The sequence below is a fragment of the Silene latifolia genome, unplaced genomic scaffold, assembly GCF_048544455.1.
Source record: "Silene latifolia isolate original U9 population unplaced genomic scaffold, ASM4854445v1 scaffold_416, whole genome shotgun sequence".
Taxonomy (NCBI): Eukaryota; Viridiplantae; Streptophyta; class Magnoliopsida; order Caryophyllales; family Caryophyllaceae; genus Silene; species Silene latifolia.
The window spans coordinates 25,574-87,640 of NW_027413339.1; the positions used below are offsets into that span (position 1 = coordinate 25,574).

Sequence of the window (62,067 nt, forward strand, 5' to 3'; positions counted from 1 at the left end):
CAAGATAAAATTGTGTACTTGTGTAAATGTAGATCTACGCAAAAGAAAATGATTTGAACAAAGGTATATCTATTTACATAGTATCTTAGAATAGATGAGATCTGTGGTCTCAAGTTAGTTCTATATGACTAAAGAGACCAAGTGTAGTAATCATAAGAGTATTTTCTCAAGATAACTACACGAGGAGACCAAAAGAAAGTTTTGGAAGAAAAATGACTAATGTATAGTCTTAACAAGTTTTTGACTAAGTTTATGAAACAATTGACCATTAGTTTCAACCATGAGTTTTACTTAAGAGCCTAAAATGAATCAAAGTAACATACTAGTTATGATCAAAATCAAGTTGCAAAAAATTGATATTCCGATATCTTCTATTGCCAACGTTTTAACCATACAAATGTCATTGCTTAACCTCCCTATGAAATGGTTAAATCTCCTTCCAAAAGGGTATTTGCAAGGGACGTATTCTAAATATTATTTGTATTTGAATAATGACATTGTTACACTTCATTATGACATAAGTGTGTTAGAAATTTAAAATCTCTTTCCGTAAGGTTGAGATGAGACCACTTCAAAATTGGCATTTTGAAAGGATATGATGGGAACATATATGGTTTTATCCTAGAAACTTGGCAAAGCAATTTATATTTATATTCTTGACAAATTTCGATTGAGAAGTCAATTTCGAAATATGTGGAATTGAGTGGGAGTTAGGAAATTCTCATGTGAAGACATGGAATTTAGTGGGAGCTATCATCCTTGAATGTATAAAACTCATTACTCATTAAAGAATGACGAGCTAATACCTTCTTTCATAAAGAAGCTTTTGAGTTTTCAATTCTGGATGAAAATGGACAATGATGAATCCAATTACATCATGGGATGTTGGATTAGTATTAAAGAGATACACATCGTATCAACATATACATAGGTTATTCATATGAATGAAAATGGAATTACCATTAGCAGTCATGGTAGTTCATTGAACACGAAAACGGTTGATCTCATGATTATTAGTAACTAATGTTTCCGCCATTAGAATAATCACATACATGTCCAATTATGAATCATATGCATAAGAGCATGATGATTGATTTGTGAGCCATAATAGAAACGTCATGAATTCTCGAGTAGAATCCGATGAGCGATTTCGGTGTTTGACGGAATACTCGATTATGTGACAATAGGTTGCACATATATAAGAAATCCGAACACATGTAAGGATTTATGAGAATCCCAAATCTTTCATATTTGAAAGGAGAAATGAGAAGTTTTGGAAAGATGGTTGGTTGAATAAGAAGTTATTCAAAGATAATGTTTCCTAGTTAAGCTAGGACTTGTCAGAAGTACTAAGCTAATATCCTTGTCAACTATTACAAGATTCTACAAAACATATACCTAGTGCATTGTGTGTGGATGGAATACTTGATCGGTACAAGTTGTATTATTCATCGCAAATTCGTTCGTTATGAGATGATCGATAAGAAAGTTCTTTCAAGTTAAAGAACCAAAACCAAGGTCGAGAACCTTGATGTGCACTTAGTAAAATTCATGGTATGAGAACATGAATGTGAAGGAAAATGCAAGTGTAAGAAGTTTGAACACATGGACACATGGGATGTTAAACTTCCATTGCAATCAATAAGTGTTTACACTTACGATAAACATCACAAGGTTGTAATATGATATTGACTACCCAAGTGTGATGTCGACATTTGTCGTTTGAGTTATTATTAACTCACTTTGAACATTGTTATATCCAAATGGGTTGTAGAGACAATTGAACCCCATTAAAGTGAACATGGATTAACATTGTTATTGCCCATAGTTACTTATATGAGGTGACGTCTCGAAGTGACTAGAGTGTGAGGCGATTGATGGCAAGTTCAAGTGCCATAGAGTCATGTGAGATGACTAGTCGATCACATAGGCAGATTGTTAGGAACATTTTGTCGGGCCTAATGACCGCTTATAGAGTTCTGGCAAATTTATATAGCCTGGTCGTGGCGAGAGCTACTATAGTATTCAAATGAGTCGATTCTTTTGACTAAAGACTATTCTCCTAAGATGGCACGATTCTGATTAACTTTGATTTGTGTTACTACGACCTTCGTAAATGGGGTCAAATGGGCATATTTTGGGTTATGATGGCTGTGGCTAGTCGAAGGGAATGAGTGCGATAGGAATTGTCCACCCCTAGTCAGGGTTATAACAATATCTCAGGGCCACTCGAGGAGTAATGAACTGGAAATGCGTGGCCACGCTCGGATGGCATCCAGAGTGGATAAATCCGGTCAATCAGTTATTCTCCAGATCGAGGAAACCACTCTCGATATGATCACTTGCAAGTACGACCTGAAAGACACCTTGCATTGAGTGGGAGATAGTAATAGGACAAGAGAATTGGTGACGCACACTTGTCGAGGACAAGTGGGAGATTGTTGGAATATGTGTCCTCCGACAATAATGCGATCACGATCATTGATCATGATGATCACATGTTTAAGTCTCATTAAAATGAATACAATTGGGAAGTAATTTTTGTTCTGTCAATCTGGTCAACATATATCGGTAATGATTGGTGACTAGAGTTTGACATTTAACGTCGTGTGTGGTGGTGATCAGATTGACCCCTAGGTCATACCTAAAGGGCAACACTCTTAATTGATTATTTAATTAATCGTATAATGTTACGAGTTAATTAAATTACTTCAAAATTGACGGACGATTTTGGAAGTAAAATTTACGTATCATATTGAAATGTGATTAAATAAGATACGGTCTGAGTAATTGAATTGTATCATTACTCGGATGAAATAATTGTTTAAAGAAACAATCGAAATTGAATGAATTATTATAAATACAATCTGTTGTGATTTATAAATTGGGAAAATATTTTTGGCACAAGTAATTATGAAATTACTAAGTCAATTTTGTATGTGACGTATTTTATTGATACGTTGATTTTTAATATGTTGAAAATACATAACAAATATATGTGACATGTGACATGTAACATATAGACAATTGACAAAAATAATATGGGATCCATATTATGTAAAGTGCCGAAAATTGGAGGAGTTTTAGCTACATATTGTGTTTATTTTATAATTAGTAAACATAATGATTGCTAAAAAGAATAGGCTTGCAAGCCTAGTGTGCATTGTTAAGACAAACAAGGGCATGCATTGGGTGGGTGTTCTTCCCTCCTCTTCTCCTCCTACCCGGTTTTCCAAGAGGGCAAGGCAAGGGTTTGTCTTATATTTTTCTACATACACTACTTTGATGAGTGTAGTAAAATCATTCCATTATTCCATCATCCAAAATTTAGTTTTAGAGAGAATAAAAATCCTCCTCTTTATCTCTCTAAAAACCGAAATATATAAGAGTTTATAAATATTTTGGTTCCATTTTTCTACCTTGATTAATATTATAACTAGTATTTGTAATATTAATTATATTAAGAGGAGCCTTGGGTATAATGCATAGGGAGAGATCTTACACTTAGATCTTTATTCTTCCATTGGAAAAGCTCAAGAACAAGAGAGATAGGTGATCTCTCTTGTGCCCTAATAGCCGAAATCTACAATGTAAGGACATGATTTCTCCTCTATTTATTTTATTGTTTGCATGCATAAGATCCGTTTTAATTTTATGACAAATTAGTTTAGACATATATGAGTATGTTATTAATGTATATGAATCTACATTTCCTTCAGGTCACTCTCAGCTAACGGCTCTGTCACTAGAAGGTGGTATAGGTCGGGTACTCTCATACAACTCCTATCCATCACCATCCAAACTAACCCACCATCGTCCAACAGTCTCAGCCACTTCTGAGCGATGAAGTAAGCCCTGCTCGTGGTCAGAGCAACTGGAACCAAAAGTTTGAGAGCCGAAGAGGCCTCAAAACTAGTCAACCTCTCTGCTAAGCGAATGGTAATAGCACCACAACTGAGGTAGCGGGTCGAAGACTTGGCCATCATGGCCAAACTGGCACACACGATGGCCGGGGCACTATAAGCAACGTGCTCCGCTTGGGTGGGGTTCAGGTAAGCAACCAACAACATGACCTCATGTGAGTTGAGCTTATTCACGTCTTTCCTATCATAGAGTAAACAGGCCAGGGCTCGGAGAAAGATCTTCAAAGTCACATGCTGAACGTAATCAACATATTACTCGAAGTAGGGGCAGGTCTACCGGTGAAAAAAGGCATGTAGCCACTAGCACCACACTCAGTCGGTACATCTCTAAGATATCCCTTCTTGGCTCGCGAAAGCCTAAGGTGGTCGGCGAACTGGTCCAGGGTCAAGTAAAAACTAGTGTTCATCAGCCGTAAACCTACCATCTTCTCCACCACATCATAAGTGAAGGAGCTTATGAATTACAAGGTCAGAATGGCATAAGAGTGTTTCCTTAGGTGATACAACCCCAAAAAACCCAAAGTCTCAAAGATATGCCTGACATCAACTTCTATTTTTAGATCCTCCAAAATACTCGTGTCGATGCACCTAGTGGGTCTCATGCGACGACTCATCAACTCTACGAAGGCATCTCTTTGCTTAAAATCAGCAAAGATTACCGTAGGGTAGTCAGGAACTGGTGGAACAGTAGGCCCCTGACTTCCTTCCCCTGCCTCAGGCTCAACGACGCGTGACCAAGCTTTGGCCGGTTGCAGCTGCAGCTCTCGACATCTATTTTAACATGGTTTTAGCCACACATAGGGTTTTACAATATCAAAGTAAACTTTCCAAAGGATTCATACGAAAAAAACAACAATTAAAGTGGATTTATTCGCCGAAACAAGTAAGCTTTTGAGACAAAACAAGAATTTTCCCCTTCCTTTTACTCTTACAATTTTCTAAAAAGATGGTTTCAAATCTCCACACCAAGTTTCCACAAACTGGACCATACTTGATGTGACTCATATTTGAGCACATTTAGTCCCCGAATTAACCTCCTTCCTATGCTTTTTAGCACATATTTGGGTCATTTATTATCTTTAGTTTCCCATTTTGCGTATTCTTTGAGGTTTTGTGTCCTTGGTGGGAGAGGATGGCTAACCTTGAATTTATAAGGCGAAATGGAGCTAAATGGATCGCATCCAATGACCAAGCATCAAAGGGAAGACCGACACTAGAGACCTAAGTAGATAAATAAAGTGAAATGGGCAATGATGAAAAGATCATTGCATCCCCAACACGATCCTTGCGGATTATTGAGGAGCCAAACAAGGGAACTACTCTGCCCAAGGATCTGAGCGTCCCGAGCCTGATCCGAGCGGATCCCTTCACAGAACAGCCCGTGCCTCAGCACAGGACGAGCGGATCAAGGCAGGACTAGCAAGGAGGATCCGCGCATTTCCCTCAGGAGTAGCATTTCCTCAAGTTTTATTAGGGTCTTAATAGTCATTTAAGCCCTTAATAACCCTAATCCTTGTACCAAATCTTTAGTATAAATGCCCCTTTGTACTACCTAGATTAGCATCAATTCTTAATCCCATCTTATGCTCTCTTAAATTAGTCTTAATTTAGTTGTAATACAATTCTCAATATTAATCACATCTTAATCTTTCCTTAATTTCTCTATTGTTCTTCCTTTTATTTGGGTAATTAGAAGATTATTTGGGTTTATTTGGAGGATTGACAACCTTCCATCAATCATCAAGTACTTCTATTATTCTTTACTTTATTAATTGGATCATCTCCATAGGTATAATTCCTTCTTAATCTTGTTTAATTATTGTTAATCACTTTCACTTATTCATCATGTTTTGTTTTGTTAGTATGATTAACAACCTTTTTTGCATGCTAAACTTGATCATGAGTGAGTATATTCTTTAGCTAAGGTTATTGGGGAATTAGGGGAAACAAACATGGGGATTGATCTATGGTTAATCTAATATGTTTTCATAATTAATCTGATTGCTTGTTGTGATTTCAACCTATGCACATGTTATGTTTGATGAAATGCGAGCCTATGAATCCTTGCATTTTTTGCCATCCTTTATCTTTTCAATGAGGCTTGTAAGACATAAACAAACTCGATCCCATCACAATAATAAGGGCTTGCATCTAATTGAGAACATGTTTGTATGATCTACTCCCATGAATCCCCTATGAACCCATGACACCCTAGTGCCTTTAATCATTTGTTTACAACCCCTCTATTTAATTTGCTTTGTTTTCATTAATTTACTTTCATTTTGTTAATTAGTTTAGATTACACATCACCTCAACCCAAATTGTGACATCCTAAGACATAGCTATTTACAATTGATAATCCTACATCAATACCCGTCCCTTGGGATCCGACCTTTACTTACCTCTTTACTAAGAATAGTTTGTGAAGTTATAAATATTGTTTTGGTTGGTAGCTTTTGACGACGAGTTATATCCACACCAAAAATGGCGCCGTTGTCGGGGACGGTGTTAAATTGATTTGATTTTCATTAAGTGTTTTTAGTTGTGTCTTTCTTTACCTTGGGGAAGTCAATCTCCTCAAGGTTATTCTAATTGTTTTCGAGTTGTTTGATATTTTGCATGACTAGGAGATCACAAGGTAACTTGTTACCCATTGATTTCGAGATTGAAAGAACCTTAACCAACAATAGAAGAATTGCTAGAGGAACTTCAAGAGTTGTAGGTATTGGAGAGATTGTGGACATTCAACCAAATAACATTGAGTTTACCAACCCTTTTGCAATAGAAGGAGAGGACAACCCAATTCCAAACCACCCACAAAATCAACCCACAATGCCTAAATTTTCATCACATTCCGTACCAACCGAGGAGAACCTACCAAATGGTACTCCTACACCACCACATTTAACCGGCAATTCATTGCCAAATCCGCATTCATACAATTAGTTGAGAGAAGTCAATTTGGAGGGATGCCTAGTGAAGACCCTCATTCACATATGGAGACTTTTGGTGACTATTGTGATGCGATTTCTCAAATCGGAGTTACTCAAGACCAAATCCGATGGGTTTTATTTCCTTTTTCTTTGATCGGTACCGCAAAGTAATGGTTGAAGAGCCTAGACAAGGCTACCCTTGGTATTGATTCATGGAAGAAGTTAGCACTTGTTTTCTACAAGAAATTATATCCTCCGGAGAAGACTAACATGTTGAGAGCCCAAATCACCGGGTTCAATCAAAGAGGTTAAAAATCATTATATGAAGCATGGGAGAGATTTAAGGACACTTGTCGTTCTTGTCCATATCATGGACTTGGCGAGTGGTTTCTTGTGCAACAATTTTGGAACGGTTTATATGAAGACTCCCGCAATATTCTCAATATGGGATCCAATGGAATGTTCACCGAAGTTGATGACAATCAAACATGGGCCAAAATCGAAGAGATGGCGGTTCATAATTCCCAATATAGTAGGCCTCGAAAGGCCACTAGAGGAGGAAAGCATGAGGTAGATTCCATCACACAATTGGGTGCTCAACTAAGTGCTCATATTGACACCATCAATTTGAAGTTTGATAAGGCCATGGCTAAGCTTGATGAAGCTTCCAAATCACCTAAACAATATGTTAATGCTATGGTGGCATCATCCTCAATTCCAAGTGGAGTATGTGAAAGTTGTGGAACTTTGGGACATGACCAAAGTGAATGTAGGGGAACAAATGAACAAGTGAATGCTTTCCAAGCATACAAGAGTGGCACCCCTTATTCCAACTATTACAATGAGAATACCAATGCAAATTCCATCCAAATCTTTCATACAAGAGCAAAAATGTTCAAAACTCTCAACCAACATACACCCCACCTCCAATGAGAAACCAAGCTCAAAGACCCTTTTACAACCAAAGCCAAGGTTATCAAAATCAACTTTCCTATAACAAATCCAATGACCAAAGCTTTGATGTTCAAAAAGCGGTCCTCCAAATGCAAAAGAACCAACAAGAATTTTTCACCCAAATGCAAAAAGATATCCAAGCCAAAGATATCACCATCAACAACATACTAGCCCATACCAAAATGCTAGAAACCCAAATGACTCAATTAGCATCTTCTAGCTCTCAAAGACAAAATGGGCAATTACCACCTCAAAGTAATCCCCCAAGACATGAGTCGGTTCGTGCCATCCATTTGAGGAGTGATACAAGGTATGAAGGGCCGAAGAAGCCAATTGATGAAGATATTGTGGATGCTAGTGACAAGAAAAGAGTCGTGGAAAACTCTAAGGAAGAAGAAGAACCCACCGCCCATGAAGTTTTAAAGTACTCTAAATGTCATGGTGTTGGTTGATTATATTTTGATTATTCAATTAGGGTTTTAAGGAATGACAGACCGGGGGATTCTTAAGCGAGCAAGGATTGTAGTGATTGGTCTTAAATGCAGATTATTTAAACAGCCGTCGTATGTATTTGTATGTTATCAAAGTAGTACTCCATTACCATTAACCCTTGTTCATTCTCACCCGCAGCCACACTCTCAAAACAAAAAGTATGTCATTTTTCTCAATTCATTCATTCATTCATCCTTATTGACTTTATAATTTAATTCTTTCATTTCTACTTTCTGTGATTGTTGTTCAAATAATGCTATTGACTAGTTAAAGGAGATTTAAATTTTTTTCTGGATATATGTCGACCTTTTTATGTTTATGAATGAACATTGAACGAGGGCTTTGATTCATGTGTATGATGGGAGTTCCTGTAGTTTTTTTTACTATTCGCGATTGTTCACTTCCTTGGGCAATTAGATTGGCGTAACTTTGCATTTGGAATATAAAGTGAACCTAATTTGTGACTTTTGAATTTAACTACATCGTGATACTTGAAGGTTTAGCTCTAAAACCCCTGATGTGACAAATAATAGCTGATCTAGACGATGAAGAGATTCACTTTCGACATTTTGATCATGTACTGTTTTGCGTTGGTTTGAGTTTTCTGCGTTGATGAGTAGATTTTTGAGGAATTTGAGTACGATTTTTCGATATTTGCAGCTGTTTGCGGAGATTGAGACAGATGAATTTAGCACTGTTTTGAAAGGAGAGCTGTGACACCCTCATTTATTGCGGAAAAATAAACACGTAATTCTAGAATAAAACTGCATGGATATGTTTGTAATAGGTTCATTTGGGTAAAAACCTGTAATTTTTAAAACCTGAACCTGTTATAAAGATATCCAAATTGGAAGGTGTCAAACATACAAGGTCTAACTAGAAGAGTCATAACATAACCATCGCTAAAGTCGCGAATAGCAAATTATACAACCAAATGTAAAGAGGGAGACATATGTCCCTAAAATGTATGTGACATAAAAAGTGTTTAAGGGTCACAATAAAATAAAGCCAATCTAGGTTCCAAGGTTACTTTGCTCGCTAGCTCGTCCATGTACCCCATATATGCATCACCTACCTGTCATTCGCATTTTATACAAATACGAAAGCCACAGTCAGTGGGGAGTAACTCCGAGTTCTCCCAGCCACGAAATGTCATAATTAATATAACATGTAAACATAAGAATATGAATACGAATCACACAATGCCTTAGCATATAGATGCTAGACAATCGTGCTTATCATGTGAACAACAATATAACGCCACATAGTCCTAGCATGTGAATACTAGACCGACTCATACTACACTATCATGTGAATCACATAACATCCGGGAATCAAAACTCTATCAACCATAGCCGGCTTGCATCTCACCTTCTATGATTCATAGAATCATCAAACAAGAAAGGGCAATATATCAAAGACAGGCATAAGTTCCTAGTCCCGTCAATAGTCACTCAGTAACTCGAGTCATACCACGAGGTAGGGAAGGTAATCGAACCGGTATCTTGGCTCGGAGGTTCTATCAAAACATGGCCAAGACACAACACAACCCTAGCCTAAAATCTGCTTGAGACCTAAACATGCGGATACACACCACCGCACCCAAGACTCATGATAAAACCACATGAGTACCCTAAGGAGTCCACCAAAGGGTTGGCTAGTACTTAAGCTGACCACTTACTCTCAAAATAAGTAACGAGGTCATGCCCCAACTTGGATATAAACCCACCAAGTCAGGAACACAGAGGCTATTAAGCAGTGAACATACACTCGTCAAAGACTATAATGACCTATCTATGATGAAGGCCGAAATACTCACCTAGGACCTAGTCCGACTAGTCCCGACTTGAATACTTTAGCCCACACCACACAAGACAAGTAGGATACCCAATTCAGCTGACAATCCAACACTATCTCCATTATCAATAATAATCCAAATTCCAGCTAACCGTTAATTTCATAATTCATGAGAACAAGCTAAAATGGCAAAGAGGCAACAAGACTGAAGTATAAGGCAGCCAATTCATCCAACAACCAACATGTGAAATGATAATTACAAATATCAAGACATAACATAAAATTTCCAATAACAACCAATCTCACCTCAAAGACAAACCCTCGACCCGAGACGGGTCATCGGTCAAATCGAGGCTGACTGGTTTAAACCTAGCTTGACCAAACTCGTTCGGTCAATCTGGCCCAGCTCAGAGTCTTTGCCTACTTTGGCCCAAATCATAAAATTTATCACAATATAATTCTCATGCTATTTCTAATTTCTATCATGTGAAAAACGAAAGTAACACATTATCAATCACCTAAACACTTAACAAACAACAGGCACAACATTAACTACTAATGTGACATTAATTCGTCGAGTAACTCGGAATAGTTACCTTAAGCTAGCAAAGAGACAAGCAATAAACTTGAGAAAACTTCTAAAACCCAAAATTACTCTTCATCTTCAACCACATATGAGCCACCTAAAATAATTATGTGAAAGGACGATATTAACGAATTATATTTATATAAAATATGAGACGGAAATTAATTTAATTATATTTTAAATAAACCAAACTTGCGTCAAAACAATTTATAGACACGGCTCAAAAGTTATTATGACAACCTCAAACTCGGCCTAACCACCAACTACACATGGCCTCAAACTCGTGACTTAGCTAGGTCACTACCTAGGCCACGGCCAGGCCACTGCCAGGCCATCAGACTCGCCTAAAAGCAAGCCACAAGGAGTCCGACACGACCACCACCCGACTACCCATAGCCACCCTTCACCCTACTTCATAACCTGACCCAAAAATCAGTCCAAAACAGAACCCAAAAGATGCCTAAGTTCGACCCCAACACCAGTCCTCAAATGCAAAGTGAAAACCCACGATGACAGCTCTCGTCCCCGCCCAAAAAGCAGTACCAATCGTCCCCTTAAGACTCCATTCTCGCGCCTAAAAACAGTCTAGCCGAGCCAACTAAGTCAGCATTTAAAACGGTTTTAGAGCGGAAATCCACAAGTATAAAGCAACTCAAAAACAGACCCTAAAGACTACAAAAATCGCCCCAACACAGAGTCCAAATTAGTCCAAAACAATCCATACATGTCAGCATACACCGTCTTAAATATACCACTTACTAGCTAGCATCCCAAATGATCCCTAGAGGTCAGTATACACCGTCTCAACTATCTTCACATATCAGTATACACCGTCTCAACTATACAACTGACTAATTAACATCCATAAGGATCCCTACTTAATTATAAAACAGACTAACCAGCATTCGAAATAAACATATTTTACAAGTAATATCGAGTAAACCATAATTGTTACCTTTTTCCGATTGAACTAATCATTTATGACTAACAAATCTTCTACAAGACCGTCTATTTTAGTACATACAACCGTCTTATAAAAAATAAAGCTGAAAATATAAATGGGTTTGTAAAAATACATGACGAAAATGAATTTTACTTACAACGGATTGACGAGAACGACGAGAGGAGCGCTATGGAACAAAAATAGTTGAAAACGGATGACAAGCGGAGTAAGCGGGATCAATTTAAAATCGATAAAAATTAAAACATAACGAAAAGAAGAAAAAGGAAGGGAGAAGAAGAATGATGCGTGAGAAATGAGGGAGGACTTGCACACTGCTGCTATTTATTATCGTACGTTTCTTCATCGTTAAGTAACCGATAGTTATTAAAACCGTTTGAGTTAAATTTAACCGATTTAAGTAAAAGTTTGATAATAAAACGGAATCAATAATAAATAAATTTAATGAGTGAAAATAAAATAAACTCAGCTAGTTAACGTAGATAATAAGAAATCGGCTTGAAACGGAATTATTAGCGATTTTTACGAAACTAACGGATATTAATAAAAATTGCTAATTTAGTGAAATAAGCTCAAAATAGCTAATTGGACGGTTTTGTTCCCAAAATCCATCTCGGGTTCACTTAAAACAACTTTCATAAGGACTCGTAAAGAAATGAAAATTATTAAATAAATAAACTCGAACTAATTTCAATAAACTCGAACTAACTTTAAATAAACTTATTAATGATTATTAAAATTAACGTATCGAATTATGATGAAATTAATTAATTAGCTAAGCATATATATATAAATCGTTAAATGATGTAATTAAATTCAAAATAGCAATTAAAAGAATTTTATCCAACTTAATAAAATACGGGGTGTTACAATCACCCCATCTTTTAAAAAGTTTCGTCCTCGAAACTTGAAAGTATAAATGAAAGGTTATAAAAATAAAACTGGAATGGGAATCGGTAACCAAAACATTTAAAAGGTCACTTATCGTAAGAATCAAAATTCTTTCAAGAACTTCAACTAAAATTTTAAAATGAACAGGACTCTCTCATCGGAGGAACGGAAGTGCTCTCGTTGCGCATTCAAGAACATCACATTCCAAATCCAAGATAAGGTCAAAGGCAAATCATTTGTATAAATCAAAAATCAAAATACTTTCGAAAACATTAATGAAGAGTTTTCAAAAGTATAAGTCTCATTCATGGAACGAAATTGCCCTTGTCGTGCACACAAGAGCGCTAACTTTCCAAGTCAGAGACAAATTTAAAACAAAAATTATTCGCCGACAAGTGTAGAACAAGTTATTAAACGTTTCTAATAACGAGTTCTAACATCCGATCAACGTTAAAATCAAAAGAAAAAGAAATCCATTCAAATTTTCTTTTGCAAAAGCCAAAATGGAAATAAAGGTTTCACCTTTAAACTCAAAGGGGAATCAAGTTCCTGAAAATATAATATTAAACTTTGACAAAGGCATCATAATTAGATCAAAGTGAATAGAAATTGGATAAAATTTACAAAAATCTCAGGTTTAGCAACTCAAAACCATGATAAAGAAGTCTATACTCAAAGAGCAATTAGAGAATTAAATCGAATTTTCATTTTCCAAATCTTTACAAGTAGGGAAAATTTTGTAATAGTAACATAAAATTTTTAACAACAAACCAATAATGGTAGCTTGAAATATTTAGAAATTGTGCGAAATGAAAAGTAAGTTAGACATCATAGATACAAGTATGCTAAGAGGGTTCAAGTTTAACCAACCAAAGAGGTATGATGAACTTCCTAGGGATAAGAATTGAAGTCAAACTCAAAGGAGGAGCAAGATGAAGCGAGGAAAGGAGGTATGAACGGTAACGCTTATGATCAAGGAGAAAGGGAATTTAGACAACAAGGAAACTTAAGCAACATGTCAGGGTGTGAGATTAAGAGTCGAATCATAAAGATAACTAATTAACAACCAGTAAGAGATATTAGAATTAGGAAGGTATTCAAGACAAGGAAATAACGAGTAAACTTTTATACTTAAGAATCAAATCCAACCAAGGTATGGACGAAAGGGAGGAAAACAATTAAAGGTATGAAAGAGGATTTTAAGGCTTAAACCATACGCTTCCTAAAACTTAAGGTTCTCTCTAACAAGGTCACGTCTATTAGGGTATTGTACCTTTATAACAAAACGACCAAATCCCAAAACAAGGGTCAAGGTAAAATAAACGCTCGCTTAAGGGGTGATAAATCGGTTAGATACTTCTTCCACCTATCTTATCACATATTAGGATTTCCCTAAATCAAATCTACCATTCAAGTATAAAAGCATCTCTTTATCTCAAGCACTCGACACAACCTCAATGTTTTAAAAACCAAAGAATGAATTGACAAAGACTTCTCAACAAAGTTCTCAAGGAACAACTAACACCAAATCACATCCCCAATCTATACGGGATTGTTAACATCTAAAAATGGGTTTTCTTCCAAATTCATATTCTAAACTTATCTCATGTTTACTCCTAAGGTGACGACGCTCAACCTACTAAGCTTTCAAATCCCAAACATAAACAACAAAGCCAAGTTCTATAACTTTAATTACATAGGCAACTCATTCCTAACACAAAGAATCCACCAATCGATAATACTCACTTTGTCAAGGAACTAGGTATAAGAATCACTAAGTATGTCTTATCACCTTACCTAAATCTTTCTAACATCACGACTTCTCAAAGCCAGGGTTAAGGGTCGGACACAAACAATCTCCTCAAAAGTCGAATTTTCCAACCAGGATCAACATTCCTCACAAGAAGGAGTACTATCAAATGGCGTTAAGGGAGGATAAGTAAGGAACAAAAGACAAGTTAGGAGTACAAGCGTAGCTTTTAAAGTAAAACAGAAGGGAGTTTTGAAGGAGGATAAGCACCAAGAGATTAAGAATAAGGCGAGATACAAAAAGAACGAGAAACATCTTCAAGTAAGTAGAAGCATTCTTCAAAGGTTGAACAAATCTTCAATCCTCAGCAATAGGCACTAAATCTTGATCTTCGTAAAATATAAGTGTCCTTTCAATGGAACGGTGATACTCTTGGCGATCACTCAAGAACATCAATATTCCAATTCAAAGACATAAAAATACATTTTTACACCAACAAATGATAAAACTAATTATCATACGTCTCCAATAACAAGCTTTAACACTAATTGACGTTAAAACCAGTGAAAAACATTAAAATATTTTCAAAACCTTTAGTTCAAAAATTTTTTTATAATAAGGGTAATAACTCCATTAGCTATAGATAAGCTCACGGTCATTGATCCAAGAACGCAACAATTATTAAATGACAATCAACAAACAGGTTAGTACCTAACAAAGAGCAAACACAAAGAGACTACAACATAAGGTCCTAAGTCTACCCATCTTACCCATCTCTCAAGTTTATTATTTTAAGGTCAAGTTATTTATATTGGGGTGCACAAACGTGCGTCGGGAGCAAATATGCTCTGATACCAACTGTGACACCCTCATTTATTGCGGAAAAATAAACACGTAATTCTAGAATAAAACTGCATGGATATGTTTGTAATAGGTTCATTTGGGTAAAAACCTGTAATTTTTAAAACCTGAACCTGTTATAAAGATATCCAAATTGGAAGGTGTCAAACATACAAGGTCTAACTAGAAGAGTCATAACATAACCATCGCTAAAGTCGCGAATAGCAAATTATACAACCAAATGTAAAGAGGGAGACATATGTCCCTAAAATGTATGTGACATAAAAAGTGTTTAAGGGTCACAATAAAATAAAGCCAATCTAGGTTCCAAGGTTACTTTGCTCGCTAGCTCGTCCATGTACCCCATATATGCATCACCTACCTGTCATTCGCATTTTATACAAATACGAAAGCCACAGTCAGTGGGGAGTAACTCGAGTTCTCCCGACCACGAAATGTCATAATTAATATAACATGTAAACATAAGAATATGAATACGAATCACACAATGCCTTAGCATATAGATGCTAGACAATCGTGCTTATCATGTGAACAACAATATAACGCCACATAGTCCTAGCATGTGAATACTAGACCGACTCATACTACACTATCATGTGAATCACATAACATCCAGGAATCCAAACTCTATCAACCATAGCCGGCTTGCATCTCACCTTCTATGATTCATAGAATCATCAAACAAGAAAGGGCAATATATCAAAGACAGGCATAAGTTCTTAGTCCCGTCAATAGTCACTCTGTAATTCGAGTCTATACCACGAGGTAGGGAAGGTAATCGAACCGGTATTTTGGCTCAGAGGTTCTATCAAAACATGGCCAAGACACAACACAACCCTAGCCTAAAATCTGCGCAGACATAGACATGCGGATACACACCACCGCACCCAAGACTCATGATAAAACCACATGAGTACCCTAAGGAGTCCACCAAAGGGTTGGCTAGTACTTAAGCTGACCACTTACTCTCAAAATAAGTAACGAGGTCATGCCCCAACTTGGATATAAACCCACCAAGTCAGGAACACAGAGGTTATTAAGCAGTGAACATACACTCGTCAAAGACTATAATGACCTATCTATGATGAAGGCAGAAATACTCACCTAGGACCTAGTCCCGACCTAGTCCCGACTTGAATACTTTAGCCCACACCACACAAGACAAGTAGGATACCCAATTCAGGTGACAATCCAACACTATCTCCATTATCAATAATAATCCAAATTCCAACTAACCGTTAATTTCATAATTCATGAGAACAAGCTAAAATGGCAAAGAGGCAACAAGATCGAAGTATAAGGCGACAATTCATCCAACAACCAACATGTGAAATGATAATTACAAATATCAAGACATAACATAAAATTTCCAATAACAACCAATCTCACCTCAAAGACAAACCCTCGACCCGAGACGGGTCATCGGTCAAATCGATTTGATGGTTTAAACCTAGCTTGACCAAACTCGTTCGGTCAATGCCCCTGACTCGAGTCTTTGCCTACTTTGGCCCAAATCATAAAATTTATCACAATATAATTCTCATGCTATTTCTAATTTCTATCATGTGAAAAACGAAAGTAACACATTATCAATCACCTAAACACTTAACAAACAACGGGCACAACATTAACTACTAATGTGACATTAATTCGTCGAGTAACTCGGAATAGTTACCTTAAGCTAGCAAAGAGACAAGCAATAAACTTGAGAAAGCTTCTAAAACCCAAAATTACTCTTCATCTTCAACCACATATGAGCCACCTAAAATAATTATGTGAAAGGACGATATTAACGAATTATCTTTATATAAAATATGAGACGGAAATTAATTTAATTATATTTTAAATAAACCAAACTAGCGTCAAAACAATTTATAGACACGGCTCAAAAGTTATTATGACAACCTCAAACTCGGCCTAACCACCAACTACACATGGCCTCAAACTCGTGACTTAGCTAGGTCACCGCCTGGCCAGGCCACGGCCGGGCCATCGGACTCGCCTAAAAGCAAGCCACAAGGAGTCCGACACGACCACCACCCGACTACCCATAGCCACCCTTCACCCTACTTCATAACTTGACCCAAAAATCAGTCCAAAACAGAACCCAAAAGATGCCTAAGTTCGACCCCAACACCAGTCCTCAAATGCAAAGTGAAAACCCACGATGATGGCTCTCGTCCCCGCCCAAAACAGTACCAATCGTCCCCTTAAGACTCCATTCTCGCGCTAAAAACGGTCTTAATGAGCCAACTAAGTCGGCATTTAAAACGGTTTTAGAGCGGAAATCCACAAGTATAAAGCAACTCAAAAGGACCCTAAAGACTACAAAAATCGCCCCAACACAGAGTCCAAATTAGTCCAAAACAATCCATACATGTCAGCATACACCGTCTTAAATATACCACTTACTAGCTAGCATCCCAAATGATCCCTAGAGGTCAGTATACACCGTCTCAACTATCTTCACATATCAGTATACACCGTCTCAACTATACAACTGACTAATTAACATCCATAAGGATTCCTATATATAATTATACACCGTCTTAATTATAAAACAGACTAACCAGCATTCGAAATAAACATATTTTACAAGTAATATCGAGTAAACCATAATTGTTACCTTTTTCCGATTGAACTAATCATTTATGACTAACAAATCTTCTACAAGACCGTCTATTTTAGTACATACAACCGTCTTATAAAAAATAAAGCTGAAAATATAAATGGGTTTGTAAAAATACATGACGAAAATGAATTTTACTTACAACGGATTGACGAGAACGACGAGAGGAGCGCTATGGAACAAAAATAGTTGAAAACGGATGACAAACGGAGTGGCGGGATCAATTTAAAATCTGATAAAAATTAAAACATAACGAAAAGAAGAAAAAGGAAGGGGGAAGAAGAATGATGCGTGAGAAATGAGGGAGCAGCTTGCCTGCCTGCTATTTATTATACGTACGTTTCTTCATCGTTAAGTAACTTCGATAGTTATTAAAACCGTTTCGAGTTAAATTTAACCGATTTAAGTAAAAGTTTCAGTAATAAAATGGAATCAATAATAAATAAATTTAATGAGTGAAAATAAAATAAACTCAGCTAGTTAACGTAGATAATAAGAAATCGGCTTGAAACGGAATTATTAGCGATTTTTACGAAACTAACGGATATTAATAAAAATTGCTAATTTAGTGAAATAAGCTCAAAATAGCTAATTGGACGGTTTTGTTCCCAAAATCCATCTCGGGTTCACTTAAAACAACTTTCATAAGGACTCGTAAAGAAATGGAAATTATTAAATAAATAAACTCGAACTAATTTCAATAAACTCGAACTAACTTTAAATAAACTTATTAATGATTATTAAAATTAACGTATCGAATTATGATGAAATTAATTAATTAGCTAAGCATATATATATAAATCGTTAAATGATGTAATTAAATTCAAAATAGCAATTAAAAGAATTTTATCCAACTTAATAAAATACGGGGTGTTACAAGAGCGGACTCCGAAAATTTTGATCACTACCTGCCATTTTCACTACACTGTAATCATCTTTTTCTTCTTTAATTTTCGCAGTCTTTTGTGATTATGTTGCCTAGAATGTGTTGAGGATGTTATCTTTGAGTTAGTAGATTGAGTGCATTGGCTGTATTTTGCGTTATACAATGGGGTTTTGAATTAAAGGCAGCTAATTAAATGGATCATATAATGTAGACAATAGTTTAATGTGATAGCTATCAGTCAGTTGTTTCTTAAGGCAATAGTTTAATGTAAACGCACTAATCTTTTTGTTAACCGAGGATTTATGGGTTGATTCTACTTTGTTTCTTTCTCAATAATGTGGTTTGTAATGAATAATAAAATATATGGTCTGCTTCTACTTTGTTTCGTTCTTAATTCTTCTACGTAATCTAAATATAATTTGGTTAAATTATGTAAACACACATTCCCCGCCTACAGTAGTTTGTCTGATGCATTTCTTGTGTGCAGGTGCATATTATTAGGGTAACTGATCAAGAAGATCAAGAAATTAGTGAAGATTAATGAGTTCTCAGAACTCGTTTTTTTTTAAATGAAGCTAATACACTTTAATAGGTATTTTGCTGACATTTTTAACTAATATTGTCCACCTCCTTGCGCGTCAGCGCGTGTAGTTAAATTCGAATACATTGTCAATAACACATAGAAAATTGAAATTGTCATGGGTATACCGTATATGACATCCTCATCCCGGTTGATTCATTTTAGTCAGTCAATTCTATGCACCATTTCTCCATCCATTGTCAACGAAACATGAGAAGTTTTTCCATGGATATATGACATCCTTATCTGGTCACTCACTTTAGTCAGTCAAATCTATGCACCATTTGTGTCTACTAAATCAATTCTATACATGTCCAATATCTAATGGCATACTAGTATTTGGAAGATTTTGATTGCGAGTAAGACTAATCAAGTAAATTTAAATTGCAAGTCAAGTGTAAACCTGTCGTTTTGGTAACAGCAGGATGAGTAGAGCCTCTAATTATGTGTTGTCTGCTGATGGCTTATATCAAATGGTCTAACCCTCAAATCAATTTTTTTTGGTAGTGATGGAAAATAGTAAGCCACTTACGGAATATGATGTACTGAAAGGTCTCAAATACATTGCACTTGTTAACTAAGTTACAGAGTTGATATTGTTGGTGTTGATGAATTTTGCAGGCTCACTTGATCATTAACACAAAGGAAGAATATGATCATTAACCCAACAAATTAAGAACGAGGTTCGACGGCTTTGGTCACTTTAGTGGTAAAAAATCATCGAATGTAATATATTAACGTTGTTTGTCGTAGAGGCTAGTGTTTTGAACTATTTGTATGGTGAACACAATTTGTAATATGATATTTTTTTGGTATAAAAGATGCTTGTGTTTGAATTGTAGGAAGTCGTAGTTTGCTGGGTTGTTTACTTGTTTGTATTGTTACCGATTGATTTAGAGGTTTTTACTAGGTGAGAATGTAAATTTACAAAGCGAGTTGTCGTCTTATTTGATTGAACATTTAATTGCGGTCATTTATTGAATCAATTTTGCCCAAATGAATTAATCGAATTATTTACATCGGTTTCAGAAAATAAACTATGTTAATCTATTCATATTTACATTGGTTTGGTCCAAAACCGATGTAAATAAGGTGATATTTACATCGGTTTGGTCCAAACCGATGTAAATATGATGTTATTAACATCGGTTTTACATAGGAACCGATGTAATAAGAGTTTATTAACATCGGTCTTACAACCGATGTTAAGGTTAAAAATACTATATACGTCGCCCCCAGAAACATCGCCACAAAACTGATGTAAATGGGGCAAAATAACCGATGCCAATGACACTTTTTCTACTAGTGAGAAGAAGAATGAAGAGAAGGCTAAGGAAAAAGAGCCTATTGTGATTAGACTTTCATTCTCAAGTCGTCAAGCTAAGCCTAAGTTTGATGAACAACTTGAAAAGTTCATGGAAATTGTGAAAAACTTCAATCTCATTCACGGAATTGATCAAACATGTTCTGGCTTATGCAAAATACATGAAAGACATTCTTACCAAGAAGAAATCCATCCGGAAGCTAGAGACTATTGCCTTTACCAAAGTGAGTGGTGCTATTCTTCAAGGAAGTTCCCCTCCAAAACTCAAAGATCCAGGAAGTTTCTCTATTCCATGCACCATTGGCGACACTACAATCAACAAAGCATTATGTGACCTTGGAGCAAGTGTAAGTGTCATGCCATACTCGGTATGCAAGAGGCTAGGAATGGGAGAGCTCAAGTGCACTAACATTACTCTTCAAATGGCGGATCGATCAACAAAGATACCTTTAGGGGTATGGGAGGATGTGCCCGTGAGAATTGGCAAGTTCTTCATCCCGGTAGACTTTGTCATTATAGACATGGAGGAGGATTCCAACATTCCTATCATTTTAGGAAGACTTTTCTTGCATACCGCGGGAGTGGTAATTGATGTGAAACATGAAGAGCTCACACTTGAAGTGGGGGATGAGACAATCACTTCCAACCTTGACAAAACAATGAGAGCTCCCCGACTACATGAGCCATGTTTCATGATCGACTATTATAGCCGAGAAAGTGATATAAAGAAGTTAGCATCTCTATGCGAAGATCAAACTATGGGTAAAGAATCACCACCCATATGAAAGAAGAAAGTGGATAACCCTTAAGTAGCTCTATCCGGAGAGCAAGGAAATTTCAACAATAATGAGAGCGTGAATAGCTCACCACCAATCATGACAAGAAAGGAAGAAGGCCTCATTGGCCATGACAACAAGAAATAGGAGTTGCTTTTGTCAACTCATGACATCATTGGAGAGCAAGCTAGTGAAGTTTGTGGTCTATGAGATGACGAATTCGAATGATTAGTCAATCCCTACATCGGCAATGTTATGACCTTAGACCAAGGCTTTGGTGATCCTTGTCTTCATCTTGACTCGAGTCACCACCATGAAGAACGCAATGTGCAAAATTCTATGTAAGATCTTTATAATGAAAATGAACAAGCCTTTGACTACTTCTACAAGGTGTTGAGCAACATCAACAATACCTTGGATATGCCCCCTTGACATCTCATTCAAGAATGAGAGTTTGGTGGAGTCCTCCCTAAACCACCATTTGTAAATATTCTAACCCCTTAACAAGCATTTTATTTCTTTTATTGCATCTTTGTCAATTTTGGATTTACATTTTTGTGCTTTGATCAAGATTTTTGATATGAGAGTAAGTGAGAGAGGTATTTTAACGTGCTTTGATTTATAGTATTTGATCTAGTGTGGTGATAGCAATTGCCTAGGCTAACCGAGCCTTCGTAGTGCACCCCCAACAATGAAAAAAGGAAATGAAGAAAGAATGATATGGGAGAAGGAAAACCCACGGGCAGAACTGAGCCCGTGGGAGCAGAGGAGAATCCGAGCGTCCCCAGAGGGAATTCGCTCGAGCTAGTTATGATCCGGGCGTCCTAGAGGAGCATTCGAGCATCCTGACTCTAGGACGCGGGTCCTGGTAAAGTCTAAATTGAAGAATGTGCCCTGTGTCAAAATTTGAGCAGATCCTACTCAGGACGCTCGTCCCAGACCATGAGCCACTCGTCTTGAGAACAATCTGCGCGTCCTGGCATGCTACAAATTTATAAGTCCATGTTGTTTGTAAAGCCGAGCGTCACCAGGAAGATCCGGGCGTCCCCAGGAAGGAATCCGCTCGTCCTGGCAAGAATCCGTGTGTCCCAGCACGGGTTGGAAAAACAAACTGCACTGACTGAGGATCCGCGCGTCCCGTCTTGAATCCGCTCATCCTCTACTGCTACTTAACAAAAACATGGGTTCCTTCCTTCCTTCCTAATTCATTTCTATCTTTTATAAACATAAACACACATCCTTTCTCCCTCAAAACCCTCAATCCCCTCATCCAAGAACACAATTTTCTCAACCAAAATCACCAAAATCAAAACAAAACTTCCTCAAATCAAAATTAAACTACTCCTTTATCAACAAAAGACCATCCAAACATCAAAATCCTCATAAATTGAATCGATTTTCTAGGGTTTGAGTGAAATTTCGAAAATCCCAAAATTGATTAAAGAATTGATTAAAGCTTGACGAAATAAGGAGCACTCAAGCACAATATTGGTTTGTGATACAAATTCAAGAAGGATAACAACATGGCAAGAACAAAAGGCGGAAACAATGCACCCAAAACCTCAAATCTATCAAAGAGGCAATAAGCTCTTCTTGCCTCCAAAGCTTTGGTAGTGGTATAACCAAGGGCGGATAAGGAGGTATTCTTCTCAAGTGCTTCTAGAGATGCCAACATGGATAGTCGAGTTGCTAGGGGGAAGGAGATTGTTTTTGTTAAGAACGGGAAAGGTAGTGACTCTTGCCAAGAAGAAGAAGAGGAAGAAGAGCAAAATACAAATGATGATGAAGAGAGTGGTGAAGCCTCCGGGCCAATGGAGGTAGATGAAGAATAAGATGATGAGGAAGTTGATGATGAAAACAATGATAGTGACGAGGATGTCGCAATGAGCGACAATTGAGGGTTGACAAGCTTTTGGAGGATGCCACATATGTGGGGTTGACTACTTGACTTCAACCTATTCTATTGTGAGTTTCCTACACCTCCTTTAGCTTTGTTTATATCTCTTGTTCTAAATTTTAAATCTTGATCATTTGTCTTGAGTCCTAGCAACATTTAAAGGACTCCCACCTCGGTTCCATTGAGGTGTCTCATATTGTTCCCATTTTTGAAAATCCAAAATGACAATTAGTTTCATGCATTGCATACTTATGCATGAACCTCCCTACTTTTACACTAGAAATAGTGTCTTACTTGGTTTGGGGAAGTTCAAGCACAAGGATTGGGAGTTAATCTAAATTAGCTCTCCAACCAATAAATTCATGCATCATATAATGTAGTTTAGAATGCATCAATTGTACATATGTCATATAGTTTGCATTTTAGTGTAGAAATCATGCATTCTCATTTAGCTTACATAATTTCTTATCGTTTTGACCATTGAGGACAATGCCCATACTAGTGTGGGGATGGGAAATTCTAACTTGACTTCTAAAATAAAAACTTTGAAAATTTTTGAACAACACAAAAATATGTCCTTTTATTTCATAAAAACAAAAATGACAAAAATTTGAAAAATTAAAAAAACACAAAACATGTTCATTTCCTTTATAGTGTAGAATTGTATATTTTGTATATACTTATTTGTTTGTTTGTTTGTTTATCCTTCTATTACATTGGATCGACTACGCCACATCCGAGGCATGAGGAATATGAAGACCGCATGGTATGATCTTTCCAATCTCCTTTTTCCTCTCTATGTTAATGTTGATTGATGCGGTACAAACCAATGTGATTCTAGGAGTTGCATTTAGTTTATATGGCATACTAGTTGATAGAAGCATTTGCATTAGGTTGTATAAATGTTAGTTGCATCATGGCATGTAGTTGCATTTTAGGAAAAATTTTGTGAAAACATCTATTTAGTTAGCTTGACAAGTGTATAAGGCCCTTGTAGATACTTTTTATTCTTAAGACTTTGCTCATTAGAATGCTTCTAAAACACCCTAGGATGTGTCATGCTAGTATCCTTTGACCCATGGATTAAGGCCTAGTCAAGAGTACCTTGTGGTGTGATAACTCCTTGGATATCGTTTATTCCAAGGTGACCCTTGAAACCAGGCAACCATCTTCCACTTCTATCACATTTTGTCAACAAAAAGGGAATGGGCACAAAAATTATCAAATTGAGTTCAAGCAATCAAAAATGGAAAACAAGAAGTTTGCAATTTGCATCAAAGAAAAGAGGAGTACAAAAATAAGAACTCCTATGCTTCAAACATAAGCACCCTCGTTACTAATTGGGGTGACTTTGAAAATATTCAAAAATGCAAAAAAAAATTGTCAAGTACCAAAATGCCAAACATCAAAGAAATGGCAAAAAGAAATTGTTCTCAAAAATGTAAAATGCCACAAGAAATTGGGGGGAATAACAACATCAAAAGCAAACTCCCATTATGAAACTCAAAATACAATGATCCCTTTATCCATTGAACCCACTTTTATGCATGGTAGAGAGGGGACGACCTTTCTGTTGGAATATGTGTCCTCCGACAATAATGCGATCACAACTGTCGATCATGATGATCACATGTTCAAATCTCATTTTAAGAATACGAAAGGGATGATACATTACATATATAGTCAACTGGTCCACACATATCGGTAATGATTGGCTGGCTAGAGTTTGACATTATTCTTGTCGTCGTCTTGACGGTGGTGATCGATTGATCCCTTGAGGTCACACCTAAAGGACGATTCCCTTAATTGAAAAGGTAAATTAATTGTATGCCGATACAGATTAATTAATTCCTTAAAATTGAACAAATTATTATCATAAGAGAGAAAATGACATCTTATTATAATGTGATTAAATAAGATTTTATTTAGTAATTTAAGAAGTTATATTACTAAAATTAATCGGTGTTTGCGAAACACGCGAGATGAGAATGATAAGTCAGTTATAATTACAAGATGTTGTGAATTATACTAACTAGTAATTAAATGACCATTTTATGAGAAAGTAATTTTAAATTACTAGTCAATTTGTTAAATATGATTTATTTAATTTGTAAATGATATTTAATTTGTTAAATATGCATTTTAAATTAAAACATGACATAAGACATGTCACATGTCACATGACATTCAATTGTACAATTGACAAAAATAAAATGGACTCCATATTACACACATAAACCGAAATTGGTGGGCATTGTGAGATGTTTTGTCTTTTTCCATTTGTCTTATTCATTTGTCCAATATGCTTGATAGTGACATGATTATGGACAAAGGCTTACACATTTGTCTTGTGAAGACAAAAACAAAAATAATTATGGTCTATGGACTACATGAGGCCACCGGTTTTTGTGAGTAAATATAGAGAGTTTTTTCTCATTTTTATTCATTCTAACATATTTTTATGAAAATACCTCTCTCTCTCTCTCTCTCTCTCTCTCTCTCTCTCTCTCTCTCTCTCTCTCTCTCTCTTGTTCTTCATAAAAGTCCTTTTATGAATCTAATTTGTTCATATCAATCACTAATAATACTAGTAGTAGTATATGAGTATTAGTAATCAATTTTAAGGTAAACCACATTACAAATATCTAGTACATATTAGTTTGTGGGATTAAGGGATAGTCTTGGGTGCTACTAATTGGAGGGCTTCTATTTTGAAGTCATGAATGTTCATCCAATATTGGAAAGCTCAAGAACTAACAAGAAGGAGATCTTGTTGGTGCCCATTTGACCGAAATTTAATTGGTGAGAAATTGATTTTCTTATCTCTTCTTATTTAGTTTGCATGCATAAGATTTAAATTAATTTTATGACTAAATTAATTTGTAACATATAAGAATATGTTAAGTAATGAGATATAGATTTCCAACAAGTGGTATCAGAGCCTTAGGTTGTTTGCATGCAAATCGGTTATTGTTTTCCGAGTTATATGATTAACAAACAAAACTTATAAATTTGTGTTTATTATGATATATCACGAAATTTATTATGCATGTTAAAGTTTCTGGTCCTAAAATGTTTTAGGATATTTTGGTTTAATTTATGGATTTTATTGTTCATTTTATATAATATTGGCATTAAAATGTGATTTTTATGATAAAAATGTCATTTTTGGACGAAAATTAGCTAAACTTCGAATTTTTCAGTGGTTTTTGGATATGTTTTAACATATATTATTTTTAGATGATCTGGAAATTTTCAGAATTTTAGGAGGTTTTATGCTCGAAATATGGATTTTTCATGATAAAAATTGGATTTAGATGAAAAATAGGTTAATATGAGATAAATTTCGAATCTGGTCATAGAAATTTAGTATATTGTCACATGCAATTTTACAAGATGTGTGTAAAATAATAGGCTATAATGAAGTCTTCATGCATGATTTATGGATTTTTGATGAAAAATAGCATAAATAGTGACTTAATTAGTGAATAATTGCTAAAACATACTTCATGACTAAGGAAAAACGTCACATGTTGCATTTTATTATCTTTTTCAGATCTAAAATTGAAAATTTGATGAATATAATTTTTCTCATGTTTTTATGATTATAATTGATAAATCCGATAAACCGCAACATTGTTTTTCCCGATAAATTTCGAAATTTAAACCTAAGTTTTTGAACATTATGAGTGTCATGGTATTTTTTTTCCAGAATGTTCATGAGTTTAAATTTCAAATTTTGAATTTATTTGAAATTTTTGTGATTTATTTGAAGTTTATGGCATTTTATTATAATTTTGAGTCCATTAATGAACAATTTTAAGAAATATAAGTTAATTATGGTCAAATAGTTAGTGGAGACTAATTTTGAGTCCTAAGAGGTTAGGATAATTAACTTGTGCATAAATATGAATTTATGTAATTTATTGTGATTTTAAAAGGTTGAATCACGCAAATCCATAAAAACCGTTTAATATACGATATTGGCTCCTTAAAGGCGATTTAGCATAAAATTGGGCATGTTCATACATACTATAATGCTGCATTTTATTTATGATTGTCATAATTTTATTTTATGTAATTTTTTTGAATTATGTAATTTTACTTAGTATGGCCTTAGTTTTTAATTGGTATTACCCGAAATGTATGGGAATATCGATTCGGTTGTAATTTATTGTGATCTCGTATCACCGTTTTGTAATTTAATAGATTTATTTTATTTTAATTACAAATGTATAATAGGAAATTATGTAATTTGTTATGTAATTTATTTATTTCGGAGTTCCTTGAAGACGGTGTCACTCAAGAAGGCGATACATAAAGACGGTGTTACCTCGAGATGCGTGCCAAAACCGAAGTTCAAGGGACCAATGGAGTTGGTTTCCGAATATGTAATAGTTAATTAGATTTTCTTTTTAGGAAGGCCATACTAGGATTTAATTTATGCTTTGCATTTTATTTATATGTCGCATGCATCGCTAAATCGCCATAACTAAAACATGCATCATCTTTTAATCGAGTTTATCGACCGTGTCAATTACAATTATCGTAGTTCACCGCTTTAGTTCACTTAAAACATGATAGATAATAAATTGACATGACCTCTCGCTAAAATAATCAATTGAGACATAGCCTTACCAAAAAGTAGAAACCATGAAAACCTATTTCACGAGGGAGTGCACTTGGCCCTACCGGGGTACAAACCTTTTTACGTAGGGGAAGTGGGTGATAAATGTCTATCCACCGAATTCATGTTGATAAGGGATGAATCGGCCCTACCGTGCCCAAGTTGATATTGATTTGGATCATGGACACATTTATTCGAAATTTGGATTGAGCTCAACGGAAGTATTCGTGACCGTAGTCGCATGTGTTCCGGGCTAAAGATAAATGTTAATGTAATTTTATCGACCAAGAGTTCTAAAAGTAGAATCGATTAAAGAGTTAATCCACCGAGTTATATTGATAAGGGATGAATAGGCCCTACCGTGCCCAAGTTAATATGAATTTGGATCTTGGAATCATTTATCGTAGTTGGGTAGAGGTCACTATGTAAATGTTTTACTTATTATTTACAAGTATTATTATAACGATAAATGTTAAGTTTTTCCACTATTCCGTTATCATATTGTTCTATTTCTTTACCACAATTCATATACGATATCATTTCGATTTTTGATTCAAATCTCCTTTAAAACTTCGTAACTAAAGACAAATATGAATTTGCTTCTAAAACCTCAAATGAACCATTGCTAAGGATCTCTTGTAAAGAGTATAGATAAAAGTTATTCATTATCAAACAGGTTTTTGATTCTTGACTAACACATCTACTTACAATGAATTGTTTCTAATTTTGGTAATTAGATTTGTTGGAAATCAAAATTGACCAAAATACCGCAACCACTTCAATGAAAGTTTTAAGACTAAAACGATTGAATTGAAGAGTAGTCTTCATAAGATTCAACTTTGCTTCTCTAAGTAAAGATTCTTTGTAATAAGTGGGAGCATTCTCTTAAACCGTTAAGAAAAGGACGAGGTTCAAGAAGTAAAGATTATAATGGAATTGATACAAGGTAATGTTAAAAGTAAAGTTATTGAGAATGACGATACTAAACCTATCAATCCCGACCAATAAAGTTTCCATTGTCTTAAATGTTGGACACTAGAAAGGAAACTACCCCAAGTTGTTAAAGAATAAGCAAGTTAGTTGTGGGACATCTAATAAGACTTAGTTCTTTATTTATTTGATTGACATAAATTTTGCTAGTACCATTTCGTCAATATTAGAAACCGATGGTGGTTTTCATCATTGTATGCGATACATAGAATGATTAGAATATGACGACTAGCAACAATAATGTTGAGAGATAGAGTCATTGTGTACTAAATCTAGTTTTTGGGTTTAGAGTTGTACTTAATTGTGACTATTAAGTAAATGAACTCTAAATAAGAATATGAACTTGTTAAGATACAAAAAGAGGTTTCACTTTTGTGACCCTATACACCATGATTTGATGTATGGCTAGCCCATTATCAAGGTGATTATATTCTAAACCAAACTAGAATAATATATCATGAAGATGATGCAAGACTCAAATTGGTAACCCAAGATCAAACCTAAGATTCTGGAATGATGAACGCAAAGAGTTATCGAGTACTCTTGAAACCATTAGATCTTATGGTATATGCGTATCTTGTACTCAAAGCAAGATGTCTCGTGCCTTTTGGTTGAAAAGGAGATCGAGAATGTAAATCGTTGATACAAAATAGGTTGATCATTTACTTTTATCAATGATTTAAGTTGACGCTAATGTATTCACTTAATAAGATAAATAGAGAAATCTTTGAAGAAGTTCAAAGAGTTCAAGGAATCACGATTTAGTCGTGATGGGATTATCAAAGTGAAGACTTTGATATAAGCCAAAGGAAATGTGATATAGTATCATAAGTTAATCTCTCTTAACACGCATTATGGAATAATGTGTGGTTGGATAAGAAATCAAACGCTATTCGATATGATTTGGACTTCAATCAAGTTACTTTGAGTTACTTGATCTTTTTGGAGATTTTATCATTTTGTCTAAATTATTTTTCCACTAAATCTAAATTGAATCATATGAGATATGAAATGGTAGAGTACCATATTTGTAAGTTTCCACAAGAAACAAATGCTCATTTTTCCCTTTCAATTATCACGAGTACGACGGGTTTGCGGCTCGTGAAGCTGTCTTTCTAACTCACTTGTGCCCATACAAGTTTATTTCTAGAAGACAGAGTGGGAGAAATTATTCAAGAGCCACAAAGAATTCCACAAAGAATGTTATGTCGCAAGAAACTGGTCTTTCCTGGCTACATGAGACGTTTTGTGTAAGATGTTGTTTCTTTAAAACCTAGGAGGTTAAATTCGTCACTTGTTGAATTCATCTTTTAAGAAAGTAAAGAGCTTATAACTTACAAAAGAAATCGTTTGATTCAAGTTGATTACTTCTAGAAAGTAATGAACATATGACTTACATGAGAGTGTTTAAAGTCACAACTCAATACAAGGCTTAGAGCCATGAAAATCCGAAATAAAAAGGCTTGATTAGTGACAAAGGGTTTTGCACTAATAAAGAGAGATTTCAAAGCAAGATTGGTGGCAAAGAGTTTTGCACTGGTTGAAATGCTTAAGTCTATTTGGATCTTCTTAGGGATTGTGTTTCATTATTATGAAATACATAGCGAGTGAATCTAAAACCCACTTCTTCAATTAGAAGGAATGTATTCAATACATGTCTTGAGTTTTGTAGATTCTTGCAATCCTAAGATAATGTGAAACTTAAGAGAGGGTCTTAAGTAGGACATCAATGAGTTGGAATCAATGTTTTGATCATGTTATTAAACTTTTCTCGATAAGTCGAGAAGTTGTGTTTATACATGAAGTTTAGTGGGAGTTACGGAAATTTTAATTAGTCTTATATATGGATGACATATTGATCATTGAGAATGATTTAAGACTTTTGGAGTATTATAATATATCTTTAATATCCGGATTTATGAAGATAAATCTACATGATATTAGCGTCAAATAAGAAGTCTCATGTTGATAAGATTCATGACTAGTTCAATAAAATTGAACATATTTGATTGATTCCATTTGCTTAAGGGAGTTTTTGCCGAAACAATTAAATAGGAAATGATGTATAACACTTCATATACTTTGAGTATGATGAATTGTTTCAAAATCGAATTTAAGTAATAAGTTACAAAGTAAGCCATAAAGATTACCCTTAAGTGCTTGAAAAAGCATAAAGGATATAATGCAAAGTGTTTTTGATGCAATTTTGTGTAAGGGTGTTACACAAGTGACAATTGACAATTGAGATTGCGCATGGTTTCTGACAAAACCATAATCAAAACACATTAGGATGGTTAAGATACCATTGCGGCTATGATATTTAAGAAATATATCTTCTAGAATCATTCTAGGCAATAAAGAACAATGAGAAATATTTACAACGGAAATTGAGTACACTTGCAATCATGAGATGTGCAAGAGGATGAGTCACGCACACTGTGAAAACAGTGGGAGCGATTCTTAGGCTAGAGGGCCTATGTCTTGATTGGATCTCGACACGTACTCAAAAAGTTTTGTAATGCAAATGTATACATTACAAAGGAAAACGAGTATGTAGTAAGGTTGAGTAAGGTACAAGAAGTTGATAAAACCTACTAACCAAAGCCTTCTCATAGGCTAAACATGATGAGTCATGTCATTTCAATTGAATTGAAATGAACAACTACATACAAGATCAAATTAGATTATAGAACATGAAATAGTAATCAGGCATTGACTATTCATATGTGATAATCGCATTTGTCGTTCGAGTTTTTACTTTAAAAACTCCTTTTTATACTTTGTTACATCCAAACGGGTTGTAGAGACAATATTGAACCCCGTTAAAGTGAACCCGGATTAACATGGTATTCGCCCATAGTCACTTGTATGAGGTGACGTCTCGAAGTGACTAGAGTGTGATGCGATTGATGGCAAGTTCAAGTGCTATAGAGTCATGTGAGATGACTAGTCGATCACATAGGCAGACTGTTAAGAACACTTTGTCGGGCAGTGACCGCTTATAGAGTTCTGACAAATTTATATAGCCTGGTCGTGGCGAGAGCTACTATAGTATTCTAATGAGTCGATTATTTTGACTAAAGACTGTTCGCCTAAGGTGGCACAGTTTCAGATTAACTTTGATTTGTGTTACTACGACCTTCGTAAATGGGGTCAAATGGGCATATTTTGGGTTATGATGGTTGTGGTTAGTCGAAGGGAATAAGTGCGATAGAAATTGTCCACCCTCTTGTCAGGGTTAAAACAATATCTCATGGCCACTCGAGGAGTAATGAACTGGAAATGCGTGGCCACGCTCGGATGGTATCTATGGTAGATAACTCCGGTCAATCAGTTATTCTCCAGATCGAGGAAACCACTCTTGATATGATAACTTGCAAGTACGACCCGAAAGACACCTTGCATTGAGTGGGAGATAGTAATAGGACAAGAGAATTGGTGACGCACACTTGTCGAAGGACAAGTGGGAGATTGTTGGAATATGTGTCCTCCGACAATAATGCGATCACAACTGTCGATCATGATGATCACATGTTCAAATCTCATTTTAAGAATACGAAAGGGATGATACATTACATATATAGTCAAATGGTCCACACATATCGGTAATGATTGGTTGGCTAGAGTTTGACATTTTCGTCGTCTTGCGACGGTGGTGATCGATTGATCCCTTGAGGTCACACCTAAAGGACGAGTCCCTTAATTGAAAAGGTAAATTAATTGTATGCCGTCTGATTAATTAATTCCTTAAAATTGAACAAATTATTATCATAAGAGAGAAAATGACATCTTATTATAATGTGATTAAATAAGATTTTATTTAGTAATTTAAGAAGTTATATTACTAAAATTAATCGGTGTTTGCGAAACACGCGAGATGAGAATGATAAGTCAGTTATAATTACAAGATGTTGTGAATTATACTAACTAGTAATTAAATGACCATTTTATGAGAAAGTAATTTTAAATTACTAGTCAATTTGTTAAATATGATTTATTTAATTTGTAAATGATATTTAATTTGTTAAATATGCATTTTAAATTAAAACATGACATAAGACATGTCACATGTCACATGACATTCAATTGTACAATTGACAAAAATAAAATGGACTCCATATTACACACATAAACCGAAATTGGTGGGCATTGTGAGATGTTTTGTCTTTTTCCATTTGTCTTATTCATTTGTCCAATATGCTTGATAGTGACATGACTATGGACAAAGGCTTACACATTTGTCTTGTGAAGACAAAAACAAAAATAATTATGGTCTATGGACTACATGAGGCCACCGGTTTTTGTGAGTAAATATAGAGAGTTTTTTCTCATTTTTATTCATTCTAACATATTTTTATGAAAATACCTCTCTCTCTCTCTCTCTCTCTCTCTCTCTCTCTCTCTCTCTCTCTCTCTAAAAGTCCTTGTTCTTCATAAAAGTCCTTTTATGAATCTAATTTGTTCATATCAATCACTAATAATACTAGTAGTAGTATATGAGTATTAGTAATCAATTTTAAGGTAAACCACATTACAAATATCTAGTACATATTAGTTTGTGGGATTAAGGGATAGTCTTGGGTGCTACTAATTGGAGGGCTTCTATTTTGAAGTCATGAATGTTCATCCAATATTGGAAAGCTCAAGAACTAACAAGAAGGAGATCTTGTTGGTGCCCATTTGACCGAAATTTAATTGGTGAGAAATTGATTTTCTTATCTCTTCTTATTTAGTTTGCATGCATAAGATTTAAATTAATTTTATGACTAAATTAATTTGTAACATATAAGAATATGTTAAGTAATGAGATATAGATTTCCAACACCTTCTTCTTGTCTAGGCAAGAGGGGGAATTCCGCGATCCTACAGTGTTTCTAACACCATAAGGAGTATACTCTTGATGAAAGCATTTAACGATTGAGGACAAAGGTACCCTAGCTTGAAACAACTTGGAGGTGATTTATTGGTATCCTTCTAGGCTTAGTAGTTTGAAGAAACCATATCTATGATAGAGTGTGTACCCTTAGATTGCTTCCCTTCTAGATAATTTCCGCCACTTAGATGAGGAAAGTGACTATTCATTTTTGTAGATGCATTAATTACTTGCTTTTGTGTGCTTAATGCTTGGATGTATCGCCATTTTGGCAAGCCCCACCTTGCCTTGCAAGAAGTCATTCTACCTCATGGTTGTCTTGTTGTGAGTTGAAGGGGCGGAGTGAGACCCGCTAATTGTCTCATATCGGCTATATTAGTAGGTTATTTCAAATAAGGGTCCTAGTTTTAGTCACCTCTTTACTCGGGACGAGCAAAGGTTCGGTTTGGGGATGTTTGATGTGACTCATATTTGAGCACATTTAGTCCCCGAATTAACCTCGTTCCTATGCTTTTTAGCACATATTTGGGTCATTTATTATCTTTAGTTTCCCATTTTGCATATTCTTTGAGGTTTTGTGTCCTTGGTAGGAGAGGATGGCTAACCTTGCATTTATAAGGCGAAATGGAGCTAAATGGATCGCATCCAATGACTAAGCATCAAAGGGAAGACCGACACTAGAGACCTAAGTAGATAAATAAATTGAAATGGGCAATGATGAAAAGATCCTTGCATCCCCAACACGATCCTTGCGGATTGTCGAGGAGCCAAACTAGGGAACTACTCTACCCAAGGATCCGAGCGTCCCGAGCCTGATCCGAGCGGATCCCTTCACAGAACAGCCCGTGCCTCAGCACAGGACGAGCGGATCAAGGCAGGACTAGCAAGGAGGATTCGCGCATTTCCCTCGGGAGTAGCATTTCCTCAAGTTTTATTAGGGTCTTAATAGTCATTTAAGCCCTTAGTAACTCTAATCCTTGTACCAAATATTTAGTATAAATACCCCTTTGTACTACCTAGATTAGCATCAACTCTTAATCCCATCTTATGCTCTCTTAAATTAGTCTTAATTTAGTTGTAATACAATTCTCAATATTAATCACATCTTAATCTTTCCTTAATTTCTCTATTGTTCTTCCTTTTATTTGGGTAATTAGAAGATTATTTGGGTTTATTTGGAGGATTGACAACCTTCCATCAATCATCAAGTACTTCTATTATTCTTTGCTTTATTATTTGGATAATCTCCATAGGTATAATTCCTTCTTAATCTTGTTTAATTATTGTTAATCACTTTCACTTATTCATCATGTTTTGCTTTGTTAGTATGGTTGACAACCTTATTAGCATGCTAAACTTGATCATGAGTGAGTAGATTCTTTAGCTAGGGTTAATGAGGAATTAGGGGAAACAAACATGGGGATTGATCTATGCTTAATCTAATATGTTTTCATAATTAATTTGCTTACTTGTTGTGATTTCAACCTATGCACTTGTTATGTTTGATAAAATGCGAGCCTATGAATCCTTGCATTTTTTTACCATCCCTTATCTTTTCAATGAGGCTTGTAAGACATAAACCAACTCGAGCCTCATTAGACCATGCATAGAGTTGAATAGGAAGGATTAAGTCGACTTGTAGGTGTTGTACAGTCTAGACGACTCGGCTCCGGGACCCAAACCTTCTTAGGGATTGTAAGATATACACTAACTCGATCCCATCACAACAATAAGTGCTTGCATCTAATTGAGAACATGTTTGTATGATCTACTCCCATGAATCCCCTATGAACCCATGACACACTAGTGCCTTTAATCATTTGTTTACAACCCCTCTATTTACTTTGCTTTGTTTTCATTAATTTACTTTTATTTTGTTAATTAGTTTAGATTACACATCACCTCAACCCAAATTATGACATCCTAAGACATAGCTATTTACAATTGAGAATCCTACATCAATACCCGTCCCTTGGGATCAGACCTTTACTTACCTCTTTACTAAGAGTAGTTTGTGAAATTATAAATATTGTTTTGGTTGGTTGCTTTTACCAACGAGTTATATCCACACCAATACTCTCCCAAAAATTAAGTCTTATCACAAAAGTTGAGGCAAAATTTCAATTTTGGGCACTTTTAAGACGGTGTTTTAAGACGAAATTTTGGATGAGATTAACCAAAAACAAGCACTAAACATGATACTAGTAGTATTCCCTACTCTATTTCGACCTTTAAAGATGCAAAAGATGAACAAAAATCAAATTTTAAGAGTAAACCCTAGAAAATTCGGTCCACATATGGTCACAAATTGGTTCAATTTTGCAATTTCTAACATCAATAACAATGATTCAAGGTGATTTCTATCAAAATAAAACAATTACAACACAAGATTTGGGTATAAAAACCAAAATTCCAGAAAATCGAACACCATTACATATTACAAATTGATTAAAAAAAAAAAAAAAAAAGTAGAGGTTTACCTTGAATAAGTTGCAAACGGATTCAGGGAATGAAATTAAAGAGATGCGGAATGAATCAAACAACAAAAATCACCAAAGTTTTGTAAGGATGAAAGTTTAAGAGAGAATTAGGTTTTTAAAAGAGTGAAATAAGAAGAAGGAATGAAAAGATGGAGGTTTATAAGCCTCAAAAATCTGTTTAAGAATCCTGTGTTACTGTAGCAGCAGTTACTCGATCGAGTGGCTGAGGTACTCGATCGAGTAGCCGCTACTCGATCGAGTTGAGGTTACTCGGTCGAGTTTTGACGCTGGCAGAATTAGCATTGATTATGTTTTCCATCAAACTCGATCAAGTGACCTTCCTACTCGGTCAAGTAAGGCTTACTTGGTCGAGTAAGTCAAAACAAGCGACAAAAGATTACGAATTCGATTGGTCGTTCCTGCAAAACAACAAATCGTTCGGAGCCTAAGGTATTTTAGAACTCGTCACTAACTATTTCCATACGATTACTATCGATTAACATTACCTTGCATATACCATGATTACCGCAATCAAACATTACTACTCCTATTCTACAACATTCCAAACGACATACTATTCAATCCAGCTATGACATACTTTAACTCACATATCTACTTATAACAATAACAATAACAATAACAATAACAATAACAATAACAATAACAATAACAATAACAATAACAATAACAATAACAATAACAATAACAATAACTCACATACTTTACCACTTTGTAACACCACCATCTACCAAAGAGCCTTGACAATAACTTTCCTAGCGGATAAGGGCATTACCATCTCGGTTGCCCGAGGAATAGTAAATATCATAACGTCAATAAAAGAACAATTAGGTTTATTACAAGTTTAACTTGACAAAGGAAAAGGTACAACTGATACAAACACTATCAACCACGGTGATACTATCCATGCCATGAGTCAGTGATAGACTCGTCCCTCCAAAGCACCCAGCTAAGCTCCACATATCAACACCTGCTAAGACTGACTACTCATCATAATGGATCATGGTAGATACAACACAAGAAGAAACACAGACAACACCACACAAGGTCAGTAACTAAAGAACAGACACAAAACACAAGGTACAACATACACAATCCAAGTCCACCTCGACCCACCCATCAACCATCTGACTAACCAGAAAGAAAAGTCCTGCCAGAATATTCACCGCAACAGATATTCTACACCGCCAGTGGAGGCCCGCAGTCTTTCCCACCTAAGCCCCACTCATCTCCATCAAGCATATAACCCATGTCCATTAATGTGCACACCCCCTAGTGGAGGGAACCACAAGGGGCGAATTAAGGGCGTGAAGCCATTTCCGAGATGACTCCACTCAGCCGAGGACGCACCTCGCGAACCACAGACAATCAACAACAACCAATCACAATACAAAGGTAAACAAAACCAATACCAACTAGCAACACAACCAACATACCAAACAATCAATAGTACTGAATAGGAAAACCTACCTTTAGCAATCAACATCAACATCGCATACAACCGTACGAAGACAACGCAACCACCAAAGACACCTATCAAAACAGTAGGGAAAAACCTATTACTAACAACCCTAACCATAAATAAATCTAGGTATGATGATGATGACTCACCTATACTCGGCATTCCGACGACAAGATCGCTACCCGACTCAAGCTTTCGCTCCCATGATGTCCCCAAGCATAAAGGATCTCAAGAGGTGAAGGTTGGTGAAGGAGAGAAAGGTATCGACAATTAGGTTTAGGAAGAAATGAAATAAAAACTGATTTTGGTTCACGACTTCACGATTTATATCTACCGCTGAACTCGACATAGTCGATCGAGTATGGGACTTACTCGATCGAGTGGCCTCTACTTGATCGAGTCACTGGGCTACTCGATCGATTAGCCTACGCGAGATCGAGCTTCCTAATCCCAAAGGTTATCATAACATAAGATCGAACTAATAAAGTTCCCAGAGGTCTAGACATGTGTCTAAGGTCAGTCAACTGCGATCAACGGGTCCCTAACGGGGCGGGTATTACAATCCCATCTTTACTTTTAATGCGCAAGCATCTAATGAGGGCATGTGATGACTTCCACTTATCCTAAGATACAATTTGATTGGCTTTTTGCCAATAATGGGTATCTATATGGAAGAGTCTAAATTAATGTCATAGAGATCCATATCCCCTTAATGTATTTCTTCCTAAGACTTAGGATCTCTAACATGATTTGAAACTGCATCCCCCCATGGTTGCCTTGTTTGTTTGAAATTGGAAGTTCAATGGGCATTTCAGGAATCTTGTTCCTTTTCACTATATCCTGCTTTTTTTTTTGTATTGTTGCCCTTAATAGCCGCTTTCAATTTATTTTCTCCAGGCATCCCATCTTTACTTTTAACGCGAAAGCATCTAATGAGGGCATGTGATGACTTCCACTTACCATCCCTCCTATTATCTTCTTTGGTGAATACCCTTGCCTTTGATTCATCTAAAGATTAAGTTTTTAGAGTTGGGTTTAATAGGAGGATGGTAGTAGGATAGAATGAGTTTTAATTAATAAGGGAAGGGGTAGTTTGGGGGATAAAAAACAAGATTTTAAGAGGGAAATTTAAAATTGTCGAATTTAATGAGGTTTTACGGGCATTTGGTAGTGATATTAGGTCGGAGTCATTATGTTGGTAGTGATTATGGAATTTTTTTTATGTTGGTAGTGATTATGAAAAAGAGGTTTTAAGTTGTTACTGTTTATCAATTTACCCTAATAATAATAATAATAATAATAATAATAATAATAATAATAATAATAATAATAATAAATAAATATTATTCATTAATAATAATATATAATAATTCGTTACACCAAAAAAAATATAAGGGATATTCTACATGGTACCCTCCAGTTTTTTGGTTTTCTAAATAATACCCCTCTTTTTTCACTAAAAAATTTTGACAGCCCATAATTCGTGGTCATGAGTTCGGAATGCGGCGATTTTTTTTTTCAAATTGATCGCCTTTACAAAATATTCGATTCGAAAAAAAATATTGCACTTTCAAAATTTGTTGCAAGAATTACGGTCGGTCAAACGTTTTTAACCAAATAAACTTTGATCGGCTATATCTAATGGCTACGAGTTCATAAAATAATGATTTTTTTTTTCAACTTGATCATCTTTACGAGTTCTTTAATGTGAATTTTTTTTTTGTCGGTTTCAAGTTCGCGACCAAGAATTATAGTCAGTCAAAGATTTTTAGCTAAAAAAGAGGGCACCCCATACAATATGAAAAAATATAGGGGAACCATGTAGAGTATCCCAAAATATAATAATAAATTGTAATATCCAAAAAAAAAAATATATTAATTTATTAAATGACTAAGATGACATATTTTTATATTATCCGTTAACACGAAATTATAGTTAATATCGAAATGACTTTTCTATAGTTGATCGGATCGAAAAATGGCTTTGATTATGAATGACACGTAAGATGATAGTCAACATGTTAATCCCTTGCAACGTGTCTTTGCATGGTTTAATCCTTAGCATAGGCCTTGAATATTCATGGGAGCTAGTAAACCTTGTTGGCCAAGTAATATTTTGCTATAAATAGCAACTCATATGTGAAGATTGAGAAGGAACAAAGAGCTTCTAATACCTCTCTCATACAAGTGGGGAATATTTCATAGTATTTCGTAAAATATAACTACTACTCCGTATATAAGAATAAGGTATGATTTCGGGACCCTTTGTCGATATAAGTAATTGTTTTATCTTGAAATAAGAGATTATAAATAATTGGTTATAATAGTTTTATTGTTAATTTCATCTTATGATTGTTATACTGCTCACATGTTATATTAGTTACCGTCTTATGAATATATGATTGTGATAAGGTGGTTGTTGTCATATTGCACAATTGGCCAATTGTAGTATTCGGGATACGATTATTGGATTGAGACAACATTATTCTGTCATGTGTACATGGAAGGAGGGGGAGGGGGAGTACGACCCCATATGAACGATGAGAGGAGGGGGAAAGTATGGCCCCATATGAATGATAATTATGTTATTCGGCAATGGCCAAGATGGCTCCCAAACCCGGATTTCTTATAAGATATACATGGAGGTGGCTTCACCCGGAAGAGTTTCGGCCCCATAATGTCTCTATATTCAGTAATAGTAGATCGGTATAATTGTAAAGTGAGATATTTCATTCTAAAATGACAGGTTGTGCATGTCTATTTAATAATTATTCGACTGTGTTCATGTGACCTATTTTATACTTGTGAGATCAGAAAGAAGTGAAATATTAAAATGAGGAAATTAGGGCCGATGGAGGTGACCGGAGTTATACTCAGCATGTGGTTGACTGATTCCGTTACTTTCATTCTTTTTTAGGTACAAGTATTGGAGAAGGTCAAGTGTGAGGATTTCAGATAGGATCAATGACCTTAGGATGAATAATTATAGTATATAAAGTTGTTATCTTTTTAGCTTTAGAAAGTGTATTTATCTTTTTTTTTTTTGTAAAAGCCTTGTATTTTCTGAAGGGGAATACGTCGGTGACGCCCTTGTAATTCCGCTGCCATTATTGTTAATAAAAAGAGCTATTTTAAGATGCCTGTCTGTTTATCCAGGGCGTTACATAAATTAATAAATATATATACTAAGTATAAATATAATAATAATAATATAGTAAATAATAAGAATAATAAAATAAGAATAATAATTATGTTGAACAGAACTAATCTAAAATGAATTGCACTGAACTGAATGGAGCTGAACTGAATAGTGCTGAACTGAACTGAATTGAAGTTATAAGAACTGAAATTAAGTCCAAAAGAATAGGGTCTTAACAATAGTTAAGATTTATAATCAATCATTTATTGTGAATTTGATTAATTTTGAGAAGAATAGTGAAAGGCATGAATTTTTTTTTTTTTTTTTTTTTATGAAAAAGGGCAAAGTATGAAAAAATTATCGTCATTGCTCTTTCATGTAAACGTTTTACTCTTTTATGAACTTTTTTTTCATAATTATTCCATTGCATACCCTTTCTTCAGAAAACAAGCAAAAAGTTTCTCTCTTATTTTTCCTCTCTTCCTCCAACAAATTAATCAAAATCTAATCAAATTCATAAATTATGCACTTTATTCATACATTAAACAAATAATTAATCTAATTTTATATCAATACATCAAATTTGATACCAAAATTAATTAACCAATTTTATATTCAATTAACCTAAATTTTATAATTAGGGTTTCATTCTAGAAGTGGTTGGGGTGAGTATGGTGGACGACTGGGGTCGGCGACGGTGGTGGTAGGGGCGGGGGTCGGCGACGATGGTGGTAGGGACGACGGTAGCAAATGCGGAGGGAGAAGTTATGGTGGACGGAAGGTGGTTGTTTGTGGGGGGTAAGGGAGGGAATTGTTTGTGGGGGAAGGTGGGCATGGGCAGAAGAGGTGGTTGGCGACGAGCAGGTGGCTGGCGGGAAGGTGGCAGGCGTTTGGGTGACTGACAATGGGGTGGTTGACCGTGTTGAAAAATGAAAGAATTGGGGGAAATCAACGAAAAAAAGGAAAGTTTTGATCGAGTAATGTAAATGGTAAAATGGTAAATGTTGTCCATGAACGAGCATAACCCAAAATTATAAATAAGGCCCTGTTTTGTACTTAGCAGATTATAATTAGCCGAAGCAGATTGGTCAAACCAATTACAAATGACAGATTCGATTAGCATGTTTGACTAGTATATTACGATTAGCAGATTTATTATAAGTGTTTGGTAATTAGCGGGTTTAGGTTAATAGATTGTTGTATATATGTTTAAATTATAGACAGATTTATTTTATACAATCTACTAATATGAATATGTTGGTGGGAGCAGTATATTGGAGAACAGTAGATTAGAGCTCAATCTACCGTTTTAATATGTCATTTACCAAACACGTAAGCCTTGAATATACTAAAATTTTATCAATCTATTGTAAAAAAAAAAAAGGGTTATTTCACGGGAATAATCCAAATTAAGTCCTATCTTCTCATATTAATCCAACCTAATGTTTAAATGAGAAAAATCCGAACTTTGACATCATTTAACTTGTACTAAACCGATCCCATAATTTACTTGATATCACAGGTTTCCCAACAGGTGACTATGTAGAGTCTATTTCTTTTCTATTTTTTTCTGGTTTTTCCCCTTGTTTGCTGATCTTCATCTTCTTAAATTAGTGAGCTTCCCCAAATTTCATCAAAATCCAGAATAATCAGTATTCCAAGCATCTTAGAAAGGAGAGAAATGAAAGTGATCCTAACAATATCATAATTGGGGTGGTCTTTTGCGAAGTCCGTGTTAGTTTTGCACCTAATATATTGCTGCTACTCTATATAAATGTAATGATCAGCAACATGTAGGCAAGGGTGGTTTAGTGACAACAAAACACCATTGTCCCCATCTTCACCATTCAGAGACTAAACTACCTGTACGTCGGCATTTTCTGGTCATCGACTTCTCCGATCCATCCACATTTCAGCTGCCGCGATCAACTAAAACCACCAATCACTGTATTTGCCGCCGTTCAATCAATCGCCCCGCCTCAACATAACCACAAGCGAAATTTTTCGTCAAATATTAACTTTTTTTGTAGATCTGGGATTTAAAGTATCGATTTTTCAATAATTATAAAACCTTTTCTGTTCGGAGGAAGAGATGCGTGACTGGAAAATGGTAGTGAGTTTGAGAGTGGGAAGAGGAGAGGGGTTCCACAGCTTAGTCGTGGCTGGGTTGCATTAATGGAGGCTTTGGGTTTTTGGTGCTTTACTTTTACAGTAGAAAGAAGAAAAAGAAGACATGGGGTGTGTAAAAGGAAGGCAAAGGCAATCATATTCTTAAGGCAACCGGTTGTATAGGTAGGAGGTCACCTAGTCTAATTTGAGAGGAACATGGTTAAAGATAGGATTATTATAAGTTAAAATGATGTTCAGATTATAATGAAAAGGAGAGTCTTAGTTTGAATTATTCATGTGAAATAACCAAAAAAAAAAAAAGGCCACCATTAGTGGTGTCACCCGCTCCTCAGTCCTCCCCTCGCTTCATCTCTAGATTTCGGGTGTTAAGGCTTCACAATTACTACCTTAATTTCATTATTTTTTGTTGCTTTACAAACTCATTAGCCTGCCGCCAAAATACACAAATGTCGTTTCAAGGCAAGAAACTCATCAATGACCCCCATCGTTAGTTTCTTACTCTTCTCTTCATTTGCTATTGCTTCTTCCTTACTTCTTTCACTTTACCCTATTTTTTTATGTACTATGATCGGATGTCGGTTTTTATTTGCTAAATTTCTCAAAGTACGTATGTAAAGACATTAATTTGCAAAACGATTGTAATAAATGCAATTCTAGTACGCTACTATTGTTGAATTTTATTAGTTCCTCCATCCGGATCATTTGTTTGCCTTTGATTAAAGACATTAGAATAGGATCACTGTAATTTAATAAGGTTAAATCACAGATGTAGTGACAGAGTTCATTGAAGGCCTGGTGGAAACTTATCCAGGGTTGCAGTACTTGGACGGATTTCCAGAGGTCAGCTTCATTTTTGCAGACCACATAGCATTCTTTATTTTGCCCTTTTCATTATTTACTGATTACTCGTTACTGATGATGTGTCTTTCTCATTTTGTTCGTATAGGTTAAGGTTGTTTTGCGTGCTGATGTTTCAAGTTCAACTTACGATAAAGTTGCTGTTATATCAGGTCTCAACTTCCTACTTACTAAACAATTCATGACCATCTTTGATAGAACTTTATTCTAGGGTTAAGTGGGGGCTTTCGAGGCACTAGGGTAATGCTGTCATTTTTGTTGGATTCTGTTTCTTTTATGTTTTCTGCCACAGTAGCTAAGATCCATGTACACCTCTAGAAGCTTCTTTGATGCTTCCGATGATCACATGTTTAGTATGTTTCTCTATATTGGCGGGAGTTGGAATCATGCATTATAGCACTAATATGCTATATTCAGGAGGAGGCAGTGGACACGAGCCAGCTCATGCTGGATTTGTTGGTGAAGGAATGCTGTCTGCTGCAATATGTGGGGATGTCTTTGCCTCTCCACCAGTTGATTCAATTTTAGCTGTATCTTCTTTCCCTGTTTCCCTTTTTTCTAAGCCATTGGTTAAAACGTAGTACGTTGCTCAGCTTATGCTCATCTTGAACGGCGAAATATTTCCAGGGCATCCGAGCTGTGACTGGGGCCAAGGGCTGTCTCTTAATTGTCAAGGTACTTGCACTTAATACTATAAGGGGTTGCTTGGTTGGGGGTACTTATTACCATAGTAAAGCTCAAAACAAAAGGAGAGGATAGGAAGCTGATAGTGGTGAAGGGTGGATGAAGGGGTAGATTACTCCTTTTGTCCCCATTTTTTACCTTTTTTTTTTTCAGGGGGTATTTTTTTTTAAGATAAATGAGATGAACGATGGGAGAGTGCAGTGACTTGCAGTTTGGTGTGAAGAAATATATGACCAAATTTCATCAAACTTGCACAATAGAATCCCATGCAAACATTAGTATGTCACTAGGAGTAATGATATTTCAATTGCAAGGCCTATGAGTGAACTTCATAACTAAGGCAGTTGTATAATATTCTTTACATTGTGGAAAGCAACAAAAACCGGCCGTTTTTCTGATCGGTTGACTTGTTGACATTGCTTTGGATTGAGATTCCCAACACTTTTGTCTGTATCTATAATAGAGCCCTTCGTTTGCCTGATTTGTTTCATTCTTAATCTTTGTTTTATATTTAATTTTTCTCCTTTTTTGAAAATGGCCGCTCGTTTTAGACCTTCAGTACAACTTCATTGCTTTTAAGTCTCAAATATTGTGTTTTGTCGACTGTTGGTGATAACCAATGTGATAATATTAACTGCACTGCTTGATTTATAAAATGGTTCTCAACAGAATTATACTGGGGATCGCCTTAACTTTGGTCTAGCAGCTGAACAAGCAAAATCAGAAGGTTATAATGTTGAGGTATGCGACATAATGTCTCCTTACCCATGATATCCGATTCCTTATGACAATTATTAACCAAGATTGCTTTTGCCCTGCAGATGGTCATAGTTGGGGATGATTGTGCTTTACCACCACCTAGAGGGATAGCTGGACGTCGAGGCTTGGCAGGAACAATTTTGGTCCACAAGGTCCCTTCTTTATTTCTCTCTTTTGGTTTACTCTTACTTAATTTCTTCCCTGTTTGAGCTAGACCAATAATCCTTTTGCTTTTCCACTTCTACAATTTTTCGTATGTATTACTCCCTTCATCTCAACCATTTGTGTACCTTTGATTAAAATACCCCTCACAAAGAATGAAAAAGGTAAACAAATGATTGAGACGGAGGGAGTAATTTCTAAAGAGGAGTCCAACAAAATTGCCTCATTCGTACGTGCTTTAACTGCTTTTTATTTGCAATACGGTCTTAGTATAGTGTCTACCATATATGGAGTAAATTTTAAACAAGTGACATGATTTAATCTTCTTAAGCCGATTCGTGATTCACTGGGGGTTGTGTGGATCCAGTAACCGTGGACTCCAATAGTGTCAAAACAAAATCCTTGTATTGTAGATTCACTACTGCAAGTATCCAAATTATTGCTTAAAAGGTATGCATTTAAATGCCCTTTCTGGATGACACTCCAATTTTTGTCCTGGGTCTCGAAGTCATCATTGCCAGTAGTTAGAAGTTTGACCAAAATGTTGTTGCAAAGGCAGTTCGATGTAAGAAGTCCACCTCTATGATATGGCTTTCAAATTGCTGTTTTTGACCTTTTCACACCTAGTTAGCTTAGTGCTTAGTGTCTGAGGTTGATGTACCTAATGTATGTAAGCTCTATGTGTCTTTTACAAGTATCCCAAGAGGTATCTTTTGAAAGTACAAAATTTAAAATTATCTATCCCTGTTTAACCATAATTTTTGCTGCTCTTCCGCAAGTGAAGAAGTAGGTTTCTGAATCTTCTTACATATATATATATATATGTAAAAGAAGCAATGATCTAATTTGTTTTCTTTACCACACTTTAATTGCAGCAGAAGTGATAACTCAGCATTTTCCTTGCATATCTGAATGTTAGAGTCTTAGGTGGAGGACATGATAAATTAGTCTTTGATGGAAGATGCATGTCATGCATCTACACTGTATAAGATTTTTTTTTTTTTTTTTTTTTTTTTTTTTTTTTTTTTTTTGTGAGAAGAAGCGGGTAAGAAGCCCAAAATACACGAAAAGGAAAAAACTCAAACAGAAAAAACAGAAACGAAACTATGACAACAAACAAAGTAAAAACTACGTCAAATTAAGCGGAACCATCCGGGGCCAAGAAACACCACCAACGTCTTGCTGCATCAAACGGAATAGCTTGTCTGGTGTATTAGAGTGCTCATTTACCACCAAACGCTGATCTTGTACAACCCCGAGATTAGCCAACCAATCCGCGCATGAATTAGCTTCCCGAAATATGTGACATATGTTAACCTGCCACGGTGTATCCCGTATAAAAGACTGACAAATACGAATCAAATGAGAGTGAGCAGTCGGGATCAGTGGCTCATCCTCCATAACATTCGTCACAACTTTAGAATCCATTTGTATGATCAATTGAGTGACTGGTCGCTCCATAGCAATCATTAAACCTCTTCGTAAAGCCATCAATTCCGCTCTAGTAACTGTAGCTATTCCCAACTTCTCTGCAAACGCCCACACCAACTGTCCCGCCGAGTTTCTAAGAACACCCCCTGCACCCGAGGGTCCAGTAACCGTAGCTATGCCCTGTACTGAATAATTGGAAAAAAATATGAAAATTAGTCAAACAGAAAAATTCTTTTCAAAGCAAATTTAGAGATAACATTTTTCTTAGTAAATGCAACGGATTCGTTGTTATAAGCATTTTCGGACTGAGTTCTGTACTTTTGTACCTTTTCTGTAAAACAACAATATAACTCCAACGCCTCAAGAGGTCCCATAAACCGTGGAATGGCGTCGCATGTACCCAGCCTTACCCTTGTGTTAGCAACATAATAGTTTGTTTCTAGATGGCTCATGAAGAAGATTGTGTGAAGGATTACATTGAATGACTGCAACTTCGCAACTAGAAGAAGTGCAAGTGAGTCATTGTACTTTATTCTATCTTAATCCGAAACAAAAATAACGTGTCTTTGGCTCATTTAGCAGCAACAAATTTTATTTCCTTAAGTTACCGTCATCATGATTCATGAGCAATTTAGGTAGCTCGTCTTGGGTTTACTGCTGGCTAATGTTCTTTTTAGGCTACTTGTTTGCTCTTTGGACCTGACAACGCAATCAAATACTGTAACAAGTATTGGCAAATTTCTCGTAATTAAGGTTGAAAATAAGGTGGATGTATAAAAGCCGGTAGCACAAACATGATCAAAAGTCAAAGCCCTCAAGACTTATGCCATTGTCGTGTATGTTGCCCTATTTTTATGCGTATTTAAATGTTTTTCCTTAGGTTGCTGGAGCTTTAGCTGCTGCTGGCTGCTCTCTGACTGAAGTTACAGCTGAAGCTAGAAGGGCAACTGGGATGATAGGAACTATGGGTGTGGCATTATCTGTGTGCACCCTCCCTGGTCAAGCTACATCTGATCGGTTGGGACCTGGAAAGATGGAACTTGGTCTTGGAATTGTAAGCAAATGCATGTGTTAAGTTGCTCCGATTTATTAGGATCTGCAAATTAATTACTCCGTTTCATTTTGCTTTCTTCGCCATGTTTTGAGTATTTTGAGTTTATACTATGGGACTGAATTCATTGGCTTGTAATCACAGGTTAAGGAGAATCTGTCTGTTTTTGTTACTCGCTTACTCCCTGCACAGGCTCCATCGCACTATAATCTTCTCACTTTCCATTTTTAGTTGTCCCAATATAATCTTCTCATTTTCTTTTTTGAATGTTACTTTATCTTCTCTCTCTCCTCTTTAGTTACCACCTCTCTGTATTTTTTCATTAGTTTACTATAAATATTGGTTTCTGCATAAAACACAACTAAGAGATAAAATTGAGGTGGTGGGATTACTATGTATTGGCGATTTCTGCTATTGATGGGTATTCCAATGATCAAACCTGTGTTGGTTACTTGGTTTTATATTTGCTCTCAAGTTGTATGTAGTTGTGAAGGATCAAGGGAACAGAGCCGACTTTCGTTTGCACTTTGTATGCAGCATATTTACTAAGCTAGATTTCAATTTTTCAGCACGGAGAACCAGGTGCTGCTGTGGCTGATTTGCAACCTGTGGATGTGGTTGTAGCTCATGTTCTTACGGAAATTTTATCACTGGTTAGTCTCAGACTGTGAAACTCTTAATGCTCTAACTTTCCCTTGTAGTGATGCCAATGGATACTTAACTCTTAATACTGCCTACTAAACTTAACTTCTTTAAGTTACATTAAGCTTATGTTGTTGTAATATTACATGTTAAACGTCATTAAGTTAAAAGGGTGTTTTAGAGAGCATTTACATTAATAGCTAAGGGAAGTTTAAAGTCATTTAAGTTGTATAAGTATGCTTATGTACAATGAGTTATATTGTGTATTCTTGTGCTCTCATTGAGAGCTATAAGGTCTCACCATATGAGAGTGGTTCTCCTCACAATTATTTAAATGATCAATATTGGTGACTTTTAGGTCCAAGATACCTCTGTTGCCCAAATTCTAACAGGAGGATATCTTTCATAACTAGAATGTACATTGGGGAAGATAACTCTTTTAAAAAAGTTAATTCTCTAGTCTCTACAACACTTTGTGGTCCTAGCGTCTATCACCACAAGAGAGTGATATCAGACTCTGCCTTGGCATTAGGAGTGTTACATCTTCAATTGTAAATGGATAGTCATATTTGAAGTTAGTTCTCCTACCCACCGAAGCCCAAAAGTCTAATATCTAAATTTCTCTCTCTTCTCGGGAGTTAGCTCTTGACCCCATGAAGAAAATAATTTGACATGCCTAAGGCAAGAGGTTAAGAGGCGAATTTTGTGTCCATCTTCCCACTGGAATTTTTTTACAACTTATTAATATAGACATAGTAAAACTATAAATGTAGCTATTATATACTTCCTCCATTTTTTTATCTGCTCATTTCTCTATTATATGTGAGGAATATTATATTGAAATGAGAAGATAAAAAGAAAACGGAGGAAATATATAAGAAAATGAGAAGCGATTAATATTTTAAAGAGCTTACCCGTGTGAAGAAATATCTGTTTTCTTTGTAATTGATTATTCACCGACTTTACCTAATTAACTCTAATCTCCCTTCCTTGTTTAAATTACGAGGGTGCTGGTTAAATTGAAAAAGTTATGAGGGCTTTTTTGTTGGTGTGGTGTTATGGTTGTAAGAGAGAAAATTTTGTTGGCGAGAATGCCGTGTTTAGAAAAACATTCAAAGGACTGTGAAATTCACTTACTGCCATGCACTTTAAAAATGCTCAGTAAGCCCTCCAAAATTGTCACAGTTTAAGGAAATCAAGAGCATCGGGGTAATATTGTTCTACAAAGATCTTGCATTATATTATACATGTTCTCATATTTGTCTTCTCATTCACAGGAGACGAATTATGTGCCAATTACACGAGGAAATAATGTAGTTATAATGATCAATGGGTAGGTTGGTAGCCTTTATTTATGCTTTTGTATAAACGCATGCTCTTGTTAGTTTTTGTATATTTTTTGTATATTGCTATGTAGTTACGAGGAACACTGAGTGTGGTCTTGTTTGTTGTGTCACAGGTTAGGCTGCACCCCTTTGATGGAATTAATGATTATTGCAGGAAAAGCTGTTCCTAGATTGCAATTGGAGCATGGACTAGCTGTTGATAGAGTTTACACAGGGTCCTTCATGACTTCCCTAGACATGGCTGGTATGTCGAACAATCCTGGAAGCACTTTTTGGTGCATGTTTCATTAGGAGGAGCTATAGTCGTAAGCTGTGCAATATTTTCAGCATTCTCAGTTAGTCAGTTACCATCATGGAAGTTGATTATGCAGATAACCATTATGATCTCCAACCTGTTTTAATGTTTGCCAGGATTTTCAATTACTGTCATGAAAGTTGATGAAGTGATTCTGCAATGCCTGGATGCTCCAACCAAGGCCCCTGCATGGCCTGTTGGTGTTGATGGTATGTATTGAGGATAATGTGGCAAAGATAATAATATAATAAAACTACAAGGAATAAAAGTATGGGAATTGCATAGTAATACGTTTTGTTAGATGCACATCATCAACAAGGCACAATGAAGAAGTTTTGCTAACACCTTGCTCCGCCTTGAGCTTTAGCGCACACCAACCAGGCGCGCTTTATAACCTAAGCCTGCCCTCTTTAAAATCTTAGAAGATATTGTTGCACAATATTTTATTTTGTAAATACTAATTTGTTTACAAAAACAATGTTCCTCGTCCGAGTTTACAAAAATGTGCACTCAAATCCTAGGGCAGTCTATGCACCCTTAAGTGCGTCATGTAGATAGTGTTGCACAAAATTTTATTCTTTTAAGTAATTTGTTTATAAAAACAATGTTCCTCGTCCGAGTTTACAAAAATGTGCACTCGAATCCTAAGGTAGTCGATGCGCCCCTAAGTGCGTCATGTAGATAAGCCGCATATAACTAGACCTGGCAATGACCTGACCAGAATGACCCAACCTGGTACCCAAAACTAAGGACCCGATTTTGACTCGTAACCTGAATTGACCCTATCAATATGACCCAACCCGATTTTCTGTAATTGTACACTTGTACATGGTCTATTACCCATAACTAACTTGATAATAATAGACCTGAAAATGATCCAAATCCGAATTGAGCGACCCGACCCGACTCTACATGAATTCTGCTAAATCCGAAAATGACCCGATCCGGTTGACCCGTTTGCCAGGTCTACATATTATGAGACGCGGTATATATTATGCAATTTCCGTAGTTTCTTTTCATGTAGTTCTTTTATTACGGCCTTCCCTTTGCCACATTATCCCTAGCTTTTACAACTTTAGTCTTACCCCCTCATTAAAATCCATAACGGGTATTATTGCACAAAATTTTATTTCGAAACTACAATTTATTGCAAAAGACTATGCCTTTTGTGTCTAAGAGGAGCTCCCTTTGCCTCACAACTAGGTATCATCGCCTCAGTGTGCCTTGTGCCTTTTAAAAATCATCACCCCGTATCTATGACGTGCATGCCTTTGTTCATTACCCGTGCCTTGTTGTCACGGGCACTCCCCCTTGTGCGTTTTAAAACTAAGGTTGAGTGGGTAGTATTCTTACTAAACGTCGTCAACGGCCAAATGTGCCAAAAAGGTTGTTTAATTTGCATGTCATGGTCTCTTTTAGTGCAACTGTGCAAGTAAAAATTGATGATTGGAGCTTTGATATGAAGCTCATAACATTATGTTCACCTTATAGGTAAACGTCCGCCTGCAAAGATTCCTGTCCCAGTTCCACATTCTCCCTTTCAAAGGAAAGCCGAGGTGTGTAAAATCATGTTAATTAAAGCTTGCCATGGAATGGCGGCCATGTGGCATAAATTAAATTAGCGTAGGATAATGCATGGTGAATTAGTGCTCATTGCTTTTTCCCTATGCCATGAACAAGTAAGTTATCTGTGCCGCGGCTCTTTGTGCATGATATTAATACAAGTATTGAGTTGTGCTATGTGCAGAACAGGTTTGTGGAAACTTGGTCTTTGTATTGATATCATCACTATTTGCACAACAACTTTGAACTGCTATTACGCTTTTACCCAGACCCCACTAATCTGATCTCTTTTCAAAATAGCGCTCAAGAAAGAAAAAAAATAAGTGAAATGGGTCGAAATCAAAAATAATTAGCAACATGGTTTCCAGCAGAGACTATGGAACGGATTGAACGACCACTATGAATGGTGGTTTGAAAGTGAACCGTCACTGGCGGTTTTTGCACCAGGTGAACAATGCTTGGATTTCTTCTTAAAACATAGGTGCTGAATATAGCCACCTTTGCGAGTGGCGGCTTTATCATTTAATGGGACAAGAACCGCTGCTCGCCATGGTGGTTTTATGCTATAAATTTTGGCACTGTTCACCTATGTCCATTTAGTTTTGACTTTTGAGACTGTTCACCTAGTACAAAAATCGTCACTCTATGTGGTGGTTCGCTTTTCAAACGGCTATTTGTGATGGAGAAAATTTCTCCAGTTTCGAATTCCTTTTTATTTGTGTTTTATTCTTGATCCCCAAAGAAATTCATATTGCCATGCTTTGGAAACATTATTCTAAATAGTGTTAAAAGTGTTGGTGTTGTCAGCTGGTTACAGCATCTGATACCTGATTTCATATACTGATTTCTAGTTAAACGTATATTTTTAGAAAGAAAACCCTATTATCTAATTTTTAGTGCTCTCTTTATTGTGCAATCCTGACGTCTTTCATGAGCACGAGCGTACCTTTCGTCATGGCTATCTTCGTGGATGCCTGTGTCATGATAATACAAGGCTGCTGAATGACTTTTAATGTATCTTTTTTGAATAAATTCTATCAGCCTACGTCTTGTGTTCAGTTTCTCATCTGCTGCTGACATTTACTGTTGTTTTCTGTTCACCAGCTCTCAACTCGTCCAGAGCAGTTGAACAAGCAAGGACTCATTCTGGAGGCAGCTATTGAAGCAGCAGCTAGTGAATTGATTAGTCTTAGGGATAGCCTTAATGAATGGGATAGTAAAGTTGGTGATGGTGATTGTGGAACTACGGTTAGTACCTCTCTCCAGCTTTTCCAATTTGTTTATGATACAAAACGTGATCAAGCAGAGCCTGATGTTTTAAAGGTGTTTCAGATGGTTCGTGGTGCATCAGCAATGTTAGAAGACATGAAAAAATTGTAAGTTTCCATGTATGGTATATTTAACTATATAACTTGTCAATGACTAAAAAATAACTATATTTAGGCCAAGTTGGGTGAGAGTGTAAGCGTTTTGCATTCAAAAACGACCGAGAACATTCAATTCCCTTATAGGAGACCTTTGTTACTCGGACTCGGTTAAAGGTTTCTAATCCGGGTGTATGTCCAATTGTCGGGTTCCGCTATTTTTCGAAAAATTAGTATCTTTCTTGTCTTAAACTAAGTGTGCAAGAATCATACTTGTGTTCGAGTGTCGGACATGAGTGTTAAATGATAATCTAGAAAAATCTATTTACTAGAGATATTTAGATGATTACAATTTAGAGAAGTTTGATATCAACTGCGAACTGCCTATACTAATCCCAAAGTTGGTGAAATGGATGTTCCACCAACATAACCGCTATATAAATAGCCATGTAAGTCTTCTCATTTGATTGGATGAAATCAAGCAACAACAATAGCAATGGTGGGAATGTGGGACCTTCTATCGTCTCTCATAAGTCGTGGGCTTCCATAGAGTTTTCCTACTTCTGAGCATTAGCAATGGTGGGGTCTTACAGGAGGTTCTTAGCTAAGAACGAACTTTCCTTATTGTTGGTGGGTGTTTGTAGAGAGTTTGTTCATTAAGGTTCGGGCAGACAAACACGTTCATTTAAAGAAAATAAAATAGTGAAAGAAAAATGTTGGAGGGATAGGCAGTGAGAGGCACGGAGTAGCATTTGATGAGTGTGTAGCAAACATGAAATAAGAAAGAAATTGGAAGACTCTGCTTGAAAGTTTATGCTGCGATGAACGGGTGGACTGAATGGCTTTGATCATTATCTCGTCTATCAAGGCTGAAGGGTTTGTTGTGGGGATATAATAATTCTCTTACTCATTTTACTCTTTTGAGTGCTCAACTAAATCAGTAAATTGTAATATTGCTGCTACATGCTACTATTGTGCTAACGCTAGCATCCAAATTCCATAAATCATATATTTCTTGTTATTTTTGTCTACGGTTTTTCTGCTGAGGCCATAAACTTCTCACACTGAAATGATAAGTGGTTTATGAAGTATGTTCAAAAAGTCGCTTCAGTTTTGTTAGTGTTCCTTACTTCCATCTTTGCCATTGTTTTTTCCTCCATTGAATACTTGGCTTGTGTGATATGATTGGAATATGATTCAACATTAAAGTAATATGATTATAATATTCCTCTTAGCCTGTAGTATAAGTAAAGGTCCTTCGTACTCGTTACAACCAAGTTGAGCATAACATTATATCTTCTCCAATAGATGGTAAAATATCATCTAAAAGTTACTTGGACATTAGTCAAACTAATTATTCTAAATAGGTTTAATCCTATATATAAAATGTCCAATAGCTGGTAAAATATCTACAAAAGCTTGTAAGATAAATATCACCACGATAATCGCTCCTTGGAGCGCGACGGTCGAGTCGAGGATGATTTCGCGACACCGTGATTTTAAACCATGATTTATGCGACAAGATAAAGGGACTATTAGAAGCATATTCCCTAGATATGAAACATAATTCTAATCATATCATGCAAGCCTAACCATTCATTTATTCAACTACGCGTAACCATTATTTTATCATCTAAAAATTACTTGGACATTGTATGACTATTAGAGTGATCTTCTTGGACATTGTATGTCTATATTTTTACTTGTTTTCCTTAGGTCACTTATATTACTAAACAGCTTTCTGGTTGATGCCTATTAATTTTGTGTCAAGTCTGTCGCTGAATGTAATCAGTATTCATCTCATTGAGATTTATAGGGTTCAGTTATAGTATTATGTTTTATTTATAGTTTTGTGAATAATCTGACACATATTACCATAATTCCAGCTATCCCTTGAATGATGTCCTGGAGACAATAAAGGAAATTGGATTTTCTGTCAGAAAGGTTATGGGAGGAACAAGTGGTATTATGTATGACAATCTCCCCTTCTTACCTTCATAACCTTCTCGACACCTTTGTGTATCCATGTTACGTAAAAATTGTGTTCATTTCCACCATCTATTAAATAAAAAGTTCTCATTCCTGAACAGATATGACATACTCTTTAATGCTGCATATGCCAGCTTGAAGACAACTAGCCAGGGAACAATTACGTCTAAGGAATGTAAGATTATGTTATGATTGAGATATGTCAATCTTTGTCATGACTTCTCCTAACCCCTATTATATGTAGGGGCGTCTGCACTTGAGGCTGCTATCGCAGCTGTGAGCAAGTATGGTGGGGCTCAGGCAGGCTATCGGACACTATTAGATGCCCTGATTCCAGCATCTGAAGTTCTTCGTGAGGTTGGTTGGTTATGATTTTTTTTAGGGTTATTTTACAAGAATAATCCAAACAATTGGCCACCTTCTCAAAATACTCCTGAACTTTAATTTAACTCAGAATAGACCATACTATTGTCACCCTCTTCTTGTATTACATTCGGTAACCGGCTACCTGTTTAGCCAAGTCACACTCCTTCATTCCCCTTACAAAACCACCCATAAATCACCTTACCCTTATCATCACTATATGACCAACACCACAACCGCCACCATCCACCTTAACCATTTATGCCCAAATCACAATGCCCAAATTCCCAAATCACAGAGAGAATCTCCACATTAACCGACTATCTATTGTATTTGATTATTTCTGCTCAAATATTCGTTAAATTACGAAGGTAACACTAGTTAGAACAAGGATTTTAGGTTTGATTATGGATTTGTTATTGTTTTGGGGCGTACTTCATGATTCAGTAGGTCAATTTGCTCAAAGTTTAGTTGCCTGTGGTGTGGTATAGGATAATGGTGACAAATGAGTTATGATTATGAGCTTAGTTTATGAAATCATTGAATGATTCATTTTATAGAAAGACACCTAATTTTAGGTTTGATTTGAAGCATTGGCTAAATGGAGCACCAATTGACAATACACCCATATTTTCTAGAGAAAAGCATACTATTTTCTTGAGTAATATATTGTTGTTCTCGCTTCCTCATCGTATCAATATACGTCACTTGACTAATGTGAATGATGGTTGTCGTCGGCTAACTTAATTGTCTTCTTTTTCATGAATTAAAGTTGGGTATGCTATGGATTATAGATGACTAAGGAGGAAGATGCCAATGGTAGCAATGTAGCATAACTAACAATTAAGAGGTCGGAGAGAGATAAACATTTTATCCTATTTAATTTCCTTTTAACCGTCACGGGCCCACCTAAATTTTGCAAAAATCACACATTCATTGACATTGACGGCAAAGTTGACGGAGTTGATCTTAGAGGTCCTTAACTGTATAATTTGATAGTTCAATCCCTTAACCGTAAAAAACTGTAAAGTTTAGACCCTTATCTTACCTTTAACTCCTCACCAAGACACCAACAGTCACCTTTTGAAGCATATAAACAATCACATCGAGGCTTTGAAGAAGGTGAAATGGTGGGAAAATAGGTGCACAAGGTTGAGGAATACTGGCAATCTAGTGAGAGCCCTGAGAGGTTGATGAAAGGTGAAAGTGGTTGGTGATGAAAAATGTTAAAAGGAGGAGGAAAGAGGTTAAAAAAACAAAAAAAAAAAGTCACCGGATGATTTACCTGCTTTCATAAGTCAAGAATGACGTAAGTGCAATATGAGTGAAATATGGCAATAACTTGGTTTATTTTGAGTTAAATTATAGTTTGGATTATTATGAGAATACGGCTAATAGTTTGGATTATTCCTGTCAAATAACCCTTTTTTTATCGATTAATTAATCCTTTAAAATCCTATTGTTTGGCTTTAAATTATGATGAAATAAAGAAAATTAGTTTCCTAAATTGGCTGCACATCTTTTAATTGTGAACTAACTGTCACTTGATGCAATTTACATTTTGGGACATTTGGAAATTGCCTCTCTGTGCAACAGTGCAGGGGTAAATACATTTGACCCCCTCACCTCGCCAGTTGCGGAAGTCCTTGAGGCATTGGGGTAATGTTGAATTTGTTAGTGGTGTTTATCCCTATTGTATATAGTGGTTTACTATCATACGCAGAGGTTAAATGCTGAGGATGATCCCTTGGATGCATTTGTGAAGTCATCTGAAGCGGCATTGAGTGGTGCAGAGTCTACTAAGCACATGCAGGCGCTGGTACGTTTTATGTATTCATTCTTTTCGTGTGAACTAGCGACTAACACCTTTTAATCTAATAACAACTGGTGGTGATTGGACTTCTGGCTTTTTCTGTGGGTTGGATGCTGATTCTTGTTAAGCAATATGACTATAATTTAATGAACTTCTCAAATCGCACTTGCATCCCCACAACACATCCCCCCCCCACCACCACCACCACCACCACCACCACCACCACGATCCACATACAGCTTACAAACAAAAGGATAGATCGTGGTGTTAGGTGGGTTATAGGAAGATAAATTCTCTCTATGAGTCTTAAGCACAGGAGTATGAATAGAACCGGTAAAAAGTTGGGATACAACAACCACAACAATAAAGCCTTAGTTTCAAAATGATTTGGGGTCTGAATCATCGCTTTGGGCATGAGCTGAATAGTGCTCATACACACATGCAAATAAAGAAAAGTTCTATACATACAAAAACTAAATGAAATGAACTAACTTTAAATTAAGAAGTTGAAAATAAGAGAGTAAGAAAATGTGAAGAACAAAAAATCAAGTGGTAGAAACTGGAAAGCTTTGAAAAAGTAAAGAAATGATAAAAAGTCGAAAATTAAATGGTTTTTTTTAATAAAAATAAACGTAGAGCAGAAATCCAAAAATCAATCTACATCCTCTACGTTATTCTTTCTCTCCACTTTGTCCTCTTCAATGTTTTTTTTTCCCTAATCCCCAACCAATTCATATTGTTCTCAATCAATATAATCCATGTTTGTTTGGGTCCCCTTAATTTGACAATCTTATCATTTCCCCATTTTCATGCCTCATAATCAGGGCCTCATATCACCATCTCACATGGCCAAACTACATGAAAACTCTTAGCCTTCTCCCGAACCACCTCGTTCCTCAACCTATGTTTTCTATCTTTCCTTGTATGGTCGGACATCTAGCTGAACGTTCATATTTGTGTTACACTCATCTTTTGTTACACCCATATTTTGCACATGACTCTGTTACATTGCCCAACACTTATTTCCATATAAGAGGTCATATAGGAGTGCATGCCTAATTGTAAAATAAGAGAGTAAGAAAATGTGAAGAACAAAAAATCAAGTGGTAGAAACTAGAAAGCTTTGAAAAAGTAAAGAAATGATAAAAAGTTGAAAATTAAATGGTTTTTTTTTAAATGAAAATAAACGTAGAGCAGAAATCCAAAAATCAATCTACATCCTCTACGTTATTCTTTCTCTCGACTTTGTCCTCTTCAATGTCTTTTTTATCCCCAACCAATTCATATTGTTCTCAATCAATCTAATCCATGTTTGTTTGGGTCCCCTTAATTTGACAATCTTATCATTTCCCCATTTTTCATGCCTCGTAATCAGGGCCTCATATCACCGTCTCACATGGCCAAACTACATGAGAACTCTTATCCTTCTCCCGAACCACCTTGTTCCTCAACCTATGTTTTCTATCTTTCCTTGTATAGTCGGACATCTAGCGGAACGTTCATATTTGTGTTACACTCATCTTTTGTTACACTCATATTTTGCACGACTCTGTTACATTGCCCAACACTTATTTCCATATAAGAGGTCGTATAGGAGTGCATGCCTAATTGTCGTGATATAGAATTTGACCCTTTACTTTATATGGTACACCTGAATCACATAGAAACCACATAAAAATTCTCTGCCAGTCCCACTTACATCATCCTACATTAATTCTATGTGCTACTCATCTCTTGGTGAAAGGGAGGGTTGTTATTCTCCTTACCCCTTGGCAGTCTTTTAGTGCTTTCCAGGACTGATTAGTTAACAAAATACTAGCGTCTAGATGAGGACAATGCATGCTAAGGTGATTGAAGTACAGATGTTGGAATATGAAGTCTCCAATCTTAGTGCAGATTGGGTTATTATAATAGTATGGTGGAAGGATCTCTTCTAGGATTAGCTACGGTCCTGATGAATGGATGGATATACCACTTTTGGAAGATGTAAAAGTATTGGTTATTAGCTTAGTGTTTGGCACTAGAAGTACTATGGATGGTAACTATTTTACTATTCTACAAAATGAGTGTGATGTAAAAAGATTTGTTTTACCAAGTGTCTATGTGTTCGTCATGAGCGGTTTGATGAGGTAGCCACCTGTTTTGGAGACTCAAATTTACACAAGGTCACCTTTTCAGTGGAAGTTCTGTCATGGGCATCGGTATCCCATATAATTGAATTGATGTTATTAGTCACTGCAATGCAAAGGGGATGGGGATATCGGATGTAAAGTAACTACTACCCAGCGTTGATAAAATAGAGGTGGGTAACAACTAACAAGAGATGCAAAAATATGTTTCAGAAACATTAAAAATTGGGAACCGAATTTGGGATGGGTTCTAGCTTAGAAAGACTGTATATTACGATGAACATGTTGATTGCTGCTGAAAGCTGTGTGAACTTGTGTAATATTGCAGGCTGGTCGTTCAACTTATATCTCCAGTGATATTCTAGCTTCCGTTCCAGATCCTGGTGCTATGGCTGCTGCTGCATGGTATAAAGCTGCAGCGATTGCCGTCAAGAACGTATGTCATGGCTCCACAGGCTGATTGATCTCTCTTGTCTCTCCTGCTTCTCTGTGCCCCATTTTTTATTGGCCTCAGAGCAGACTGAGTCTAATCCTGGCACGCTTTTTTGGTTGATTGATATCATGTTGTGGGAGTACATGTTAGAAATGTAGGATACTCCATTTCTTTCTTAGTTTCATCTTCGATTCGATTTTATAAGAAATAACTTTTAAGTTATAAATCTTGGGTGCTGATTTTCCCCGTACACATTTTACTCACCGTAGCCCGACATTTCTCACCTCAGTTTCTCTCTGTAATTTCTCTCTAATATGTTTTCTCTAATTGAAAAAAAAGGCAATGAGTAAAAAGAAAAAAAAAATCATAGACATTAGTCCATACATTGAAAATAACAAATCCAGCATGTACTATGTTGACCAACAACCACCACCAGAACTAATCGTATAGTTCTCTCGCTTGAGAGTTTCTCTCTATTGAGAGTTCCCCCATATAATATCCTTTCAAATTCCACAAAAATTACCCCACCTTTCCCAAATTTTCACGTCTCTGTCTTCACCGACTTAACCTTCAACTTGTTACCTTTTTCTTCACCTTTAAGCCTTAGGGTTGATTTTACATGCCTGAATTTCTCCTTGATTCTGTTGGGAAGGTTTATTGACCAACGCTTTTTAGGAGTAGATCGTACCTTTTTCTTCACCTTTAAGCCTTAGGGTTGATTTTACATATTATCTTGATTCTGTTGGGAAGGTTTAGAGACTTAATGGACAAGTGGTGGTTAGGGAAGGGTGCTGCTAATGGTCGACACTTTTACTAATTATTGTCGATATTTAATGTAAATTTCAATGTTTGCCCTCCATAACACTAGTCAATTTCCGTCTCACTAAAATTCGCTAAAAAAAAACAGCGGGTTTTGCAATTAACACAACTCAATTTTGTTTCACTAAAATCTCTCCAAAAAAAAAAAACGGTTTCTCAAAAAAAAAGAGCGGGTTTTGTAATTAACAACATGAACGAGAACGATTTTAACAACGATTTCAACAATGAAGCTAGTAACGAGGTGAGTTTATGATTTAATTTTGTTTCAAATTTATGTTTTATTAGCGATCGATTCCCGAATTAGGATAGATGCCTTGATTTCAGACGGAATTAGGATAGATTTGTTGACGGAATTAGTCAAAAATGGATACGAAAAAAAAAATATACGAAATGGGCTGGACGAAGAACTTTTTCGTCCAAACCCAGACCCGGTCAAAAAATTCCTTCGTCCAGTATGGGCCTTGGACGAAGGAACTTTTTGTCCGGTTCTGGGTTTGGGCGAAAAAATTCTTCGTCCAAGACCCATACTGGACGAAGGAACTTTTTGTCCGGGTCTGGGTTTGGACGAAAAAGTTTTTCGTCCAGCCCATTTCGTATATTTTATTTTTACTTATTTTTTCCGTCTTTTTTAGTTTTCGTACGTTGTATTATTTTTTTTTTTTAATTCTTTCCGACTCGTTTTGTTTTCGTATAAAATAATTAAAATAATTAATTATTATTAACTAATTTATCGAAATGCGTGCGCATGTGTATAATGATAATATCGGTGGCGACGGTATTGATTACTCTAATCATTTTATGACCTCTAAATTTTTTTCGTCAAGTATGGAAGGGCTTACTTGGGCATTTGATACCGGACTTAAACTCGGGTTTGGTATAAAAAAAAGTAAGCAACAAGAGAGTTGGTCGTCACACGAGTTTGAAACAGGATTATTTTGTTTGTCGGATGGGTGGAAGATGTCCCGTAAATAATGATGTCGATGCTTTAATGAGGGCTAACACGGTTAGCGCGTGGTGCAATTGCAAATTTCAAATGAAAGTTGTTGAAATACAAGAGAATAAGTGGAAGCTTGTCATGCTATCCGGGTTTCATAATCATGGTTTAACGTTGTATTGTGACGGCGATAGATACTTTGCAAAGTTTGATGAAGAAGAGTTGGCTTATATCGACGCCCAAGTTAGAGCTCACGTAAGACCGGCTATTATTAGTGCGGGTTTGCATCAGCGGAATCCTGAAAAGTCAAGACCTAATCGGCGACAAATCTACAATCGTTCTCAGAAAGTAAGGGCCGAGGAAAGAGATGGGAGAAACCCGGCACAATAGATGTTAGCACTTGCGGTTCAGCATAAGTACGTTCATTACTGGGTCACTGATCGGGAGACCGAGGAGCTAACCCACATGTTCAT

At 36.0% G+C, this 62,067-nt stretch overlaps 1 protein-coding gene across 1 annotated transcript; it reads left to right on the top strand.

The window, feature by feature from the left end:
* The first annotated feature begins 42,628 nt into the window (after nucleotides 1-42,628).
* On the top strand, nucleotides 42,629-60,067 carry LOC141639487 (putative 3,4-dihydroxy-2-butanone kinase). The gene is made up of 20 exons (XM_074448599.1): nucleotides 42,629-43,445; nucleotides 43,726-43,799; nucleotides 43,906-43,969; nucleotides 44,235-44,347; nucleotides 44,445-44,492; nucleotides 45,171-45,242; nucleotides 45,323-45,412; nucleotides 47,734-47,907; nucleotides 48,474-48,557; nucleotides 49,824-49,879; nucleotides 50,006-50,136; nucleotides 50,304-50,396; nucleotides 51,679-51,743; nucleotides 52,855-52,998; nucleotides 53,083-53,126; nucleotides 55,001-55,084; nucleotides 55,205-55,278; nucleotides 55,348-55,460; nucleotides 57,190-57,285; nucleotides 59,737-60,067. Exons 1-20 carry the CDS (start codon nucleotides 43,406-43,408, stop codon nucleotides 59,866-59,868), a joined length of 1,791 nt encoding a protein of 596 aa, XP_074304700.1. The 5' UTR covers nucleotides 42,629-43,405; the 3' UTR covers nucleotides 59,869-60,067.
* The last annotated feature ends 2,000 nt before the right edge of the window (nucleotides 60,068-62,067 follow it).

Excerpts from the sequence above, each read along its gene's own strand:
- LOC141639487 (XM_074448599.1), top strand. The coding sequence starts at position 43,406 with ATGTCGTTTCAAGGCAAGAAACTCATCAATGACCCCCATC. Across the intron at positions 44,348-44,444 it reads CAGTTGATTCAATTTTAGCT|GGCATCCGAGCTGTGACTGG; the intron begins GTATCTTCTTTC and ends AAATATTTCCAG. Across the intron at positions 47,908-48,473 it reads TGGAACTTGGTCTTGGAATT|CACGGAGAACCAGGTGCTGC; the intron begins GTAAGCAAATGC and ends TCAATTTTTCAG.